A 71,937-nucleotide genomic window follows, 5' to 3' on the forward strand; every position below is an offset into this window, starting at 1 on the left:
AGGTGTGTCTGAGGACAGTTACAGTGTACTTCTATGTAATAAAATAAATGAATCTTAAGAAAAGGGAGTGGGCTGATTCCTTTGGAGGAGGAGCTCCGTTGTGTGGTTATTGTTAGGTTTCAAACCCAGGACAACTGGACAAGGTGCCTATTAACACATCACAGGGTCCTCTTACGTGGCATACCCCACCTGCTTCTGGGCTGCCCTTCCCCCAGCTCTCCCTTATAATCTGGACATCTTGGCCACATTGACCCTTTTTGACCCTTCTGCCTTTCTGGTCTCTTGAACAGTCTCTTGGTCCAGGCCACCCCTCTTGGTCAACGGCTTCCTTCTTGCTCTCTGTCTCCCTATGCGCTCACATAGCCCTGCTCGGTGTGGCCATGTTCACTTTGGACTCTCCAGATGTGTCTGCCTGTGTTCTCCCTTGCATTTATAATAAAAACCATCAATCCCTGAGGAGCAGTTGTCCTCCTTTTATTTCTTCTTTTTCATTCAGTTATTAATTACTCATGTGGGTCTACCACTGAGCTAACCCCAACCCCGAGATGAGAAAATTTTTTAAAAAAAGAAGAGAAAGGAGGAGGAGGAAGAGCAGAAGGAGCAGGAGGAGGAGGGGGAGGAGGGGAGATAGAGATGAAGAAGGAAGGAGGGAGGAGGAAGAGGGGGAGGAGGAGAGGGAGGAAGAGGGGAGGAGGGGGAGGAGAGGAAGAGGAAGAAGAAGGAGGCCTGCTCCAAAATGGAATCTAGGAAATGGAATCTAGGAAATGGAATCTAGGAAACGCACCTCAGGGCAAGGCCCCCAGCCACCTGCTTGTCACAACCAAGAAATTTTCTACTTCTAAAAAGGCAAAAACAAAGCAAAGCTCATGCAATTGTGATTGGTGGGGCCAGGCTCCCTCTTTCTCAAGCAGGCCCCAGAAATCAGCAGTGTCAATAGCATGCTTCTGACTTTATAATCATGAAGGATATGTGTGTGTGACAGGGTTATGGTCTCTCCCTCCACAGTTAAGGAGAGCCACTAAAGCCAGGCGTGTGAAGGGGAGGCCCTGCAAGGGGCCCTGCGATGCCAGTGCGTGCGTGTGTGTGCGTGCGTGTGTGTGTGTGTGTGTGTGTGTGTGTGTGCGCGCGCAACTGTGAAAGTGAAGCCTGGATTGCACTGGAGATCCCACAAGGTTGGAGGTGTCAGAGCTGGGAGACATCCGCCAAGGAGAGTTGCAGGCAGGGTGTGGGACCAGCTCAGGAGGGAGGTGTGTTGCAATCAGCTGGAAGGGCTGAGCCACCTAAGGCCCCTGATATCAGACATGGAGCTCCAGGGTTCTGAGTTTGCCTTGTCTGGTATTTTCCTCCCTCTGCCCCTAGTCATCTTCTAGAATGGCGATGTGTGTCCTTTGCCTGGACGCTGGAAGCTGCGCTTTGCTTTTTTATTTTGCCCTACAGGATGTTACAGTTAAGAGGCTTCCGTTTGCCTTGAGTCTCAGGAGAGACTTTGAGCTTTGGACTTTTAGACAGTATTAGGACTGTAAAAGGGGAGGGGGACCTTTGAAGTTGGACTCCCTGGATTTTGCATTCTGATATAACAAGCCTGTGGAGGCCAAGGAGTGCAGTGTGGTGGTTTGAAGGAGAACAGGTTTCAAAAGCCCACACCATTCCCAGTTGGTCCTCTTTCTGCCTCCAATTTGCAGGTCAACATACAAGCTTTCAGCTGTTTCTGCCACCATGCCTGTCACCCTCTGCCACTGCAAGTCTCACACCGAACACTTTCTTTTACAACAGCAATAGAAATGTAACCAAGGCAACCAATAAAGCTGTTAAGAGCAAACACTGGGGTTGCCGGCTGTGAGAAACCTGAACAGGAAATTCTGTGTGGAAAGGAAAGCAGTCCTGGTTCTACCAACCTTTCCTCTGTTCCCTTTTTGGAAATAGTGGAGTTGAGCCTAGAGTCTATCTCATGCTCTATCATTGGGCTCCGTTGTCAGCCTTTATTTATTTTTAAAATCGCAGTTATGACATTTGTAGAGGAGTGAAATGGCCACTCCATGTGTGTGGAGGCCAGAGCACAACTGGACAGTTGATTCTGACAGGCAGGTTCTGGGGATCAACTTTAGGTGTGAGGCATGGCAGAAAGAGCCCCAACCAGTTGAGCCATTTCCACAAAACACACCTTTTCTTTTCTTTTCTTTTCTTTAGCCAAGTCTCTATAATATTCAGCAAAACTGGGCATCAAGTTTGAACCCAAGATCAAGATCTTCCCACCTTCATCTTCCTCCTGCATGCTGGACTTAGAGGGGTACACTACCATATCCAGTCCACCTGACTTAATTTGTGTGAATGATTTTGGTGTGAAAGGCTGATAGAGAATTGGTCTATCACCGTCAGTGTGCTAACAGTGTCATTTGGAGTCAGAGTTACCTAAAATTCAGTCAACTATCTTGAGTGTGAAGTGTTTTCTATTCAAACAACAACAAAAGTATTAATTTTCACCAGGTTGTACAAAGCTGTACAAAGTCTGTAAATGGATTGGCTGCTTACCTCTTGGGCCCGAATCATCTGCGATTGCTCAATCTTATTGATGACTGCCTGTACTGACTCTGGAATTTCAAATTGCAAGCTCAGTGACTTACTGCCTTTGGTGATGGGATCCATGACCTCATCGTCTGAATCAGAGTCAATCAAGAAATCACCTCGCTTTTTGACAGGCATTTTAAACATTTTGGGTGATTTCTTTGTATTTCTTCTTCTTCTTCTTTTTTTTTTTTCTTCTTCACAGAATCTAGGCGAATGCTAATAAGCGTCCACTTGGAAGCCTCAAGGAGTCCTGAGGTTATGGCCAACCCCACTTGGACCAACTAGAAAGTATCTTGATGATGTCGTTAGAAGACCCATTGTGACACTATCATTGACTAGAATGTTCAGGGATGCTTCCTCTGTGTAAAGAGCTAGACATTCTATATGATTGTAGACACAGGGAGGGGGAGGAGACACTGGAGAGCAGGAATGCTGAAAGGAATGGAAGGCACGGTCCTGCATTGAAGAATTACATTCTAGGTGCTAGAACCCAACGTCCAACCTCTTCTCTCTTCCTGGACTCTGTTGAAACAGGTTTAAGCCTGTATGGAAATAGTGTCCTACGAGTTCCTCATCTGCCCACAACTTTTCTACCATTTGATAACTTAGAAGGTACTTGGGAGAGAACCAGTTTCCCTTACTGCTGTTGTCTTGTTTTGAGAGCCTGACAAGTTTTGGGATTTCCTAGTTCACTCGCAAAGTCGAAGGGAACATTAGAGACTGCTCTCTACCCAGGAAGAGATCTGTTTGCCTCTCTGGGCAGCTCTGGCTGCAGGGGAGGCGTTGGGATGACATGTGTGTATGACCGTGCTTAGCTAGGTAACTTTAAAAAAAAAAAGGGAAAAGTGTTAGAAATAAAGCTGAGTCCCTTGAGCTCTTTCCCACCGTGTGTCACCTCCTCCATCGCAGTTCAGAGTAAGGGCAAGCATGGTCTGGAGTGCTGTACCTTGTCTAGCGTTAACGGTTTTACTGTGTTTGTGGGCTCATAAACCTTACAGTATCATCTGATAGGTTCTACATATTTTTTTTTAAATGATTGCTGTATACCTTAAGCTCACCACAAAAACCTATGTTGATTCCTTGTTGGAAACGTTGGAAAATTAGTCCTCTGTTGAGGCCTGTCAAGATTGGGACAGAACACAAAATAGGTGTTTTAGTTCATAGGGAAAGAGAGGCGAGAGTCATGAAGTAGCTACTTTTCTTTTTCCCTCCGTCCCTTCTGCCCACTATTGATGACTGAACGTAGGGCTCATGCAGGGCCCACAAGCTCCCTACCACTGAGCTACACACCCAGCTCCACTCCGGTATTTCCAGTTCATTTCTAGATAGTTCTAGTTAAATTAGCGGATTAGGCTTGAATTAACTCTGTAGCCTAGACTGGTCTTGAATTTAATTTTCCTCTTATTATGTGGTTCCTGGGGACTTGACTTGGGTTCCCAGGCTTAGGGGCAAGAGCCTTTACCCACAGAGCCATCTCATTGGCTGAGGTCTTCACTCTTGATCTTCCTGCTTCAGACCCCAGGAAGCCAGGATGATAGACAAGCTCTACTAGCCCAGCAGCTGGTCTTTTAAAGGTAATAAACACGCACAGATCAAGTTAAATGTTTCTCTTTAAGATGCCATTGTCAACTAGGCACAGTGGCTCAGACTCATAATCCCAGTACGCAGGTGCTGAAGCAGGAGGATTGCTGAGAGTTCAGGTTCATCCTGGGTCGCAGAATGAGGCCCTACCTCATTTAAAAAAAAAAAAAAAAAAAAAAGGTTGTGACTCCCTCCTGAATGGCAGCAGCATGAAGAGCAGTTCGAGTTCTGTGAGCACTGGTTGGTAATCTCAGGTGCTGGTTCTGATTTTCATTATTATTCCAGAGAAACTGGCCGGAAGTGGATCTCTCTCGCTATGCAAATCTGCTAACATCCAGAAGACTGCAGCTGTTCTCTCACCTGGAGTCCTACAGTCATTATTTCCTCTCCTTTCTTATAAGTCACAACACAGACTTATTTACTAGGGATGTTCAGAAGGTTCAGAACTTCCTACTCTTGTCAAATTATGAAAGTCTTAAAAACCCTTGTATTTTACAGAGAGAAAGGTACAACTCTTCTGGGAGACGTTCACAAAGCCTTGTCAACTGAATTAAGTTAGCTCTCTCTCTCTCTCACTCTTGTATCTTCCTATGTAGCATGGAATTAATCAGCAAGTGGATATGAAGCCTTTTAAAGGAAAGTTTTAAACTCCTTCCGGTCCAATTAGAAAACATTTCTTGAGATACTACTATGTTACTACAATTACCCTAAGTCAAGAAGACCACAGGGCTTTTATGAAGAAACTAAAAATGGGGGGGGGGGTTAAGATTAAACTATAAGGTGTATCAAAAGACACGAAGAGATCTGAGAAGCAGAGTCTTGGAGAAAACCTTATGGAGAGAGATGTTGATTAACAAGTAGGGAAGATACCTTGAGGCATCATGATTTTGGAGGTAAGTGCTAAAGCTTCTATCCCAGTGGGACAGAGTTTTGGAAATAGAACTTCTCTTTGCCTGAAGTAAATGTCCTCTCTAAGGCTTCCTGCCTCTGTCTACTACTAACCTAGGCCTAGTCCTGGAAGCTTCTAGTGTCTGTACAACCTTTCTAGGCCTGGAATGTTCTCAGCCGCTGAGACTTGCTGCTGAATAAGCTCTCCCTTTCTTGTTCTCCTGAGTTTAGGGGTAGCTGGTTAACTCAGCTGTTCTGGTTCAAACTCCCCTCCAAGCTGACTGATTCAGATCGGCTTCTCTCAGTTTCTTATTGATTTACTCTGCTTGGCCTCAAACTCACTTTGCCAACATGTTCTAGTCTTCTGGCTCCTTCTCATTCTTTGGCTCGTTCTCTCTCCAACCTGTCCGTGCACAACCTTCCCAGTAAAACCGCCCCCTTCCTCTCTGCATTGCTTCCCTTTCCTGTCTGTTCTGGTGAGAAATGGGCATATCCTAGTCTGTGATTTGGCGCTCTGCCACTCAATTAGACATCACTTCCAAACATGGGTGCTTCCTTCTACAAACTAACATTACCTTCCTTATTTGGAATTAAAGGTGTGTATTAAGGGGTGGGCTACACCACCACTAGAAACAGGGTATAACACAATCTCAGGGTTCACAGTGTGATCAAATATCCTGAAGCTAAGTTTAATGATTGAGATTTAAAAAAAAGGGGTGGGGGAGGGAATCAGGCTGGAGAGATGGTTCAGCGGTTAAAAGCTATGATTGCTCTTCTGGAGGCCCTGAGTTCAATTCCCAACAACCACATGGTGGCTCACAACCATCTGCATTCAGACCCAATGCCCTCTTCTGGTGTGTCTGAAGACAGCGACAGTGTACTCACATACATAAATAAATAATTCTAAAAATACAATAAATAATGGAGTCTACTGGCGAGCCAATTAAGGAAAGCATAAGTATCAGCAGTTTAACAGTGAATAGAGTTCGGTGTCAATGTGAGAAAGTGAGTATCTTGTGAGGCAAAGCAAAGGAGATATCCGGGTTAAGAAAAGGAAAGTTGGGGCTGGGTGTAGTGGTGCACACCTTACTCCCATCACTAAACAGAAGGGTCTCTGAGCTTGAGACCAACCTAATCTACAGAGTGAGTTCCTGGACAGCCCAGAATATACAGTGAGATGTTGTCACGGGGGGCGGGGGGTGGAGGGGGAGAAATAAAAGAAAAGAAACATAGAAAGGAAAGAATTGAAAGGTTAGGACGGCTCAGTGGTTAAGAGCACTTGTTGCTTTTGCCCAGGACTCAGGTTCAGTTCCCAGGCATACATGAGGTACATAAACATGCATGCAGGCAAATAATGATACACGTGAAATGAAAATAGATCTTTACAAAAGATACGGGGAAGATCTTGGGGCTGAAGAGAAGACTTGGATATTAAGAGCGCACTCCTGTTGTAGATAGTTCCAAGCACCCACACCTGGTGGCTCACTACCATTAATTCAGGTCCAGGGGAATCTGGCCACTGGCCTTCAGGGCACGTCTTTCACCTGCACATACTTACACTCACACAACACATAATTAAAGATAATAAAAATGAATCTTATTTTCTTAATGGAGGGCAGGAGAGATGGCTAAGTGATTAAGAGCACTGGCTGCTCTTCCAGAGGTCTCATCTCAACACCCACATGGCTGCTCACCAACATCCCCATTCCAAGGAATCTGATGCCCTCCTTTACAGGAGCTCTTATGGCACTCACCTGGTTCACAGACAGAAATACATACATACAAAGTATTTACTCAAAGAACTGGGGGGTGGGGGGAGGAAGGCTTAGAAAACAAGCAAGAGTTGATGAAAAGGAAAAGTTCACTTTAAGGTACTGTCCCAGCACTCAGGAGGCAGACAGGTAGACCTCCGTAAGTTCAAGGTCATCCTGGTCTACAGAGCGATTTCCAGGAACAACCAACCCAGAGAAACCTTGTCTCAAAAGACAAAAGATTTTTTAAATTAAAAAAAAAAATTGTTTGAAACGGGAGCAAATGAGACCGGTAAGGGAAGAATAACTCCAGTAAAAATAATTAAAATATTTGCAAACTATTTTGACTATAAAAACACCAATAAATAAGAGATTTAGGCTAATTATTATTAGGTAGTAGTGAATTATGCATCCCAGCGGCTGGGTTGGGGGTTTAGCTCAGTGGTAGAGCGCTTGCCTAACAAGCACAAGGCCCTGGGTTCAGTCCCCAAGCTCCAGAAAAAGAAAAAAAAAAAATTAAAAAAGCATCCCAGCGGCGCATCATTATGTTAATGAAGACCTGATTCTAAGGGACCTGGGGCAAAGTTCTATAAAAGTTGTATCTAAAGGAATCTGATTCACTCCTTCAACAATTTATTCATTGGGTCTTTAAGAGTAACTTATGCAAAATTCTTAGTACAGTACCAGGCACCTAGGATGCAATTAATATAGAGTGGCTGTATAGTTTCTTAGCGCCCACTACAACTTTTTTGGGTTTTTTTGTTTTTTTGCGTGGGTGGGGGGTGGGATGGAAGTCATCAGCCCGGGCGGGCGCACTCCATCGCCTTTTAATCGGACCTAGGTTTTGAACTACGAATCTGCGCAAGCGTTAGGTGCGCGTTGGTCAGCTCTTTGGTAAAAAGTAAAAATGCGTCCGTGAGCGTTTAACATAACTCGGCGCGGCCTCCAGAGCGTCTACCCGTAACACGCTACAAGGATCGCACACTTCGGCTTACGCCGCCGGAGACCCAGCCAGCACGAAGCACGCAGAGGGTGGGTGGGCCCTCCGCTCCGGAAGCAGTTTGCCTCCAGAACCGGAAACAGTTGTTGCTTCCAGGGAGGCGGGACTGGGCGGGTCAGGGCGCAGCGGCTGACGGCGGGGGAGGAGCCGGGTCCACTGCCGGGTGGAGGGGCAAGGCGAGTGTCCTTATCCTACCGATTGGGGCCCGGGCCTGTGAGCCAGTTGGAGTCGCGGCAGCGTGAACGATCGGGCCGAGCGGAAGCAGACATGTTGCTCTTCGTTGAGGTGAGCGGCTTAGGTCGGCTGGTCGGGCTCTGAGAAGAGCTGAAGTGTTAGGGGCGCGGGCCGGTCCCACCGCCATGTGACTTTCCAGGCCGTACACGCCGCGCAGCCCGCCGAGAGGCTGACACAGCACCTGGGCCGTGCAGGCCTGCAGCCCCGCCGTGCGCTTCGCACGCCTGAGGAGGCTGTGAGGGTCCAGGCCCGGGGCGTCGGGGAAGGGAAGGCGGCGTGTCGGGGGCCGGGCTGAGGTGGCGTGAGGAGCGGAGGGAGATCAGGGTGTCCCATATGGAGCTCCTGAAGGAGGCGAGCGGGCGGGGGCGGGGGGCGGAGCCTGCGGAGAAAGGGCGATCAGGTGGGCGCGTTGGGGGGTGAGGGAGGCCTCGCGGGGCCGCCTAGGACGGAGCGAGCAACATGTGGGAGCGCGGGAGAAGGGGAAATGCGGGTGTGGTGGGTTTTTGTCTTGTGAATTGGGGAGGGGCGTGTTTTTTGAAGAGAGTAGAAAGCTCGCCCGCACCCCGTCTCCGGACCCCCAAGCTTCACCAAAATCTTGTTGGGTCCGGTTCGCCAGCTCTGGAACGTTCTGTGGGTGAAAGCGAGTTAGTGCGAGCGGCGAAGCCCTACAGGGGTCGGAAGCCTTGAAAGGCACCGCTCTGACCTTTTGTAAAAGTTACTCGGCCTGCGGCTGCGTGGTGCGGGTTGATTCCGCGAACCTGTTAGGAGCCGGTTACAGGGAAAATTACGAGGAGGAGAGAAACTTAGGGAAATCCGGGGTTTTGTAGTAGTGTTGGATCGGTTGAAAATACTGTTTTCGTTGGACCGTCTACGGTCCGCCTGTTTGAGATTTCGAGGTAGCGATTACCTGACTTAGACAAATAATGAAGTTTAATTTCTCTCGTTTCTGTCCTGTTGTGTTGAGTGAGCATCAGCTGACCGCCTGGCAAATGCTTTGAGTAGATTCCAGATCATATTGTTCTTACATTGTGAAAACGTCAATCCAGCAAAGCTGCAACTTTGCAACTTGGCATTTGTTAACTGTGCCCATAAAAAGACTCTTTTCATGAGGGAAGGAATCACAGGTTGTATAATGGACTTGGAAGCTGGGTCTAACTTAGGGGCGGAGAGTGTTCTGAAATGGTGGTGGGAGAGTCTTATTCCCTGATAGTCTGGCATAAAGTAAATAAGCAATTATTTTTATTTTCATTGTGTGTATTCGTTGTACTTGGTATTGTGTTACATAAGGACGCTTTCACACAAACGTGTTGTGTATTAAACAAATATCTCTTATATCTTCCATACTCATTACTTTCCCTCATTACCGGTAGTTCTACCTTTTACCCTCCCTTGATGTTTTATGTAGTTGATAAGTTTGCGATCCTAAAGTTAGGCGTTAAAGACGCTTAATTAGTGTAATCGGAAGGTCAGTAGTATATATTCATTTGGATATTTGAAGCAGACTACTAAAAATTTTGAGCAGTGGACTCAATCTTTCTATTCATTTTTGTTACTAGTTTAAATCCACCTTTTTTTTTTTTTTTTTTTAAAGAATAAGATAAAAGGTTTGAGTGTAAGCAGGGCTAGTTTGCTTTAGGAATTACCATGCTGTGCAAATATTGGATCCCCCCACTCTCCAGGATTTGTCTGTGTAGCCCTGGCTTACGTTGGACTCAGACCAGACTGGCCTCAAACCCAGAGATCTGCCTGCCTCTGCTTCCTGAGCCCTGGGATTAAAGGCAAATTTCCGAGTTTAGACATAGTACATGTCTTTGCCTCCCAAAGTGGCTCGGATTAAAGGTGTGCACCTCTGCTCCTAGCTCTGCTAATAAATATTGAGGTTGAATTATTACTGTGTTTTCCACTAAACTATATAAATTTAATGTGCCTATTAGTCACTTTTGACTCAGTTTATCATTTTCTCATATGTAGTTTATTGAAAATTAATGTCTTGAAATATATTAAAACCAGTTAGAATCCTGGGTGATGGGCTGGAGAAATGACTCAGTGGTTAACACCACTGACTGCTCTTCCAGAGGTCTGCTGCTCTCCCAGCAACCACATGGAGACTCAGAACCATCTGTAATGAAATCAGATGCCCTCTTCTGGTGTGTCTGAAGACTGCTACAGTGGTACTTACATATAACAAAAAAAAAAAAAGGAATCCCAGGTGATGGTTGTACATACCTTTAATCCCACCACTTGGGAGGCCAAGGCAGAGAGAAGCACATGGATCATGCTAGCCTGGTGTACAGATCCAATTCCAGGTCAGCCAGGGCTACAAAGAGAAACCTTGTCTTGGAAAACAAACAAACCAAAAAAGCTCTGATTTGTCGATCTTATACACTTCATAGCTTAAATCAAAAACAATTTTTGTGTGTGTATGGTATGCATGATGCCACAATGTACATGTAGATTAGAGGACCACTCTACAGCATCATTTCTCTCTTTCCACCTTTATGTGGATTCAAAAAAAAAACATGACGGGTCCGACTGCCTCTGCTTCCCTTTACCTGACTCAGCTAATGGAGATTGAGGCTGAATTCTGACTTTCTGAGAAGGAGGAGGGCAAGTAAGCATGTAAATTAGGGAAAAATAAGGAAAACACCTGAGAATGAGAGGGGTTACAAAGGAGGAATTTTAGAATGTGCAAACCCTCTTTAAATTCTGAGTTCTAGGATGTTTGCTCTATGCCTCTCAAATCCCCCACCCCAATATTGATGATTGAACCCAGGGCCCTGTGGATGTCAGGCAAGCACTAGCACTCTGCCACTTGGTGTCCCAGCCCTTAACTTGTTTTTAAATTACCCTGGCTGGTTTGGAACTTGCTATGTAGACCAGGCTCTGCCTATATCTCTGCCTCCCAAACGCTGGGATTAAAGGCATGCGTCACCACTTCCCTTCCCATAAAATGCCCTTGGCATTTTAATGAACACTAAAATTGAATTTCTGAGTTTTTCTCTGATAATATTAACCACTTAATAAGGGAGCAGTGATGTTTGTATACCCTAGGTTGCTTGAAATACTCTATAAGCTTTTTAAAAAATTGTTCTGGTAAGTTTATTAAAGTTGTTTGTGGCAGAGTCTCTATAGCCCAAACTAGAGGCAGTTCTTAATAGAGCACCACCAAGTGCTGCGATTACAGGCATGAACAACTGACATTCACCTTAGAGTTTCCTTTAATTTATAGTACAGGTTTTTGTTTGTTGAGGGTGATGCTTGTGTACTACAGAGGTCAGGACAGCTTTTCTGGGGTAGGTTCTGTCCTTCCACAGTATGGGCCCCAGGGTTCAATCTCAGGATGTCCGGCCAAACAACGAGTGCCCTTACGCACTAAGCCACTTTGCAGGTCCTTCCTTGGTATTTTTAAGGACATTCACATGGTAATGGAACATCACTACATCTATCTCCAGAACTCTTATCATCCAGTTTGTGAAATTGAAGCTCTGGACCCTTGCTACCCTTCCAGGGACCCAGGCTCAGTTTGCAGTACCAACATTTGGCACAACCCCTACTACAGGGGATTTAGTGCCCTCTGCTGGCCTGTTAAGGCTTAAAAAAAAAAAAAGAGAGAATCTGAACCCACTAAACAGTAATATATCATTTTCCTTTTGCCTCAGATTTTACAGAATTTGAAACATTATAAACTTTTTCTAGCTAAAGTTTGATGCTCTTTTAGAAAGTAGCATTTTCAAGACATTAGCATTATGTGCTGTGGTGGTGTACCTTTAATCTCAGTGACTTGGAGGCCAGCATGTTCTATGTAGTACCAGGACAGCCAAGCGTACAGAGAGGCCCTGGCTTAAAAAAATAAATATGACAATCCTCCCCCTCCCCAATACAGTACTCTTTTTTTTTTAATAGTTTACAGAGTTGTTAGTTTTGAAATTTATATCTATTTGTAGGGTTTATGTTTTTTACCTCATTCCCCATTGTACTCATGTACATATTTTATATGTGTGCATATGCATTTGTGGAAGCCAAGATGGATGTTGGGTGTATTCTTCAATTACTTGCTACTTTCTGAGACAGTTATTCACTGAACTTGTATGTAGATCTCCAATTTGGTTATGCTGGCTCACCAGTTCCAGGTATCTGACTTCCTTTGCTCCCTTAAGACTGAGATTTACCTACCAGTCCCCCTCCCCCGTGCTCGTGTGTGTGCTCGTGTGTGTGCTCGTGTGTGTGCTCGTGTGTGTGCTCGTGTGTGTGCTCGTGTGTGTGCTCGTGTGTGTGCTCGTGTGTGTGCTCGTGTGTGTGCTCGTGTGTGTGCTCGTGTGTGTGTGTGCTCGTGTGTGTGCTCGTGTGTGTTCGTTCGTTCTTGTGCCATGACATACCTGTGGAGGTCAGACGACAGCTTGCAGGAGTCATTTCTAGTCTATCATGTATTCTCTGTCCATCAAAGCGGCAAACAGATTTACCTACCAAGTCATCTCATTTACCATAATGTAGTTCCAGTGGCTTGGAACTTGTTATGTAGACCAGGATGAATCTGCCTCTGTATCCAGAGTGCTGGGATTAATAACATGAAGTAACATGCTGTCCATTTTGATTGCTTTAATTTTGAAGGCAGGCTTTTTTTTTTCTCTCTCTCTTTTTCTTTTTCTCGGAGCTGGGGACCGAACCTAGGGCCTTGCGTTTGCTAGGCAAGTGCTCTACCACTGAGCTAAATCCCCAACCCCAGGCTTTTTGTCTTTTGAGACAGAATTTCTCTGTGTAGCTCTGGCTATCCTGGAGCTCACACAGTGAGTGGATCACCCACTTGCCTCTGCCTCTGTGGTGCTGGGATTAAATGTGAGCACCACTATGGGTGGCTGTTTTGTTTAATGTAGATGCTGGAGATGAATTTCAAGTCCTCATCCTTGCTTGGACAAGCACTCCACTGAGGCTATCTACCAAGCCTCAAAATTAATTTTTTTAAAAGAATGATTTGGAGGAAGAAAGTGTATGAACAAACTATGACTATTTAGTATTTTTTTTTTTGGTAGGATGAGCCTTCCTGTCTGAGACTTAACATATTGAACAGGTGTTCTGCACTAAGTAGCCCCAGCCTCTTTATTGTGAAAAATTTACCAAGAAATTTTATGAACAGTTGGTTTATGAACGACATGGCTCAGCAGTTAAGTACACTGACTGCTCTTCCAAAGGATCCAGGTTTGATTAAGTCTAGTCCCGGGGATCCAGTGCTCTTTTCTGGCCTCTGCATACTACATGCTATGGTGCACAGGTACATGTGTAGGCAAAGTACCTGTATGAACAAAATAGATGAATTGGAAATTTTAAGGAAAAATACCAAAACATCCCTTTGTGTTTCAGATTATAAAAAAGCAAGTGATTGAAACTACTAATACTAGTCACTTTAGATTTGTTTGAGCTGAAAGAAATTTTTGGTGCTAGATAAACATTTGAAGTCTATAAACTTTGATTTTCTATCTTGGAGCTTAAAACAAGATTTTGGTGTAGCTGCAAATGGAGCTCACGTCTGTGTTGCAGAAGGAAAGGAGGTTAAGGATGGTGAGAAATTTATTATCTTTAATTGAAAATGAAAAAAGATTCTGGCTCTATTATTTATTATCCTTGTAACATAATTTGCTTAACTTGTTTTCTTCAAAACCTAATATGACCCAGATTCATATTTTTTGTTTTGTGTTGTGCATTGTTACTTTTTAAAAAGATTTGGGGATTATTGCTGCAGATGACAAACATAACTTCAATAAAACTTCTGTGCCTCAAGTCCCTATCTGTAATTTGTCCCTATCTACTGACGTGGTTATCTTTATGCTTCTGTCATATGTATCAGGTCATAACACATTTTGGTAAGAGGTTGTGGTGAGTTGTTGATATGTGGGTTCATTAGTAAGTTGTTGATGCAAAACACTGAAGTCTATAGGTTTTTAAGTAAATAGTTGTCTGTATGTATGGATATAATTGAGACAGGGTCTCATTGAGGTCCAGCTTGGCCTCTTGCTGTATGTAGCAGGGATTAGCTTGAACCCCGCCCCTCCTCCTCTCTGATTGCTTGAATTGGCTCTTGTATCACTACTTCAGCTTCCTTTTCCAAGAAATGTTTGGGGATTTTATGTGTGTTTCAGGATTTCTCTGAGTTTGCTCAACCAGTCTTGAACTCATTAGGGTAGCCCAGGCTATCCTCATTAATGTCCTAGGAATAAGAGATCACAGATTGACACTACCAACTGACCCAGGCAAGAGCCGTAGCTGAGTGAGTGCTTGTCTGTCGTATATAAATCCCTGCTTCCATCTCTAGGACTGCTAGAGCGAAGATGAAGATTATTGCATTATATTAAAATATACATTTATATCTAAGAGTTAAAAGAATTGCAAATGATATAAATGCAGATCGAAGGCTCAGGGTGCCTGCCTTTAATTGTAGCTCTCCAGAGACAGAGGCAAGCAGATCAGTGAGGCCAGGCCTGGCTTTGAGGCCCTGGATTCAATCTCCATGTAAATCTTTCATGTAAAAAACGTAGCTGTTCTAACCAGCATGGTGGTTTATACACAGGAATATTCTAGCTCCTTGAGAGTAGAAGGGTTGCCTGAGCCTAGGCAGTTGAGAGCAGCCTGGGCTACATGATGACTTTTTTTTTTTTTTTTTTTTTTTTTTTGGGTTCTTTTTTTCGGAGCTGGGGACCGAACCCAGGGCCTTGGGCTTCCTAGGCAAGCGCTCACCACTGAGCTAAATCCCCAACCCCACATGATGATTTTCTTAAAACAAGAAGAACTGGACTCTAGACCAGAGAAATTAACTGTGCTTAGACTTGGTTACTTTTGCCTTCGGGCAAATTGTTTAACTTTTGCGTCTGTTTCCTTTTCTGTAAATTAAGGATTATACTAATAATGTATCATACCTGTGGTAAACTTAAGAGGAATGACAAGGAAAACATTTACAATATAAGGACTCCGTAAGTGTCTGCTGCCTCAGCACATTGTCCCATGTTCATTCTCATTTGAAAGTAATGGAAAGTTTGCTAACTTAACCCTAATACACCAGAGATAAAAAATAAAATACCTTTGCTGGCTGGAGAGACTGGACCTGGGTTCAATTCCTACTCCCACATGTGGCTCAGAAACCATTAATAACTCAAGTTCCGAGAGATCAGACACTTTCTGTCCTCTGCAGGCATTGCATATAAGTGGTGCACAGACCTTGTGAATCTCGTGTGCTCTAAGTATTCATATGCTCTTCAAGGTGTTGGAGGACAGTAATTTACTGATAAGATCACTGCCACTGTAATGAAGTTCAAAGACAGAATAATTCCAGTATTTTAAATTACGATAAGCATTTTGTGGTAGAAGTTAAATACTATTATGAAAATTGCTATGAATATTAATCTTTAACTGAAATTCTATCCCTGGGATAGAAATGATCACTAGTCTGAATTGGCTTCTGCCTTGGGGACCCTGGATCTTGTCTGGCAGCTGTTTTTCTGTATCCACTTCTTGCTGATCCGTCAGTCACTTCAGGTAAAATTGGGGTTAGAGGTCATTTGCTTGGAGAAGAGGTTTATCATATTCCTATGCAGTATAAAACTTAGGCAACATCAGTTTATTAGTTTAAGAGTGCAGACTTTTCAGACTGACTTTCAAGATCCAAATACTGGCTTTTGCTTATTAGCTGACAGCCCTGCTTACTTTATGTTTACCTTAGAAGTAACTTCTTTTAGAAGAAGATAGTCATTTCAAGAAAGAGAAGTTTCCATTTTTCTCTTCTATCACATTCACGGATCCATTACCCAGAATCATGCCTTTGCTGGCCTAATATTCCTTTTGTTGTGCCTGCTGGCCTTAAGCTCAGAGCAGTCCCTTCTGTCTTAGCTTCTTGATTGCTAGAATTACAGGCATGGCTATCATACCTGCCTGTAAAGTACAGACATTTTAAGCTGCTCCCGCTATCATAGATGACAAAATTAATTTGTAAAGCATTAAACTATTTTTAATGTCTAATTTATTGGGTCTTTGTTAGTATTATTCTAATTTTATAAATTATTATGTGGGTTAAAACAAAGCAGATAGTAATAAATCCCTTATGACAGTTAACAAGAATAGTTTTTCCAGTCTTTTAATTTAAGTTTTATATATGTTATTACACGGTTTTTTTTTTTGTTTGTTTGTTTGTTTTTTGAGACAGGGTTTCCTGTAACCGAGGCTGACCTGGAACTTACTGTATAATGAAGGCTGGCCTATAACTGTTAACCTTCCTCCCCCACCTTTCAAGTGCTAACATTATAGCTTTACACCACTACACCTAGCTTTCAGTATACATTTTGGAGCAGAAGGGGGTTGAAAAGTAATTTTGCCATGCCTTAAAAAGATGGGTTAATACATGAGTGTGTAAGTTCCTTTTTCCCCATTCTTTATATATTTTAAACATCACATTAAATACCATAAAGTGCAGTTTTCCTTTGTAAACTTCAAAAGAACATAATAGTAGCATTAAATATGGGGAAATACAGAAAGGCACAAAATTGAGATAAAAGGTGCTATTGCCTAATACCATTTGTTTGTTTTGTTCTCTGCAGTCTTTCTTGGACATGTGCATTATTCTCATGCAATTGAATAATTTCTATAAGAAGAATGTCACTTTTATTTTTATACAAAGATTTTTGTGACCGTTTTTCCCTATCAATATTTTCTCCCATTTGTGAATTTACAGATGGTCTTGTATGCTTCATGCATGGTTTCATCTGGGACAGGCAACTTACATAAACAGTGTAGGGTAAACAACAAACCGACATTGATTCTATTCACAGAATGTATTCACAGTCATACCTCTGGTTTTAAGGCTCTGGGAGATTCTAATATATATGAACTACAGTTGTGGTATAAATAACTATAGTTAAATGTTTCAAACTTTTACTGTTATAAAGTGGACATGAGTGAGCATTCTTTTGCTCACATGTTTTTCAATACCTGTTCTTTTGTTTGTTTTAGTAAATCAAAGAAGTACAATTTGTGGACCAAAGTATATATACATCATGTAGGGCTTTTGACAAACATTGCCAGTTCCGTAGAGAATTGTGTGAGATGGGAATGTACTGCACTGACTGTTGTCACGTGGGCAAAAACTGCTGAGTCCACTTGGGAGGCCTAGGCAGGAGGTTCCAGACAATCCAGTGAAATCATATCTTAAAATACTGGAGCTAAGTGAATAAATACAAAAAATAAAAATATCAGAGCTAGAAAGATGGCTCAGAAGTTATGAATGCATACTATTACAGATGACCTGAGTTTGCTTCTCCTCATCCACGTCTGGCGGCTCACAACTGCCCATACTCCAGCTCCAGGTGATCTAATATCCTCTTCTAGGCTGTGACAGCACCTACACTCATGCACATACACTGTGACACATACCCATACACAGACACGTACATAATTGAAAATCTAAGAAGCCACAAAGCTGGGCAAGGTGATGCCTGCCTTTAATACCAGCAGATGACTTCAACATGCACACCATGGAGCACACATTCACATATAAACATACATAACAATAAATAAACTCGTTTGAGCAGCCCTGGCTAGCATAGAATTCCCTGTCTATGGACCAGACTTACCCCAGCTTACAGAGCTCAATCTGCTTTTGCTTCCCAAGTACTGGGATTAAAGGCATGTACCACAATACCAGGCTAATAAATACTTTGAATCTAATATATTTTATAAAAAAATGATATGGGATATTCATACTGTTAAATACTTTTCAAGTGTTAATTATCTGTTTACTTGAGACAGTTCTCTTGGAACTCAGAGAAATTTGCCCCTCCTAAGCACTGAAATTAAAAGCTTGTACCATACTTGACTCTGTTTTCTTGTTTGTTTGTTTGTTTAGAGACGTCTCATTTAGCTCAAGATGACCTCAAAATTGCTCGATAGGCAAAGCTTTTCTTGTGCTTCTTTGGTTCTCCTGCTTCCATTTTCCTAATGCTGGTATTACAGGTAAACCTCCATGCCCAGTTTTTAAAAACTCAATCCTGCTGGGGGGCAGTAGTGTATACCTTTAATCCTAGCACTCAGGAGGCAGAAGCAGGTAGATCTCTGAATTACAAACCTGGCTTGGTCTACACAGTGAATGCCAGGCCAGCCAAGGCTACATAGTAAGACCCTGTCTATAAAATCTTAAAAATAATAAGGTACAGTTCTTCAATTTGTAATCCACGCTCAGTTAAGAAAATTTCACGTGATTATTCATGATCCTAGATTCAAGTGTGAGTTTTGAATTCAGATGTGATTCTAGAGAATCCGTCATTTCATGTTTAAATAGTTATTAAGCTACATCGAAATGACTGTTCTTATTGTCTACTGTCTTCAGGGGTGAGGATAGAATTGAAAGGGGAACAGCGGTTAAGTATGTAAACACAGAGTTTTCTTTGAATGCTTCAAGAGCTGGGATGTAGCTCAGTTAGTGGACTATTTGCCTGGCACTCAGGAAGCTTAGCTCCACTTAAACAACTGTGGCCGTACACTTGAGAGGCAGAGACCGGATCAGTTCAGAGCCTGGCTATATGAGAAGTGGGGAAGAAAGCAGCAGTGTGGCACAGGAGGAAGAAAAGTGTAGTGTGGTAATACAGTTTGAGGACAGTCTGGGCTACACAGTAAAACCTTATCTTATTGTGGTAAGAAATCAACAAACCAATGCATAGCTCATGGTAAATGCTTGCTTGGGAATGTAATTAGGGTTCCTTAGCATGTGTTCTCAGCCCTAGTGCAGCAGTGATAACACCAGCACAATTTTAATGTCAAGTTGAGTGTTATTTACAAACAGGGGACCTAGGCTATCATAAATTTGCCATAGTTCTGCTATCTAAAATTATTCTGTTACTAAGTTCACAGTCACTAATTAAGTAACTAATAGCAGAGTGGTGGTGAGTACTTAAGAACTTGCTCTTAAAATATGAATTAACTTAGATGTGGGACATGGAAATCTGGTCCATCTTTCCTCCAGACTTAATATTAAACTCAGTGTATAGTATGAGGGCAGTATTTGTGTGTGATATGTGGAGGGCAAAGGGCAACTTGGTGTCATTTCTCTCTTTCTACTTGGTTTTGTTTTGTTAAGACAGGGTTTCTTTGTGTAGTCCTGGCTGTCCTGGAACTCAAACTCAGTAGGCCTCAAATTCAGAGATCCATCTGCTTTTGCCTCCCAAGTACTGAGGCTAAACATGGGCCACCATCACCAGACCTCTCTGCTTTTATGCAGGTTCCAGGGATCAAACTCAAGCTGTTGGGCATGGCTAATGATTTACCTCACAACCCAGCTTTCCTGCCCCTCTTAACTTTTTTTTTTTAAGAAATATATATGATGTCAGGCAGTTGTGGTGGTGCATGCCTTTAAAAGCATTTGCCACTAAGCCTGACTGCCTGAGTTTTATCCCAAGGATGCTCACATGGTTGAAAAAGAACCAACTCTTGCATATAACCTCTGATATCTGTGCATACACACACTGTAAATAAATAATCACTTTAAAATTAGAAGGGGGCTGGAAAGGAGTTAGGTTTTGTTCTGAGCAGCTCATAACCTCTGCTGGCTCCACATCCAGGGACTCTGATGTCCTCTGGCTTCCCTCCACCTTCATACCCACACAAATGTGCTGTACACAAACTCATACAGCCTCACATAAATAAATAAATAATAATAATAATAATAATAATACCACCAAGCAAAACAGTTTTTGACTTAAGATAGAATTCCCATTCATTGATTCATTCAGACTTAGAAATCTGTCACTAGTTATTAATAAAAATATATTCTGAAAACATCTATAACCAAAAGCATGGCTTTTTGATACATTTTAGACATATGGATAAGTTTAAAATTTTTATGACATTTTCAAGTAGGTTGAGGTGAAATATTGTTTTCTTTATTTTAATTTTTTGTTTTTATTTATTTTTTTATTTATTATATATAAGTACACTGTAGCTGTCTTCAGACACACAAGAAGAGGGCCTAAGATCTCATTACAGATGGTTGTGAGCCACCATGTGGTTGCTGGGAATTGAACTCAGGACCTCTGGAAGAGCAGTTGGGTGCTCTTAACTGCTGAGCCATCTCTCCAGCCCTTTTTGTTTTTATTTTGAGATAGGGTTCATGTAACCCAGCCTAACGTCAAGCTAGTTATGCACTTGGTACCAGCTTTGAACTTCTGGCCCAGCTCTGCCTACGAAGTGTGGGGTTATGGCATCTGCTTCCACTTGCCAGGGCGGTATTTTAAGAAGGGCTGGGCACGTTAGTCTACATCTTCAATCCAAGATTCAGGAGGTAGAGGCAGGCAGAACCGTTAGTTCTGAGCCAGCATGGGCAACATAGTGAGACCCTATCTCTACAAGAAATATGTTTTGTAGAGGTGCATTTTTTTTATTACATTGGTAGCCATATTTCATATGGAAGTCTGAAACCTATTTAGGGTCAATTACTTTTTGAAGATTTGTATTTTCAAGTGGGTGAGGAACGAGCATCTGGTTGGGTGTGGAGGCGCACACTTGCACTCCTGATGCCTAGGAAGTAGATGGCCTGACAGCTAGAACTGCAAACCAGCTTGGGCTATATAGTTGAGGCCCTCAGGGGGAGACATACTTATGTATCTATGCTCTAATATTTATGTACTACTCATCTATTCATTTGTCTGTTTTGTCTCTTTCAAATTAAAATAATAGAAAAAAATCCCTTGATCTACATTTACACAGATTTTTTGATTGTTTAGCAGGTGACATCTAAAGGCACTGGTTTAAATCCTAATGCCAAAGTATGGCAAGAAATTCCTTCTGGAAATCCAGATGGCACTCCTGTAACTGAAACATCTTGGCATGAAACTGCAGCCACATCTGGATCTCACCCCGAGGGTAAGCCTTAACTACTTATTGGAAAGATTGCGTTTTGTTTTTAAATATATGGTCAGATCAACTCAAACAACTTTGAGATAGCTTTTGGTTATTTGATGTGTTGGTTAACATTTGTGCTGAACAAAATATGTAAGAAAAGAAAAGTTAGTTAACTAAGGAAGAAAGATTCACTTGAGGTTTTGGTTCATAGTAACTGAGTCCCATTACTTTGGGCCTTTTGGGGAGACAGGATATGACTGGGAGTCTCCTGAGGGAACAGAGTTGCTCGTGTCATGGGGCTAGGAATCCTAGAACCTGGGAGAAAAGAGCTCAGAGATTGGGTTGGGGATTTAGCTCTGTGGTAGAGCGCTTGCCTAGGAAGCGCAAGGCCCTGGGTTCAGTCCCCAGCTCCGGAAAAAAATAAAAAAAAAGAACCCCCCAAAAAAAAGTAAACATTGGGGTTGGGGATTTAGCTCAGGTAGAGCGCTTGCCTAGGAAGCACAAGGCCCCTGGGTTGGGTCCCCAGCTCAAAAAAAAAAAAAAGAACCAAAAAAAAAAAAAAAAAAAGAGCTCAGAGACCTGCCACCACAGAGTTCCTTCAACTAGGTTCCACCTCTAGGTGCCATCGGTTCTAAATAGCCTGTGTTACGCACTTGTAAAAGTTATAGGATTGTGAGCTCTTCAGCAGGTTGACATGTGTGTGGAGTTAGTCAGAATTGTACTTGTGATGTATATCCAATGTATATCTAGAGCTTCACTTGTAGCTTGGCTGCACTCACAGCCACGCTTCTATCTTGAACACTTGGGAGGGCTTTTCAGATCTAAATAAAGATTTAATGAAATGTATTTATGAATGTTTAGCTTACATTTATTTGTATACGATTCTTTTTTTATGCCTTACATGAGTAGTCAGTAGTTTCAAGTATTCTGTGTGTTTCTGGGTCAGCCTCTAGCCCATTTGGAGTCTATCATTTATACTTCTTACAGGATTAGTTGGGGTCTTTAATTAGCTCACTGGCCTTGGCAATTAACCTTATTGAGTGAATTTCCTTTATCTACAGAGTAGAGGTAATAAAAAGAACCGATAGCAAGCAGTGTATAATGCTTTTAGAAAAGTAAGCAAAGGAATTATGCAAACATTTGGATGCACGGGGTTGGGGATTTAGCTCAGTGGTAGAGCGCTTGCCTAGGAAGCGCAAGGCCCTGGGTTCGGTCCCCAGCTCCGAAAAAAAGAACCAAAAAAAAAAAAAAAAACATTTGGATGCATAGAGTGCTAGCTTATCCACAGTGGTCAAAATGCTGTCTCTCTTCAGAAGTAACTCTTAAGGCATTGGACATTTCCTCAACTGGTTCGGTTCTTTGAAATCTTTTTTAGAAGTCATAACTCAGGAGTTACTTCCTGTTTACATTCAATGCCCTTTCTTGAAACAGGCAATACAGAACTTTCAGAGGAAATGTGTAAGGAATATGAAGTAATGTATTCTCCATCTTGTGAACCCACAAGAAATACCGCAGACATTGAAGAATCAGCTGATGGAATGATCTTAGGACCTGAAGACCTGAGTTACCAACTATACGATGTTTCTGGTAACCTTTGTTCTATTATTACTAAAGCAAGAATCTTTAGCTCTCCATCAATTTGGTAAACATAGTTTGCTTTCTTTTTTGAAAAGAAACTTATGTCAAACAACTGTTAGGTGTTTATTAAAAATATTGTTGGCTAGTACTCAGACATAAAATTTATAATTGAGAAAGAATCTTTGTAAAGCCCTGTTAAAGAAAAGTGTGAAATTATCAGGAGAAAATACTTAAGAGATCCATATTTCAAAGGTTCTAGGTTTCTCAGTTGATTAGTTAAGATTATTATTACGTAGCAATGAATATTCTAGTAAGAGCACCAGTGGAAGGGGAAGCCCTGGGTCCCTAAGAATGAACCCCAGTGAACTAGACTGTCGGGGGAGGGCAGCAATGGGGGAGGGTGGGGAGGGAACACCCATAAGGAAGGGGGAGGGAAGGATGTTTGCCCGAAACCGGAAAGGAATAACACTAAATGTATATAAGAAATATTCAAGTTAATAAAAAAAATAAATAAATAAATAAATAAAAAGATTATTATTACGAGTTTAGCCAAGTTTTCTACCAGTTTTGTCAACATGAAAATTTTAATGTAAATGTTTTATTTCAAGAGATTTATTTAAAAAAAAAAAAACTAAACTAAACTGGGCTGTGGTAGTTGATGTCTGTCTTTAATCCCAAGCAGATCTTTGAGTTTGAGGAAAGCCAGGGCTACACAGAGAAACCATGTCATGGAAAATAAAACAACAACGTGTGTGTGTGGGTGTGTGTACGTTTTCTAATGGACAGGGGTAGCCTTCACTTCTAATCCAGCATCTCACTGCAGGTGAGAAAAGTGACTGTTCATTTAGTTAGCATTTGGATAGGAGAGTTCTATATAGAAGATTGCGTATACAGGCAAAAAGGTTCAGGAGTTAATTGTGCTTTGCCACTGTGCAAGTGTAGCAGCCTAAGTTCAGTTCCCAGAGCCCAGGTTCAGATAGAGAAAAGAACTAGCCCTACAGAGTTGTCTCTGATACGCACACCTATACATACTCTTCACACATACACAATAATACACTTTTTCCTTAATAATGTGTATATGTATGTGTTTCTTGTAGTTTTGTGTGCCTGTGGAGGCCATAGGGTTGCTTCTCCGTGGAGCCCAAGTTACTCCTGGTTGTTGCGTGCCCAACTTGGGTGCTGGGAATCAAATTGGGTCTTCACAATAGTACTTCACATTCCTAACTACCAAGTTACCGCTCCAGCTGGTAATAACTTTTTAAAAACAAGACCACAGGGACTAAAGAGAGATGGCTGGTTGATTAATAGCACTCTTCCAGAGGACTTGGATTTGACTCCTAGCACCCACATGGCTGCTCCAGATCTAGGGGGATCTGATGCCCTGTTTGACCTCCAGTGGCATCAGGCACATTGGTGTAAAGGGATACATGTAGACAGAACATTCATACACATAAAATAATTATATAAAAAAAATTTAGAGATCACATATACATAGAATGGAAAGCACTATTATTTTATCACTAATTCTTGAGTAGTAGCAATTTTTCTTTTTTTTTTTTTTTTAGTAGCAATTTTCTAATAAAATTATAGACAGCTTATCCAGCTTCATACATCTTGTTTGTATCTTTAAGTACAACTATTAGTCATTTTTTAAAAAGATTTATTTTTATTATGTATACAGTGTTCTGCCTGCATTTATGTCTGTACACCAGAAGAGGTTACCAGATCTCATTATAGATAGTTTGAGCCACCATGGAGGTGCTAGGAATTGAACTCCAGCCCTTTGAATGCAGTCAGTGCTTTTAACATCTGAGCCATGTCTCCAGCCCTACTACTAGTCATTTTAAGATGAGAAAATGTCAGGGCTTTGAGTTGCTCAGTGAGTGAAGTGCATCCTGTGTCCTGAATGCCAGCACCCACAAATAAGCTCCGCACAGTGTAGGTTTGAGTCTGCAGCCCTGGTATTGGTTAGCAGAGATAGGCAGATCCTTTGAACTAATGGAAAAATGGAGTCAAGGCTCTGCGAGACTAAGGTGGAGAATGATAGATGCCACCGAGCATTGACTTCTGGCCTCTGGGCATACATGCACATAGAAAGTTCATGTGTGTGCATATATGATACAAACATGCACACACTATAAGAAGACATAAGCTTTTAGTCTTTAATATTTGTATGAGATTCTAATAAAGTTCTTGTTTTCTGTGCTCCTTAAAAAAAAAAAAAGCTTATGTTCTATGTTTAAGGCCATCTTGAGTTACATAGTTAATCTCAGCTCTTGGAGGTAGAGACAGAAGTCAGGAGTTCAAGGTCATGCTTGCCCACATAGTGAGTTCCAGGTTGCTCTAGACTACATAAGATGCTATCTCAAAAAACCAAAACAAAACCAGAAAAGAAAAAAAATCAAGAAAAATGGTATGAGAAGAGAATTTCAAGAACATGACTCATACTGGATATATTGCTTGTAAAAGAACATAAATTTATATCCCACTTTAGTTTTTATCTTCAAATTTAGATCATGTTGCATTTGGGGTTTCATGGGTTTTTTGTTTTGGATTCTCATGGAAGAATTAGATGGTATTTTGTTTGATATCGTTTTAGAAACAGGGTTTCCCTGTGTAGCCCTGGCTGTCCAGGATCTCACTCTATGGACCAGGCTGGCCTCGAACTCAGAGATCTGTCTGCCTGGGATTAAAGGAGTGTGTATGCCAGTTCCTTCCTGATTCTGGTTTTCACATTTTTACAAAGAGATTAGGGCAGTGTTTAACATCATAGTAGCCAAGTGCTTTTATTGATAATGGTCCTTTATTATTTCTTTTGAAATGGGGTGTGTGTGTGTGTGTGTGTGTGAGAGAGAGAGAGAGAGAGAGAGAGAGAGAGAGAGAGAGAGAGAGAGAGATCAATTGATCACTTGGTCTTCATCTTGGTTTTTGAGACAGTCTATCACTTGCTTAAGACTCACTGGTTACACCGGCTGGTAAGCTCCGGGGATCCTCCTGTTTTCACCTCTCTATTCTGGGATTGCAAGTGTGCACAATGGTGGCCGTGTCTGGCTTTTTTATGTGCAATTTGGGAATTTGAGTTGGGTTCATGCTTGTGTGGCAAAGCATTTTCCCAGGTTACCAGATCTTACCAGCCCTTAAATATATGAGCCATGCATGTGGCATTGCATATTGAATCCATTATTACCACACACATGCTAGATAAAAAGTCTACTACTGTGTTTTGAGGTTCTGGTCCTAGCTCATTAAGATAATTCTTGAGTCAATATAAAATACTGCCCAAAAAAGTGTAAGTTGGAAGAAATGAGACTTAGTTTAAAAATAGAGTTTTGCGTTACATTTTAATTTAATGTGTATAATATGTTTCAGCACCTTTGTCCCTTTTGTTTTCTGCCATCAGGAGAAAGCAGTTCAACAATTTCTACAGAAGATTTAAAAGAATGTCTGAAAAAACAATTGGAATTCTGTTTCTCACGGTACAGAACCCTTTTAATTGATAGCCTCCTTTTTGTGGTTTTGATTAGTAGATAAGAAATGCCTGTGGAATAGGAGGCTGTCGTTTCCTTCTGTTGTAGATTTTGTTATCTTTCTTAAGTATATTTCTTAACTAGCCTGGGTTTGGATTTGTATCTCTTTGCAGCAGTTAGTGACATCTCTATTACATACCTTTCCTAGGGTCACATTTAGACTCAGTTTTCCAAAAGCATTAAGTGAAAATAATTTTTAAAAACTAGTGGAATAAGGAATGGAAAACGTCTCAATTTGTTTTTAGGAGTTGGCTTTTGTAACTTTTGAACAGAGTGATTTTAGCAAGACCATAAAAAGACAGACTGATAATCAATATTAACATTGATTTCTCTTAAATATAAAGTTTGCAGGCAAATGGTTTTATAGGTGAAGATTATATAGAAATATTTATTGGTGCTTAGACATCATAGGATTTCAGTACATTGTGACACACCATGAATAATCCCGGCACTGGGGAAACAGGGGCTGGTGAGTGAGTTGGAGGCCAGCCTTGTCTGCATAGTGAGTTGTAGGACAGCCAGGGCTACACAGGGAGACCCTGTCTCAAACAGACAAAACAAAGGCTATTTATAAAGTTGAAAATTGGTACATCCATAGATACATGCTGACATCCATAGATACGTGCTGTTTCCCCGTTTCCCTGTCTTTGGTGAGCCACTGTCCAGCTTCTTCCATGCCGGAGCACAGGTTCATTACATACTTTCTCCGCGTGTGGGGGGTGGACGTGGTTTGGTTTGGTTTTAGTTTTTCTGGTTCTGTGAGACAGAGTCTCACTTTGAAGCCTTAACTTTCTTGGACCACATTGAGATCTTCCTGCTTTTGCCTCCTTGGTGCTGGGAGTAAAAACATGCACTACCACACCAGACAAATTCTGGGTCACCTCACCCCCCACCCCTGGGTCTTTGACTGGAGCCTCTCCCATGCTATAGAAAATCAAGTGCATCACTGAGCTGTAATCCTTAGGTCTGGCTATTTTGTTGTTTTCTAATCCCTCCCACCCCTACCCCCATTGATTTTTTTTTTTTTTTTTCTTCTTCTGTGGTGCTGAAAATTAAGTCTTGGGCCTCATGAGTGCACTAATTCCACCAAGTTCTCCACAGCCAGTAGTAGACATTTTACCTCAAGAAAACACACTTCTTTTTCTATATTTTTTGTTTGAGATAGGCTCCTTCTGCAACCCAAGCCACCCTCAAATTTGTGATTCTCTTTTCTCAGCCATTCCAGGAACTGTGGAATTATAAGCATGCATAGTCACAAGTAGCTGAAGTAATTAGATTTTAATCTATTTATTTTGTTTATTTTCTTTAAATGATAATGGCTTACTTTGTAGCCAAGGCTGACCTAGAATTCACTATGAGCCTTGCCTGTTCTTGAATTCTCAACAGCCCTTCTTCTGAATTCCTAATCCTGAAATTACTGTGAATAATTCATTTTTCCATAGCATATTTTAGTAATTAAGGTTCTTACATACTTATCATTTATGGAACTGCTTCTATTGTCTTGCATGTCATTATGTCTCCTGACTCACAGCATTTCTCCTCCTCATTCTGAATTTTAAGCATGGTTTCCCTGGGTATCTCTATCTGTGGCCTGGGACTCAACTATTTAACCCAGGCTGGCCTTAAATTTATAGAGATCCACATGCCTCTGCCTCCCGTGTACTATGATTATTAAAAATGTATGATACTGTATTTAGTCCTTGATCCTCTTACCAGTTTCTTCATTTTTCTGTTTTTAATTTTATGTATGTGACTGTTTGTGCGTGTGTATATGTGCATTACTTATGTGCAGTGCCCACAGAGGCCAGAAGAAGCATCTGACCTCTTAAAAGAATTAAACACATGTGTGCCCTGCCAATGTGGATGCTGGGAACTGAACGTGAGCTCTACAAGAGCAGCTAGTACTCAACCCAGAGCCATCTCTATAGGCCTCTACTCATTTCTTGCTGCTGCTTTTTTTTATTTTTTTAACTATTAAAGTGATTTTCTTTTTAAATTTGTGAATATGGGCTGTCTCTTTGAAAGTGGGTTCAAGAGATGCATTGGATAATGATAAGATAAGGGATTTGTTTATTACTGATTAATTGGGAATCTCACATGTACCCCAGCTGTGTTCACTTTCCAATCTTTCCTTGCCTACCACCCTCTCCAAAGAAAAGTCCATTGTGTGTTGTCTGTATACTCACTGAAGCGTGGTCAAACTCCTAGTGGCCACCCCTAAGGGAAAGTGAGTCTTTCTACCCTGCACTCTGGCCATTACTGCTTTTTAAGGTTGACCTCAATCAACTATATCGACTGGCCTTAAATTTGTAATTCTCCTGATTGAGCCTCTCTGTGGCTGGGATTACAAGGGTGATTCCATGCCCGGGTAATTGCTTTATTGTGCTTGCTGTAAATGTTGGTTTATACTTTCTTTTCACCCGGACTCATAGTCCCACATCTGTTTCCTTAAAATCCTAGGAAACACTGAAAAAAAAAAAAATCTACTGTGCATTAGAGATAGCTGTGGTTTTTAATTGATAGTGCCAGTCCTTTACCTAATATTAACAACACCACATATCTACACCCAGCTACTCAGATCTGTTTCTCTGGTTTCCCCTTACTGGTTGTTCAGGAAAGTTACTCTTAACCACAATACACAGATACATTCTATAAGGAAAAATATTCCTGGGCCGGAGAGATGGCTAAGTGGTTAAGAGCACTGTCTGCTCTTCCAGAGCTCCTGAGTTCTTTTCCCAGCAACCACATGGTGGCTCACAACCTTCTGTGATGGGATTTGGCTCTCTCTTCTGGTGCATCTTCTGGTGTGAAGACAGCTATAGTGCACTCACATAACACAAATAAATCATTTAAAAAAGGGGGTGGGGGGAATATTCCTAACACTTACAAGTGGTGCGCTCGCTCTCGCGCTCTCTCTCGCGCTCTCTCTCGCGCTCTCTCTCTCTCTCATATATCTGCAGAAACACAATGTTTGAAGTTTATATAGCTTTTAGTTTCTGCAGTAAGAGTGCTTGTTCATGGCCTACCATATCATCCTTACATCTGTGGTGCATGCACTTCAGCCGGTTTGGCAAATACCAAATAGCATTACCAATATATACACCAGGTTCTACTTGTGAGTAGGAAGTCTTGGGTGTACCATCAGTTTCATTTACTTTTGACAATTACCATCTAAAGCACTTTGATACTGGTTGATAAGAATAGGGATGCTGTAAGGTTACAGCTTTTTAATTGTTCAATTGTTTGTAGATGTCTGATATTCAAGTTATTAAGTAATATTTATTACACTGATGTTAATTGTCCTTTTATGATGAAAGAACAATCTTATTACCCTTCCCCCTACAAGTAACTTTTCCACCTTTTAGTTTTATAAACTAAATAGAGTAATAACTATCTTAAGTGGAATCTTTAAAGTTCTTTGAGCCTATTGTTTGCCCATGACAAAGATTTTTTTATTTGTATGGGTGTTTTGCCTGCGTATGTGTGCACAGCACATACATGTATTGCCTGCAGAAGCCAGGAGAAACTGTCAGAACTTAAATTAACAGGTAGCCTAAGCTGTCACGTGAGTGCCGAGAATCAAACCTGAGTTTTCTGGAAAATGATTCACTTCTTAAGCCCTGGGACATGTCTGCAGCTCCCTAGAAGGCCTTTAAAGTATTATCAATCCCTGATGTTCTTTCATGAAACACACACTCTACCTGGAAGACACAAAAGATTAAACACAGTAAACATACAGATAGTGTATATTTAGGTGATAATTGCTATTGGTAAAAAATTAAAACAATGTAAGAAAGAAGAATCTGTTTATTTTATATACATATATTCATTCTTAATTCATCTCAGTGTTTCTACTATTGTAATTTCCCTAAACATCAGTATGTTAAATGTGAATATGGTACATTTTTTGCTTTAGGCACGTTTTAGAATTATGTATTATAATTGGTTCTGTTTCTTTCTTTCAGAGAAAATTTATCAAAGGACCTGTACTTGATATCTCAAATGGATAGTGATCAGTTCGTCCCAATATGGACAGTTGCCAACATGGAAGAAATAAAAAAATTGACTACTGATCCAGACTTAATTCTTGAAGTATTGAGATGTATGTAAATGCATTTTAGCTTTTTTTAATTATAAAAGCCAAGTATATTTCTGATCATACAGTGAATTATTTTAAGTGGCCTTTAGTCTATGTGTTAGTATTATATTTGAATAGCAGCTACTATGTTCATTCTGTAGTTTCTTATTCTTGTTCACATAGCAAGTGTTAACGATTAACTTTCATTATGTAAGAATGGCCTCATTTGTTTTATCCTGACTTCACAACTGCTAATAAGTTGTGGTTTATAGTTAGACAGATATTTCCTAAATTTGATAATGAACTTGTCCCTCCCTCCCTCCATCCCTACCAACTGTTCTCTTCATTTTCCCTCCACCAGTTAATGAGGTCTCATTATGTGAAGCTCAAGATAGCTTCAAATTCAGTATCCTTCAGCCCCAGCCTCCATCTTCTGAGCTACATAAATGACACCACTGTGACCTGTAAGAGTTTTCTTGCTATGTAGCCTTCGCTGTCTTAGAACTCATCTGTAGACCAGGCTGGCCTCGAACTCAGAGGCTGCCTGCCTCTTCTTCCCTAGTGCTGAGATTAAAAGTGTGAACCCCATGGCTGGCTGTGGTTTTCTTTCTTTTTTTTAAAGATTTGTTTATTTTATGTATATGAGTTCATTGTTGCTGTCTTCAGGTACAGCAGAAGGAGGCATCGGATCCCATCACAGATGGTTGTGAGCCACCATGTGGTTGCTGGGAATTGAACGCAGGACCTCTGGAAGAGCAGTCAGTGCTCTTAACCACTGAGCCATCTCTCCAGCCCCCATGAATTAATTTATTAATTGGTTGTCTCAGAATTTTTATTCATACTTCTTTTTGGTTTGGTTTTGTTTTTTATTTGTTTTATTTTTGTCTTAGTGAAAGCATGTTCCGTTGTTGTCTGTGTGTGCACAAGTGTCTGTAGGGATACAGGTATGGCTAAAAGTCTAGAAGGCAGTCTTGGTTATTTTCCACAATTGCTGTCCACCTTATTTACCTTTTTTTCCTCTTTTCTTTTCTAATTTAGTTTAAGCCAGGCATGGTGGCACACACCTTTAATCCCAGCACTCAGGGTATAGAGACAGGAGAGTCTCTGAGCACAGAGCCACCCAGGTCTACAGGGAGAATTAAAGATAGCTGCATCAAGACATTCTATCTCAAAAAACTTAAATATGTTTTGTCTATGTTTTTCCTGCATGTATAGATGTACACTATGCATGCCTGGTGTCCAAAGAGGTCAGAAGAGGGCATCAGATCCACTGGAACTAGAGTTATGAATCCTCGTGAACCACTATGGGTGTAGACACCAAACATGGATCTTTCCTAAGAGCAACAAGTACTTCTTCACAGCTGAGCTGACTCTCCAGCCCGAACCCAGGACCTTGTGCTTGCTAGGCAAGCGCTCTACCACTGAGCTAAATCCCCAACCCCCACTCCACCCCACCCCCCGCCCATTGTTTTTAAGATAGGAACTCTTGTTGAGTTTTGTGTTTTGGTGTTTTTGTTTTTGTTTTTTTTTTTTTTTTTTTTGTATCCTCATTTTCTTGTGTCTGTGGAACATTCATATTTTCTTTAAACATTAGATATTTTAATTTTAATATTAACTGAATTTTTTGCTGGTATGCTTTCTGTATCCACCATTCTATTAGAATTATTTATTCCAATCATATTAATTTGTTATAAAACTAGCCAGTTGATCAGGCCAGTAAGCTGGCTTAGTAGAGGAACCTGCATGCACTATACATGCATGCTTGTGGGCACATGTGCACTTGAGTGTGGGGGCACATAATAGCTTGTCTTATGAATGGGTTAACTTCCTGACTGAATAAAGGCAAGTCTTTATAAGTTGAACCTAGAACCTTGTGCATGTTAATTAAGTGCCCTATCATTGAATTAGATCCCAAGCCTTCTCAGATCTTCACTTAATATATGAGTGAATATTAATAATGAAATGTGTTCACAATGCCTAAAAGCTCAATATAACAAATACAATAATCAATTTTATATAAGGGAGTTGAGGGCTTCTATTTCTAGGTGGCTGTAGCCATTTCTGAGATTCTTTATTTGTGTAGTCCTGCTGTCTTAGAACTCACTCTATAGGCAAGGCTGTCATTGAACTCGCAGAGAGCAGCCTATCTCTGCCTCCAGGGGGCTGGAATTGAAGGCGTGTGATGTCACCACCACCTGGCCGTTTATGAGATTTCTAAATCATTTGTACGGATGTCATTTCTTAAAAATCAAACACTCTTAGTTACACAGAAAGTTGGCAAAGCATCTAGAAGAATCTTTTGGCCTTCGTAGGTATGTATGTATGAGCAGATGTGTTGGGGTGAATCCTGGGCTTTATGCTCATCAATAGGAAAAGAAGAAATAGACATCAAGGTCATAATACTAAAGAAACAGACATCAGAGCCACAATCAAGGTCATAATACTAAAGAAACAGACATCAGAGCCACAATGATGAGAGCCTCTTCTTTCCTGGAGGAGGTTTGTAGTAAATCGCAGTGTAGGCGCTCGAGATACTTACTTACTTAGCAAATAACGTTCAGTGGTCTTTTGTGTATAAACCTCCTTCTTTGACCCGACGGTAATTTTTGGCATTTTTACCTTAGAATTCAATACTTTATTTCGTTAGAAATTGAACTGAATAGTTTTTAATGGCATCCTTAGTATCATTAGCATTTACTTTTAAGTGGGTCATATTCTTTTTAAATTTCAGCTTCCCCTATGGTACAAGTTGATGAGAAGGGAGAAAAGGTGAGACCAAGTCATAAGCGCTGTATTGTGATTCTCAGAGAAATTCCTGAGACGACACCTGTAGAGGTAAGCATTGATGACTGCTAAAGCCGAATGTTCCTTGACTGTTGAAATTGGAGGAAGCAGGCAAGCCAATTGCTGCTGACGTGCTGACTTTGAGGGCAGTAGACAGGTGCAGTGATACTAGTTTAGAATGGATTGGATTGACCTGACAACCATCAGGATTTATCTAATAACAAAGGATGAAAAAGAAAATCGTGAATAAAAGTTGGTTAGCAAAATATAAAACAAAGCTATAGTATAAAGATCAACTATGGATCAGATTCAGGAATAAAATAATATTTGAGTAAAACAGTATACTACAGAAACAAACCCTTTTAAAGACATACATATACACATTTACTTAATAATTCTACCAGTAATCACTTATTTTACAATTACTTAAAGCCAAAGCTTCATTATCTGTTGTACAAAGTAACTGAGTCTTAGGATTGGTTAAAATCTACCCAAAGGTAAGTGGATTAGAATACTAGATTGTCTCCTGAGTTTAGAGCTTATGTTTCTTAAGTGCTGCTGAGCTGCTGAGCTGTAAATTGCCTGTGAGTGTCCCTAAATGCGGTGAATAGTAAAACTGATCACCCTCGGTGTGAGAGCAGACGCATAGAGCTTCACGAAGGTTGATCCAAATACAAAACTAAGTCTTATCTCTAATGATAAATATTTAATACCCCTCCCCCCACGTGTAAGTTCTTTTCACCTGTTAAACTACCTTAACCCATCTCAGTTTTGGTGTAGTCGTTTTTTTTAAATTATATAGTTATAGGAAGGATGTTTGTACAGAGTTCATGTCTGGTTCTCATGTACACAAAATGTCTAAATTAAGAAAGAATGCATGAATGATACGCTGTTAGTAAAGATTATAATGTTACAAAGTTCCATCCCAGTGGAGGAGAACTACTGGAGGCATAGTATTGTAAAGAGAGTTTGCTTACCTCTAAAGCTGATTCACTTCTCTTTTGTTGCTCATAAAACAATCTGCAAATTTTGCACCACACATAACCTTAACTGCACATGGTTTCATTTTAAGAGTTGACTACACTTTTTCCTTTTTAGGAAGTGAAAGCTTTGTTTAAAAATGAAAACTGCCCCAAAGTGATAAGCTGTGAGTTTGCACACAACAGCAACTGGTATATCACTTTCCAGTCAGACACAGACGCACAGCAGGTAAGAAGTTGCTCCTAATAAAATCTTAGTGGAAAAGGAAGTAGTCTATGCTGTTGAAGGAGATGTTTATAGACTCGGGGTGTAGCTCAGTGGTGTAGTTCATGTCTAGGATACATATGGCCCTAAGTTCAGACCATAAAGAAAAGGTCAGATGTGATGGTTCCCTCCTGTCACTCCAGCAGTTGGGAGGTAGAGACAGGCAAGATCAGGGTTTCAGGACCAACTTAGCTACTACATAGGCAAGATTGGGACCATCCTGGGTTACATGAAATCCTATATCAAAAACTAAAAAACATTGACATGGTAATGATAGTGTATACCTCTGCTTAAAGCACTCAGCACTGAGGCAGGCTAACCAAAAATAAGGCCAGCATAGGATACAGAGTGAGAACATGTCAGAAAAAAGAGAAAATGGTGACTAAGACTGGTAAAGACCTCAACCACACTTTCACTTAATTGGTAGTTGACTTTGTTTTTTATCATCTGCATACAATTTTATCTGTTTTAACTATAAAATTGTTTACTTGCCAATGGAAAAAATTAATGCAGACTTTCCAAATGAATGTAAAGATTGGGAATTAAAGTGATTTTGATACATAGTAAGTAGGTGGGTGGCGAGGGAGAAGGCTTTTTTTGGGGGGGGCAGTCTTTCACTTTGAGGCTTAGGCTGAACTAGAACTCGCTGTGGTAGCTTAGGCTGGATTAAACACGACAGTCTTCTCTCACCTCCTGCTGAGGTGGCAGGTGTGAGCTGTCACAATGATGTCTTTTTTATTTTTCTTAATGGATGACTGTTTTGTCTGTGTGCATGCCCCGTGCAAGACAAGAAAAGAGCACTGTGTACCCTGATACTGGTTACAGGTGGTGCTCGGCCAGCCTTAAGTTCATGACATTTTTGGTCAGTGTGTGCCACGGCTCCAGCTGATTTGGAAGCTGTTTGTTGTTCCCCTGGTCTCTTGTGTTCTGCTTTTTGTCACAGTAATCCATACCAGCTTCAACTACAAGGTGTACCTGTAGTTTTACTTCTCAAGGGTTTTTGTTCCGGTGTTTTTTGCCTTGCTGTGTGCAAGGCTAGCTTAGCTCACCACACAGCAGGCAACAGCTTTTTGTTTAGTTTCGAAACTGATAATGACAGACTCACTTGGGAGAGTGAAGCTTCAATGAGATGCTAATAAAAGGTCATTTTCGGTTTAACAGGCTTTTAAATACTTACGAGAAGAAGTTAAAACGTTTCAGGGCAAGCCAATCATGGTAAGAAACATTTAAACGTGTGCTAGTCTTTCTGGTGGGGGTGATTGTTGTTGGGCTTTTGTTATTGTCCTGTTTCTCTTAGAAGAGTTAAGATACAAGAGCAGGTGTCTTATAAACCTGTAGGAATTTTAAAGCATTTTCTGATTGTCCTACTTCAGAAAATTAGTGCACAGAACATGAAAATATTTTGAATACAGAAGTTCTTTACACGGAAACAAAGTTTTAAAAGTGATTCACAGCCTATAATTTCGGATCTCAAAATGTGTAGTAGGAATACTTCTTTAGTGGTGATAAAGACCACTTTGATTTTTCATCCCTGTCTCAGTGGCGTCCATTTGAAAAGGAATCGCATCAGTAGTACTTCGTGTGCTTACATTTATTTACTTTGTTGTCAGATTTTACGAAATTTGCCTTCATACTTCTTCCCATCGTTATTCATGGTTTAGATTTGAGCAGGTGGTGCAGCCTCATAACCACTGTGATCTCCTGACTCCTCCTTCCTTGTCTCACTGCGCATCCTTGCAGTGTAGCACTGCACACGCACAAACTAGTTCTTATGAGCAAAGGCAGTCAAGGGGTCACAGCTCCTGTTTGTAACCTCACCGTTGTTCTGGAGGCTGAGTGAGAGAAACGGGTGTTTCAGGTTAGCTTGAGTTATATAGTGAGTTTAAGGCAAGACTGGGTGCTTTGGAAAGACCACCTAATGAGACACCTGAGGCTCTTTCCTCCACTTTGCCTACTGAAGAAAATGGCAGTAACCAGCCAAGTTGTGCACGACTGGTGAGTATGTAAAACAGTCAGGATGCAAGTAGCTGGCACTTAAGAGAACTATAACAGGTACTACTTGAAGAAGAACTTCACATTTAAATCTGTAGTTCCTATGGGGCAGATGATAGTATGAGTTTCCATATTCCAGATGAGTTTCATTTGCTAGTAGTCATCATCTACCTTTGGTCTTTGTCTTTTGTTTTAAATACTATTCCCTCTGAGACTATGGAGATTCTGTTTCCTGTCTCCTACTGACTTAAAGCTTTATATTTAGGTGTTTGATAAAACATGACTAATTTTTGATACACGTGCGCACACATACACGAACGTGTCTGCTTGTTGATGGAGTCGGCCACAGTTCAGAGATGTGTCTTGGGGGTTTTTGTCCTTCTTCCTCCATCTCTGCTTCCCTGTGTAACAGCTTTGTTGTCCTATTTCATAGTGATTTCTTCCGTATCTTTTTATGAACCAAATAAAGTGACATTGAAATTAATGGGATAGCAGGGTTTTTTTTTATTTTTAGTTAAACTTCAAGTTTTTCTTTAGGATTTACTTTTATTATTGTAGTTATTTATAGGTGAGTGTGTCTGCATGTGAGTATTTGCATGTGAGTATAGGAGCCAGCAGAGTCCAGGGCACCTGTCTGTTGTTCGCTGTTTCCTATAACCTAATGCCCTCCAGATTCATGTTATTACAGGTGCTACGATCTCCCTTTGCAGATCTAGAGTCCTGAAGAGAAGCAGGATCTTTCTTAACCATTGATCCAACCCAAATTCTCTTATTTTTACCTTGTTTATTGTGGCTCTTCTCATGTCCACACTTTTCTACTGATTAAAATTATTGTTTTCTTTTGCTCAGTTGATTCTAAGCAGAAATCATAAGATAATATAAAAAAAGTTGAATATATTTATTGCAAAATATACTTCATAGTTTATTATTGTTTTCTTCCTGCTTTTAGGCAAGGATAAAAGCCATCAATACATTTTTTGCTAAGAATGGTTATCGATTAATGGATTCTAGTATGTATACTCAACCCATTCAGACTCCAACCCAGTATCCCTCGCCAGTCTTCATGCAGCCAGTGTACAATCCACATCAGCAGTACTCAGTGTATAGTATTGTGCCCCAGTCTTGGTCTCCAAGTCCTGCACCGTACTTTGAAACACCACTGGTAAGTGAGACTTAGAAAATAATAGAATATTTAGTTCAAGCTACGATTTGAGAAAAAAAATCATCTAAAAGCCAGATGCAGATGTTTTTGCCTGTAATGAGAGCAGCTGCAAGGCAGTGTTAACAGGATCATTAACAGGATCACAGAGCAGACTCGTCTGCATAGCAGGTTGCACCACAGCTAGCCAGTTTGTCAACAGAATTTACACACACAAACAAAACCCAAGAAGTTGGTCTGGTTCATTGATTCTGGATAATATGACAGCTCTGCACCCAGTATAGACATATTGCTAAGAAGTGGGCTATTAGTGTCTACAATTTGATTCTTTACATTTTGCTAAGTGAATTAAAAAAGAAAATAAATCCTTTGTGATTCATTTATTTATTTATTGAAAGAGAGCCTTACTATGTAGCCCTGACTGTCCTGGAACTCTGTATACCTGGCTTACCTTGAACTCAGAGAGCTGCCTGCCTCTGGAGTGCTGGGACTTAAGGTGTGCTCCAGTGCCGTGTTCCCAGGTGATGGTTACCTAACTCTAGTGCTGTGAGATTCTGTCCTGAGTGTTTTGTCTGTAATGAGTGGTGTGTTGTTACAGTACGGTGAGATGAGCTGTGAGCATTGCAGAAGTGAGAATGCAGAGTTTTCTACTGACTTGTTGACTGTACCTCACTCTGGTTTCTCTCTCAACCCTCTCTGAAATATTTTAACCCTTACCATTAAATATCAACATTTTCTTCTAGGCTCCCTTTCCCAATGGTAGCTTTGTGAATGGCTTTAGTTCACCGGGATCTTATAAAACAAATGCTGCTGCTATGAATATGGGCCGACCATTCCAAAAAAATCGGTAAGATTTAAAAAAAACTAACTGAAATTTATTGTAAACAATTTCCAGTAATTGTTGAGGAATTATTGCATTCTTTTGGGAGACTTGCTATAAGTTTTTTTTTGTTTTTTTTGATTTTTTGTTTTTTTTTTTAAAGATTTATTTATTTTCTATGAGTACACTGTTGCTCTCTTCAGACTTTCTGGAAGAGGGCATCAGGTCCCATTACACATGGTTGTGAGCCACCATGTCATTGCTGGGAATTGAACTCAGAACCTCTGGAAGAGTCTCTTAACCACTGAGCCATTTCTCTAACCACACGTTTGTTAATTTTTACTTTTTAAAAGTGCATGAATTATTCAGTATAGAAGTTTAAAGATGCTTCATGGTCAGAATTAATAATAGATATAAAGGGGTGAGGATTTTAGTGGTTTCTGTCTGGTCTTTTAATTTTTATTTTATTTTGTGAGTACGAGTGTTTTGCCTACAGAATGCGTGTGCACCACTTTCATTTCTGTTGCCTGGGTAGTCCAGAAGTTGTTAAATCCCCAGAATTGGAGTTACAGGTGATTGTGAACCACTGTGTGTATTCTGAGAATTGAAAGACAATCAGTACTCTTAACTACTGAGCCATCTTTCCACCCCCAGTTTATTTTTTAATGTGAATTCTGGGGATTAAGTTCAATTCCTCATGCTTAGAAGGCAAGCACTTAACCAACAGAGTTTCCTGTCCAACACATAAAATTTTAAGTACTGATCTTGCAAGTATTTGTCTTTAAAAATAAAGGGTCAGGAAGGCTGGAGAGTTGGCTTAGCCCTTGAGAACACCGCAGACTGTTCTGGTGGGCCCAGATCTGACTCCCAGCACCCCAGGATGGCTCACAGCCATCATGACTCCAGTTGTAGAGGATCTGACCCCCTCTTCTGATCACCACAAACATACATGCAGCCATATACAAGAATAATAAAAATTATGAACAAACCAGACCTTCAGGGCTGGGGTGAAGCTCAGTGGTTAAGAGCACCGACTGCTCTTCCAGAGGTCCTGAGTTCAATTCCCAGCAACCACATGGTGTGCATGAAGTAAATAAATTTTTTTTTTTTTTAAAGACTCCTGGGTTTAAATCTTTCCACAATAAGTGTGCACATGATGCATACAACCATGAATATACTGTTTTGTTTTAAGAGACAGGATTTCTGTGTTGTCCTGGCTGTCCTGGAACTCACTTGTAGACTAGGCTGGCCTCAAACAAAAGATCTACCTCTTCTGCCTTCTTTTTTTTTTTTTTTTTTTTTTTTTTTTTTGGTTCTTTTTTTTTTTTTTCCGGAGCTGGGGACCGAACCCAGGGCCTTGCGCTTCCTAGGCAAGCGCTCTACCACTGAGCTAAATCCCCAACCCCTCCTTCTGCCTTCTAAATGCTGGGATTAAGTTCTGCTACTGCCCAACTATACATTCTTTGTGTGTTCTTATACATGTGTGCATGTGGGCTTGCATGGGGGGGGATCAAGGACAACTTGAGGAGTTGGTGTTTACCTTCCACCTTTTTGGGGCAGGATCTCTTGTTTGAACCACAGTGTGTCTAGTTTAGCTGGCCCTTGGGTCAGTTCTCTGTCTGCGTCCCATCTCTCAAGGAATGCTGGGGTTACAGATGCTAAGCCATCTCCTACATAAGCATGGATACTTATTAAACACTGAGACTTGCTAGCTTTCCACTACCAGCCTAAGTGGTGTTTCTTCTTGCTTCTAAGACGTGATGGTTTAGCCAGGCCCTATTCAGTTAAAGGCTCCAGTCTCTTTAGTTTATGTATATTTTTGTCATTTGCATTTTCTCCTGGGGAAAAGGGACGGGGAGATGGCTCTCCGGGCTGGCTTCTGCCTCTTGAGTGCTGGGATTCATTCATGGGATGCATTAGCATTTTCGTTTGCCTTGTATGTGTGTTTGTGTTTGTGGTTTTCTCACACAGGGAAGCTCAGAGACTGTAATAGGGTCTTGAACATTTGTCCTTAAACTCCCACTACTCTTGGAGTATAGGCACACGCTATCCATTGTGTCTAGTTTAGCGTTTTTTTTACAATGTTTCTATTACCTGGGAATGATTAGGAATCCCCCCTATGGAGGATGGGACTGGCTTTCAGAAGTCCAGGCTTTCCCACTGTGCTTTACTACTCCTTACCAAGTTATTTTCAGAAAGATTAGGTAACCTTTTTTTTTTTTTTTTGTTTTTTTTTTTTTTTTTTTTTTTTTTCCCTTTTTTTTTTTTTTTTTTTTTTTTTTTTTTTTTTATAAACTGAGCTAAATCCCCAACCGAGGTAACCATTTTTAAACACCTGTTTTATACTGTAATTTTCAGTACAGTAAGACATTTTTTTTTTTTTTTTTTTTTTTTTTTTTTTTGGTGGGGGCATTATTTTACACTGAATTTTGTTTTTTGAGACAGGTTTTCTGTGTAGTCCCGGCTGTCATGCAACCTGCTCTGTACTATAGACTGGCTTTAAACTCATAGACCTGCCTGACAAGTGCTATGATTAAATGCATCTAACACCCAGCTTCCCCTATTCTTTTTAGACATCTTTTTTCCTATAAATATTTATTGTTACAGATAATTACAAGTTTATGTGTATGATGTATATAAAAAGAAATACAATGTTTTTAGTTCCTTTGGACAATAATGGTTTTTTTAATTTTAATTCCCATTAGTGTTTTTACCATTGCTCAGATATAGCAACATTAATTTAAAACTTGGTCTCTTTGGTTGCTTGTTGGTTTGTTTAGATGCCAGTTAAAGTCCTAACTGTGGCTTAGTTGTTGCTGACACAGAATCTCTATGAAGCCTTGACTGTCTGGGAACTTCCTTGTAGACTAGGCTGTGCTCAGACTGTTACAGAGATCCTTTTGCCTCTGCCTCTGGGATTAAAGCTGTGTGCCATCAGACCTAGTACTGAGGGTTTTTAATATTGAGGTGGAAGTAGCTTGACGCAAAAGTTCAGATTTCTTCCCCAAGTTTCTCCAAATACTTTACTTATTCTTTTCATTCTTTAATTAAATTCTTTAATTGCCTTTTAGTAAAAATATAACATTTATCTTTTGTGTGTCTTTTTTTAGTGTGAAGCCTCATTTTAGGTCATCTAGTGGTTCAGAACACTCAACAGATGGATCTGTGTCATTGGGGGATGGACCGTTGAGCAGATCTAGTTCAAGGATCTTTCTTTCTGAACGGCATAACCCAACAGTAACAGGGCATCAGGAACAAACTTATCTTCCAAAGGATGCTCCCATTTTACAGATGGAACAGAATGGGGACTTTGGAAGAGGCAGGTAAGGAGTATGGGTATATAAAAGTTATTTAATTGCCCAGCATGGTGATTCATACCTTTAGTCACAGCAGGAGGTGGTTCTCTTTCAGTTTGAGCCTAGCTTGGTCTCAAACACAGCCAGGACAGTTACAAAGAGAAGCCCTGTCTAGAAAAGCAAGAAAAAAAAATTAATCCTAACATACTCATCTTGAATGTTGAAAACCATCTGGTGATTTTTATGTTTTTATGAGTTTGGTGGGGGTATGTTGTTACCTGAAATGAATTCATTGTTGTAATGAATAGGATTTGGGAAGGTTTAGTTTCAGTTTGTCATGGGTCCAGCAATGCTAAGCATTTGAAAAAGCGATCTCAAGCATCCTGCTTAAGCTACCACTGAACTACACTTTCAGTTATTGATCAGTGGGTTTTAGGGGTTTTTGGTTTGATTTGGTTTTTACCCATACCTAGCCTGGAATTTGCCATGTAGAAACTAGGCTGGCCTCAACTCTCAGATTTAACTGTCTCTGACTAAGAGTGTTGGGATTAAAAGTCTAGTTCTCCCTTCTAGTTTCAGTTCTTTCCAACTTGTCAACTGTAAGAGTGGAATTAATTGTGTTTTGTCTGCTCTGCCTGAACTAGACATTAAGATGCTTCTGATGGGAAAGTGTTAGTAATAGGCGTGCGCCGCCCTGATGCTATAGTGGCTGTAGTTGAAGCTTTTGTAGATTAGCCCAGGATCCCTTCAGCGGAATTTACTTTCCCCTTAATATAGAAGAATAGCCCATATTTTGAAAATTTAGATATTTTTAAGTAGAAATCTGTGATAGAACATGTGTATTTTAAGAATTATATATATATATTCTTCCTCTTGTGTTAAAAAGGAGAACTCTCTTTAGAGGTCGAAGACGAAGAGAAGATGACAGGATCCCAGTAAGTATTTTTTTTTTTTTTTTTTTTTTGAGCTGGGAACCGAACCCAGGGCCTTGTGCTTGCTAGGCAAACGCTCTACCACTGAGCCAAATCCCCAACCCCAGTATTTTTATCTTTAATTATGCCTTTAGAATTATTTTTCCTTTTAGTCTGTTTTTCCTTTCTGGTTTGTTTTTTTGATTAGAGTATTCAAAAATTAATTGAGCCTGAGATTGATAACCCTCTCGTGCCTCGTTAGGAATTTGAGGCTGTACTGCTAATGTTTTATATCAAACAGATTCACATTGAGGGGGACACCTGTACACCCGTATGGTGGGGGGGTAGAGATGGGGGCTTAGGACAGGAAACTGGGAAAAGGAATAACATTTCAAATGTAAGTAAAGAAATATATCTAATTAAAAAAAAAAAAAAAGAGAAAAACTGACCCAGGAGTGATGCATGCATTTCATCCCAGCTCCTAGAAGCAGGCCATGCGTGCAGTCAGGGAGATAGATAGTGGGCCCTGTCTTTGAAAAGAAGTGGGAGGAGGCCATTGAATGTGAACGACCACTGAGGCACTGTTGGTTATTTGGTCTTTGTGTTTAGGCAGCATCTCATTGTACGGTGATGCTCAGTTCACACTCAATCCTGCTTTACCCTCCCAAATGCTAGGGTTCTAGGTAGATAATGCCATGCCCAGCTCTGTCTGTTGCTTACAATGTTAGTAATTAGTGATAGCCTCTCTTAGTGAATTTGGGGTGGATCCAGCCATAGAAATGGCAGCAGGAGACTCCTCACATCTGGCACATCAGAAAGCTGAGGGTATAGGACTAGAATTAGAGCTGGGGCCTGACAAAATGCCCCCGCACTTGCTGCTCTTTGCTGGACCTAGGTTTGGTTCTTAGCACCCACACTTTGCTTACAACCACTTGAAACTGCATTGCCAAAGGATCCGGTGCCTTTTGGCCACCATGGTCACCAAGCACACATGTGGTACACACTAAAGCAGTCTTACATAAAAGTTATAAAAAATTATTTTTTAAAAGAATTTGAGAGGTGTCATCTTCAGCTCATGTTAGAAACCCACAGAAGCTGGTTCTAATAGCAGAAGAAACAGCAGCAACAGGTCCTCCCATATCACTTAAAGGAGCAGCTCGGTGTAGTCAGATGTTTGCTGAGGCCTTCCCAGTGAGTCTCTGCTGTGTTAACATTTAAAACCAGTAACCAGGCATGTAGGCACACATCTTTAATCTAGCATACAAGAGGCAGGTGTCTGTCTGAGAGTTCCTGGCCAGCCTGGTCTGCATATAAGTTTTAGGTCAGCCAGAGCTGTTATTGTTAAAAAATGAACAGGCTGGAGAGGCGACTCAGTGGTTAATTACTGTTCATTCTGAGAGCTCAGGTTCAATTCTCAACATCTACACAGTAATTCATAACTATCTTCAACTCCATTTCCTGGGGATTCAACACCCTTTTCTGATTACCACAGGCATGAGATACACATGTGGTTCACAGACATTCATGGAGGCAAATGTTCACACATAAATCTTTTTTTTTTTTTTTTTCCGGAGCTGGGGACCGAACCCAGGGCCTTGCGCTTCCTAGGCAAGCGCTCTATCACTGAGCTAAATCCCCAACCCCCACACATAAATCTTTAAACAAACAAAAAGATCCCTCACAGATTCCTACAAGTGGATTTTTTTTTTTAAATAAAATTTAGTAAATATTACTTATATTAGTTTTATCAGTCTTGTAGTGTTACAGTCATTCTCAGACTTCTGTAGATGTTGGAAACTTGTCTTCATGCAGAGGACAGCTTTTCGTGGTTGTCCTATGGAGTCTAGGTATTGAGCTCAGGTTGTCCAGCTTTTGTGGCAGGTGGCTGAATTACCCCTTGAGCCTCCTCACTCACCTATGGCTCATTCCCACATTTACAATCTTAGTTGTTTAACTCACAAGGGCTGGAGAGATAGCTGGTAGCTAAGAGTATGTACTGCTCTTCCATAGGTCCTGTGCTCAGGTCCCAGCACTCACACCAGGCAGGTCAAACCATCTGAAACTCCAGCTTCAGCCCTCAGCAAGCTCATGCCCTCACATGCATATGCCAACACATATACAAGTGTATACTGCAAATAAAAGTCTTCTATAAGCCAGACGTGGTAGTGCACACCAGTAATCCTAGACCTTAGAAGGTTATGATAAACCCTACATCTTTAAAGAAAGCTGCTTATTTAGCCCAGGCTGCCCTTCTGCCTTCCTGCCTTCTAGGTGTTGGGTCACAGGTGTATACTGCTACACAGTACTAATTTGCTAAGGCACAAACCCAAGCTCCTGCATGCTTGGGCAGGCGTTAGACTCGGTGGCTTTATTTATTTATGTCCCTTTTATGGGCAGCCAGGAAGCTTTGGGCCCTGAATAGTTTTTAACATCTCATTGTGGCAATCCATGTGAATCCTCAGGTAGCCTTCAAAGATTGAGGGGAAGGGGAGGAGGCAAAACAGGCCAGCTAGTGCATACCTGTAATCTCTGCATTCTGGAGAGTTAAACAGAAAAGCTTGAGGCCAGGCTGGGCTACTTAGCATGGCCTTGTCTTAAAATGAATAGAAAAAAATTAGAGTGGAAAAGAAGGTAGATTTGGGATATAATACATTAAAAATGTCAGTCTCAAAGGCTTATAGTTGGCTTGGAGGAAAAGGAAGCAAAGGTGCTTGACAGTGGGATCTTAGAAATGAAACGGTTGAGTGAGGAGGTCTAGCTGAGATGTCAAGGATCACAGTGATAAACTTTGACTGACAAATGAGATTGTTCAGTGTACTCAGTACCCAGAGTGAAGTCTGAAGAGATTTTTTGGTTTTCTGCTAAAAGCCTGAAATAAAAATATTTGTTACACATTTGGGTGATTTTGAGGCGTGTGTGTGTGTGTGTGTGTGTGTGTGTGTGTGTGTGTGTGTGTGTGTGTGTGTGTGTGTGTGTGTGTGTAAACAGTTTGACCAATGAGGAGATGGGAGCTGATATCTTGAAGAATGTATAGCACAGGCAGGCTGTGAAAAGAGTGGAGATGAAAAGTAACTATGCAGACCTGGTTGTCGTATTGGAGAAGAGCCAAGAGGATAGATAGACCACAGGGCTAGGAAAGAGTGTGCATCCTGGGAAGCCAAGAGTGGGTGACAGACAATTCAACTGTGTCGTAGAATTCAGGAATGAAGAAACAGTGAGTTAGTGAGGCCTCTCAGGGTATATAGGATTGTAGATTGAAAGGAAGGATGACATTTTCACACACGTGTTAGAGCAGAAGGGATATTGTTATATCTGCATGTTATATGGACGGAGAAGGATATTGTTATATCTGCATGTTATGTGGAAGGAGAAGGATAGTGTTATATCTGCATGTTATATGGAAGGAGAAGGATATTGTCATATCTGCATGTTATATGGAAGGAGAAGGATAGTGTCATATCTGCATGTTATATGAAGGAGAAGGATATTGTTATATCTGCATGTTATATGGAAGGAGAAGGATATCGTTATATCTGTATGTTATATGGAAGGAGAAGGATATGGTTATATCTGTATGTTATATGGAAGGAGAAGGATATCGTTATATCTGCATGTTATATGGAAGGAGGAGGATATTGTTATATCTGCATATTATATGGAAGGAGGAAAAGTGGATCAAGACAGGGCTTTTGCTTTCAGTTTGTCAAAAAGGGGTAATTTAGGAAGCAAAGAATTGTGGGCACAGTTTTCAAAAAAAAAAAAGGAGGAAGAGGAGGAGGAACTTAAGCTGATTGAACTCAACTGAGGTGAGGGACCAGGAATTTATAGGAAGATGATTCTGTGATTCTGTGTAATTCTCACGGCTTTTGGGGTGGAGAATTAGAGAAAGCGTTAGGCGATGACCTTTTTAATGATTTGTTTTTTAGAGACCCCAGCCTGCAGCAACTGAAGCAAAGGCTCCAGCTCCAAAGTTTGACTTACTTGCTACAAATTTCCCTCCTCTACCTGGAAGCTCATCAAGAATGCCAGATGAACTCGCTTTGGAGAACAGAATGTCTGATGTTGTTAAAGGTGTCTGCAAAGAAAAGGTAAATTCTGACTTGTCCTCTTCTCTCGCTTTATGATCGCTTTATGACATCATAGTTAGCTGTATTAGGGCTGTACTTAAATTCCTGTTTGCATTAACATTTACTTACTTTATAATTTCAGTTTACTTCGTTTTCACCATGTTGTCAGAGTTTTTAAAAATTCTGTAGTAAAACTCTGAAAAGGTCAAGAAGCTGTTTCTTGGCTTTTGTGTCAGCTCAGTTTGGGGACTTAGACTAATGTACAGAGGTCTAAACTAGTGATGGAATTCATTCTACATGAACTTGGGAAGTTTAGTCTTTCTAAATAGACACCAACCAGAGTAATACCACATCTGCATTAAATGTGGGCTTTTTTCTCTTCCTAGCTGAGATCCCCAGGATCTCAGAGGTAGGGGTGTGTGTGTGTGTGTGTGTGTGTGTGTGTGTGTGTGTGTGTGTGTGTGTGTGTGTGTGTGTGTGTGTGTGTGTCTCATTTGCACGTGTATGTGTGTGAAGGGGGATGGGGTAGGGAGAAGCCCACAGAGGTCAGAAGACAACTTTCAGAGGTCCATTCTCCTTCCACCATGTGTTCAGGGCCAGCCTGAGCTTGGCAGACTTGCGCATTGAGCAGTTTTACCCACTGAGACATCTGGCTGCCGTGCACTCCTGCAGGCAGGCTCGCTGACATCAGCCTGAGACTTGCATATAGAACCAGCTGGCCTTAAACAGTGATCCTTCTCTCCACCCCCGAGTACTTGGATTGTAAACCTTAAATGTGAATGCCCTCTTCCTTCCTTTCAGATTTAACCTTTGTAGGCAGAGTCGAGGGATGCCGTAGAGCAACATAGTGTGGGGATTGGGAGGAAAGGGAGAGAAGTGTTACACAAGGAGCGAGGGGCATGCTGAACAGCGCTAAGGAAGGGAGCAGCTGTAGCTGTCCCATACACATAAGAAAAGCACTAAACATGGATAAGCCAGGACTCCCAGCCTGTGATTGTAACCACTGAGCATTCGTCTAGCCTGTGTTTTGCCTTATTTACTTATTTTTTTTATTTACTTTATATGTGCATTGGTGTTTTGTCTGCATGTATGTCTGTGTGAGAGCGTTGGATACCCTGGAACTGGAGTTACAGACAGTTGTGAGCTGCCATGTGGGTGCTGGGAATTGAACCTAGGTTCTCTGGAAGAACAGCCAGTGTTCTTAACCACTGGACATCTCTCAAGCTCATGTTTTGCTTTATATTCTTAATTATTTTAAGACAGGATCACATTCTGTGGCTAATACTAGATGAGCTCACTACGTAGTTCGAAGTGCCTTGTACTGTGGCAGTCCTCCTACCTTAGCCTCTCAAGAGTTTGGAGCTATTGTCAGCCATTGTCCTCAGCTGTGAAGAGACTAGTCTTTCCCCCAGCAGTCAACCCCTCTGCTTTCTCTCTACATGAGTGACTCCTGTATACGCACATCATGAATGAAGTCTTGCAGTGTTTTCCCTTTCTGTATCTGCCTCATTTTATTTAGCAGAGTGTCCTGAAGGTTCATGTTCTCTGACTCATACTTGGTTATGTTCATGTCTTTACCACTGGATGGTCACTGGGTCATTACTTCCTTTTGGCTCAGGTAAACGATGTCGTGGTCGTTATTTGTATGACATTCCCTGTAGTCAGGGTGAGGACGTAATGCCTGGCTATACTTACTTTTTTCTTTTAACAATTGTAATATGTATTTCACTGTTATGAGGGCATATTTTTATTTCTTTTGAATGGCATGAGTAGAACTGGTTGCTAGGTCATAGGATAACTGTGTTTATGTACAGCTAGATTATTTTCTAAAACAGTTAAATCATTTTAACATTGCTACCTTTAGTATTCTCCTGCCTCTACCTCTTCATTAAGCACTGGGATTTCTGGTGTGACCCACTGTTTCCCGTGACTGACTTCTTATTACAGTGCTGGATAAAGCATAAAGCATTGTGTCCTTGCTGGTCGAATGATAACTGAGCATACTTTAGTACTTAGTGTATGTGTGTTAATCTTTATTAAAGTGTCCAAATGTAATTTCAGACTGTGCTCTTTCAACCCTTAGGACAATGAGGACTTGAGAGTTAGTTGCCCGGTGCCTGCAGAAGACGGACAGACAGACTGTGCTTCTGTGCCACAACTCAGCATAAGTCCTAGTCCTCCATGTACAGCTGAGCCTCCTGCATTAAGGTACTTTTTCTTTTCTTTTTCAGAGTAAGAGCTTCAACATTAAACAACTTTTTCTTCAGCTGGTGGTGCATCACTGAATCTTAGCCCTTGGGAGCCAGGGGAAGGAGGATTGCAGGCTGAGACAGCCTTGGCTGTCCTTGGAGACCCTTCTCAAGGATTGGGGATTGAGCTGGTTCGATGGCTCAGCAGCTATAAGCACATCTATTATTGCAAAAGAACGTTTAGTTTCCATAACTGCCTGTAACTCCAGGTCCAGAGAACCCATAACCTCTTTTGGACTTTGAGAGCACCTGCATTCATGTATACATAAAACCACACACATGTTAACATAATTCAGATATAATCTTGGGCTTGAGAATGGGCTGCAGTGAAGAACAGTTCTGATCTTCTAGAGAACTGGAGTTGAGTTTCCAGCACACATTCAGTGGCTCACAACAATCTGTAACTCTGATTCCCTCTTTTGGTCTTCATTGGGACCAAGTACACACATAGATCAGACAAAACACACATACAAATAAGGAAATAATTATCTAAGTAAAACAGGTCACAAACTTTATCCCAAAGCTTGGGGGGTTGGGGGAGAGGCAGGAAGACTCCAAGTTGGAGGCCAGACTGGTCTACATAGAAAGTTCCAAGATTTCTGGGGCTACTGCATAGTAAGATCCTGCCTCAGAAAACTAAATGTAAGTTTTAGATAATAAAAAGGGAGCGGAGGGAGACTGTTTCCATGATTATATTTCCTGTTGGACGATTTCTGTATTTTGATCATGCCCACCCTTACTTTTCTCTTCTCCCAACTCTTGTGTTTTTATAATTCACTGAGTGCAGTAGATGAGGGCTGCTCACTGGAGTTTGCATCCCTTCTCCTCCCAGGGACCACCACTGAGGGAAACTGACTTCCCAACCTCCCAAAAAAGCCGTAGCTCAACTGCCCCTGTGTGGTACACTAAGCCCAATACCAAATTCTTTTCCTTTTTTTAGCAGCACAACTCAGCAGGAGAAGGATCAAATGGAGGATTCCGCTGCTCCAAAAGATGTTCTCAATCCAGTGCCAGTGCCAGTGTCTTCTCCAACTACTACAAAGCCATCAAGGGCAAACACTGCTTCACCTTGCAATAGTACCGTAAATACACCTATAGCTGTGGCCCCACAGGTAATTTGAAGAGTTTATATGAGGAAAAAAAATACAATAGGTTACATGATAAAACTTCATTTCTTCTCTTCTTACCCCTTCTCCCCTTCCTTCCCCACCCCCTTTCCTTTTTCTTTCTCGCACGCCTGTACCCTTTTTTTGTCTTCCTGCCCTGTTCCCTGGCCTTGGTCCTGAGAGCAGCTTCCCAATAATCATGGGAATCCAATATAATCTTAAAAAAATAAATAAATAAATAAAAATTTTCTTTTTCAAGGCTGGCAAGATGCCGTAGTAAATGTGCCCGTGGCCATGCTGTCTTGGGTTAATTCTGGAACTCGGTTGGTGGAAGAAGACAGCCATCTTCCATGTTGTAATGGCCTCTGACCACCACACACCTACCATGGCACATGTTCATGTACACACAAGACATCATGTCAGTAACATGTATTAAACTTTTATTTTTTCACATAACGTTACTTGAGCAGAGTCATTTGAGAGTACTCCATTTCAGGACTGCCTGGATCACTGACAAAACAAAGTGAATTCGGACATAACAGTGCCCATGGCTGTAACTCCATCACTAAGGAGGACAAGAAGGGAGAGCCATGAAATTGAGGCTAGCCATAACTGTAGAGTGAATTTAATGCTAACCTGGGCCACAGAATCAGATTCTGTCGTCCCCCCCCAAAGCCCCAAAATGTTTCGATTCATTATGGTTTTTTGTTTTGTTTTCTCACTTTAAGGACTGGGTTAGTGACACCAATCCCAGTATTCTTGCTCTGTCTTACTATATTTTTGTTTTTGACTTTTGAGACAGGGTTTGTCTCTGTAGCCATGGCTTGTCCTGGAACTTGCTCTGTAGACCAGGCTGCCATGAACTCAGAGACCCACTTGGCCTCTGCCTCCCAAGTGCTAGGATTAAAGGCGAGCACCACCTCCACTTGGCTTTACTTTACTATTTTTTTATTGGTTAAAAAAAAGTTAGCATGTGTAAAAATGAGTTTCATTTTGACATGAGCTTTGCTTTGATCATGTTTACACATACATGTCTATTACCCTCATGCCTGCCTTTCCTCTCACTCTTCCTTCTTCCAAGCACATCCCTTCTCCTTTTGGATCTTATACGGTTTCTTTTACCAAGCCAGAGTATAGTGACTAAAACTCCTTGTGTTGTGTCTATGACATTTAAGTCTTAGAAACCCATTATTGCTTACTACCACTTACATTCAAATTGTAGCATCATCTCATAGTTATGGGGAAATACACGATGGTAAGTGAAGAAATAGAAGCATTATCTGCAATCATTTCCATGATGAAACTAATAGCATTTTAAAACAACTGTCTTAATAGATAGACTGTTTCATCCTGTAATTCAGCAGCAATAGTAGTAGTAGCTCCATGTAGCCCTGGCTGTATTAGAACTCTGCAGAGCAGGCTGGCCTCCAGTCTGCCTGTCTCCCAAGTGTTAGGATCAAGGTGTGCAGTGCTCCACCCAGGCTGCCTGAGTCTCACATAGAAGCTCCGTGCAGTGAAAGCAGTGGAACCATTTTATTTCATTTCATCAACAATTTAATCTGTCAGGGCTTAGGAGATGACCCAAGGAGTAAAGGATCTAAGCTTAAGTTCCCAGTGTCCACACAGAAGCTCGGTGCTTAGAGCCGCAGTGTAAGACGATGGCTCTAGAGATAAGGGGAGGGCAGCAGAGTCAGACGCGAAGCAGTCTTCACACACACACGCACTCTATCTATCTATCTATCTATCTATCTATCTATCTATCTATCTATCTATCTATCTATTTCTAGATAATTTAACCTGTCTTTGATTATTAGGAATTTAAGTCATGGTCATTTCTGGTATTTTTATCAATATAGACAAAGCTGACAAAAATAATTTTTTGAAAAGTTCCTCAAGTAAAATCACTAGGTCAAGATAAATTGAAATATGGCAAGATAGCTTCATCTTGTCCTGAGAGCCTGAAGATCTGATTTGATCTTAAAACTCACAATAGAAGCAAAGAATCACCTCTCACAAGTTGTCCTCCAATCACATATCATAAACAATGAATTTTGCATAACTAGGTAAATGGCTAGGGAGATGGCTCAGCAGGAGAAGTGCTCTCACCAAGCTTGACAGCCTGAGTTTTTGATCCTCAGAGCCTACATGGTAGCAGGAGAGAACTAACTCAGACAAATTGTCCTTTAAACTTCACATGTGTATTGTAGAACACACACACACACACACACACACATTTGTTTTTTTTAATCTAAGGAAAAATATTAGAAAAATTCTGAAGGCATAAACTTAATGAACTTATACTATAGCAATGTACATGAGAAATCATACTTCCCTCCCCCAGAAAATAACTTATTCTGTCCTTCTGGTTAAAGCTAATTCTTATCTTTCAGGGAAATATATACCATAATTTTATTTCTTTTCAAAGGAACCTCGAAAGTTAAGCTATGCTGAAGTGTGCCAGAAGCCTCCTAAGGAGCCGTCTCCGGTTCTTGTCCAGCCACTGAGGGAGCTTCGGTCCAATGTAGTGTCTCCCACCAGAAACGAAGAGAATGGAGCTCCTGAGAAGCCTGTTGAGAAGCCACAGGAGAAACCGGAAACAAGGGCTAGTAAGGATCATTCTGGCTTCCGAGGCAACACCATTCCCCGGGGAGCAGCTGGAAAAATCAGGGAACAGAGACGCCAGTTCAGCCATAGGGCTGCACCTCAGGGAGTGACTCGACGGAATGGGAAGGAGCAGTACGTGCCACCCAGATCACCAAAGTAAAACAGCTCTAACAAAAACTACTCAGAAACTTCTCTTCCCACTAAACTTGAGCCGCTGTTGAACTGTTTTGAGGGGAGGAAGTAGCCAGGAAAGAATGGGAAGTATGTCCCCAAATATTACGGATTTTGGAATTGTGAGTAGGAAGAGCCCAAAATTCATCTCTAAATGATTTTCAAATGCTGGAGGATTCCAATCAGTATAAATATATATAAATATATATATATACACACATATATATAAATATAATTTTTCTATTTTTGTTTTTGATTTTAATTTGCAGGGATTTTCTGCCTGGAATCAATTTTGAGGGTTCAGATTTAGCTTGGGAGAGAAAACAAAAAACATTATACATCCTTCAGTATAGGAGATGAGGGAGTGAGAGAAAATATTTTTTGAAGAAACATTTCTGTAAAAATTAGAAATTACTTTTTTTAATCTATTTAAAGTTTGGCTTGAAGGATGCTCTTCTGACTACATGGCCTTGTGTTGCAGAGCAGATGAGTGGCTGGGGGTCTGTTCTGGGTCTGAGTGTGTGCACAAGTGATTGACGCCAAATCTGTTGTCACGTAGAAAATGATTTCAAAGCTGAATGTAATACTTGAGTCGATTTTCTTTGTAGTTTGGAATTTAGGGGTTTTTTTTGTTTGTTTTTTTTTTGGTTTTTTTTTTGTTTTGACATTACTAATACTGTATTGTATGAGCAAGCTGTTGAGCTCTGATTGTGTATGAAGCTGTGACTACCAATCAGTTTGATATTCAAGGAAAGCATGGAGATTATTCAAGAAAAAAAAATTGAAAATTCTGTTTTAGACCTGAATACTGGATAGGTCAAAAAGATTTCAGAGGTTCAAACTGCCCTGTGACTTTTTTCCTTTTTAAAAATTTTTCTTGTTTGTTAGTCTCTGTTGTTAAGACTGTCTACCCCCAAAAGCAGAATAACCATTTACTGAACTGTGTGTTTCTTACTACTTTGACCAGTTTAATCAAATCTATTAACTATTCTAAGCTGCATAATGGAATATTGAAAGATTTTACTCAGTTAGAAATTAAAGTCCCAGGATGGTACTGACCTGCCAGTAATTTAAAGAATGAGATAGTTCTTCTCGATGTGGGGGTGAAAATCTCCAACTCTGGCCTCCAGAGGCAGGCGCGGCAGGTGGGTCTCGGCTCTCGTCCATCCAGGACTCTACCTCTCTCTAGTGTCTGTCTAAGAAAAGAAAGATGAAACCGTTAACTGTCTTAAATGGTATAAAAGAAAAACTCAAACATTCATTTGGGGAATTTGTTTACAATATTTATCCTTTTTCTTTTACTTACCCCCAAGTACAGTTTAGAATTCACAGACGAAAAGGATTTTTTGAGATAAAGTGAAAAGAGGTTGAAGAAAATAAATGCATAATTTCTCGGTGAATAAAGTTGTAGCTGTCATACATTAAATAGGTAAAGTTACATGCTGGTATCTAGAAAACAGCTCAAATATGAAAAAACCATGTTGCATTAATCTGTTTTAAGTCAGATCATTTTTACAGTTTTATGTAGGGTGGTGGTTTATTTTTCTTCTTAGGGATAGTTTACAATAGTAACAACTGTCCCTTACATTAGTGAGTTACGTATGTACAAATTGAAACTGTAAATTGTGAACACTGGAAAAGCACCATTGTGACATAAACATCGTAGTAATATATTTAAAATGAATGTAAATGGAAGTTAAATTACATTACTGTGAAGCTTCACCTTCCACCTCTGAAGTGTCTGAGATTTGTGTTCGTGGGTAATTCCTAAGAGCTTTGGAAACACTGCACAGTCCGTGTAACCCGAGTTATTATTTCTTTGTAACTTATTACTCAGCTTGGCGAGCGCTTTTGATTTGATGGATTGATAACATGGTATAATATATTTACTTAGTTGGAAACAATTATTTCTACATACTTTTTTTTTCCTAAATATCTGCTAGATGAAACATACAATAAAACTACCTGTACTAACATTTGGGAGAGCTTTAGAAAGTATTAATAATTGTCAGCTACATCTATGATAAAAGTGTTTATTCTGGGTTACTTAGAAATGATAAACATTTAAAGTGTTAACATCTTATGAATGCAGTGGATTAATAGAATAAACATTTTGCAAAAAATCACTTGATAAGGATTATAAACTTTATTTTTGCACTTAAAATGAAAAATACTGTTTTGTTTTCTCTAAATGTGTCACAGATGTAGTTTCCAATTTCTTGCTGGTTTGTGTGACTTACCAATAATCCATTACTTCAGGTTGGTTTTTGTACAGTGCTGCCCTTGAACCCAGGGCCTTGCAGAGACCCCATGAGTGTCATAGCACTGAGCTATCCCTGCAACTCCTAAAGGTCTGGTTGAAATTCAAGAAAAATTTCCTCTTAAAGCAAGTATATTCTTGGGTGTTTTTTCTCCAAATACTGAGTGTAGCAATTTTTTAAAGCATAGGATTTTTATTTCAGTTTCCCTCAGTATTTGTAAGTAGCTCCATTTGAATGGGGGTGTGCGGGGAGGGTAATGAGTATGAATGTGTGCTATGTATTCTCAGTGTGTATTTGACAGTTACTTTACTGCAGCGTGTGTAAATGATGCCTGTGAGTCATGTGAAACGTCAGAGTTTATTCTCACCTCATGGCTTGCATTATTGAAGGCCACACGTAGATGAGATGATGCTGATGTGCCCCACAGTAGTGCACCACAGTTCCCACTGCATGGAGAGCACAGTTCACACAAGCTCATCACGGCGCACTTCAGAGAGAAGGTGCTTAAAGGGGCTGGCATGGCAAAACCTTCTCCTTCTGTCTTCTGTCTTGATATCTAATCTTTAATCTGAATAATTTCAGTTTTGCCAATACTCAGTGGCGTTGAAAAGATCTGTGTACATTCTTCCCCGCCTGTGTTGGAGACAGACGAAACCTTCCAATGACAGGGGTTTGTTGTCCTACCTGCATATCTTTCATACAATCAAATGTTATGCAGAATTTTAATTTATTTTTAGTTCCTAAAGTTAAGGTAGCTTCAATATTATTTCACATTCCTTTTTCTTTTTAAATAACCAGACTTGCTTTGCAAAGACTTAGGGGCGGAATTAAGTTAGTATCTTTCACTTAGGGTAAAGAGGACAAGAAAATATTATTTAAGAGTTAGGAGCACTTTGTCTAGTTTTGTTAGTTATGTATGGCCTTAATAATCAGTCTCTTGGCTTAAATGTTCACTGGTTTTGCTTTGACACAGTTGAACAGCACTGGGGTTCAGTTCCTGATGCTTGTGTTGGCAATATATATTAACCATATTTTAAGAGTATCATTCTGGCTTTTTATGGAAAAGATAAAAATCAAACAGTATATTCCTTTGAGGGTTTTTTTAATACGTAAATATATATAAATATAATATATGATGGATTTTTTCTAATTTTTTATATTTCCTTACAATTTGGTGGCTATTATTCTAACTACTCTTTGGCATATACTAAGTAGCTAGTCTGGGCTTTCAAGAATATGCATGGGCATTTCAGTTTTTATTAGCTGAATGAGGACATTTTGAATTCTCTTAAGTCACCTGATTATTAAATAACAATGTTTATTTTTAAAACTAACAATTTGTTGTGTCTTATTACACATTACACAGTCCTAAAGGTGCGGCTCTGATGTCTGCGAGCTGTGGGCCAAGTATTCTGTTATCAGTTCTATAGCACAGAACACTGACTAGAAATGTAAAGAGATACCCACACCAATGTTCTGTTACTGTTTTTCCAACTGATTCAGGTGTCCATTGAGTGACGTAACTTAAATGTTGGGGGAGTGGCGTGTCAGAACCAGTTATCTGGCTTCTGTTTTGTCCATAGCTTAGATTTGTTCTGTTGTCAAAACTGTCCCCTGCCCTCCCCTCCCGTAACAATGGTGTGACACATACTCATGCATAAACTGTTAAATGAGCATCTTTGTATTTGTATTGTTTTCAACATTGCCAAGGTGCTATGGGAAATTAAAATTACAAAATTAGAAAAAATAAAATTATTGAAAAACAGGACTGGTTTCTTTTTTCCAGGTTGTTTGCTTCTATTGCTGTTGTGTTTTTCTAGGTCAGAAGTTCTTGTTGTTTTCGTGTCTGGGAAGAGGGTATTTTATTTGTAGCAGAGAGCCAGTAGTTAAGTTTTATGATTCCAGGATTTTCCATTTTCTCTGTCAGCTACAAAATGACAGGGCAACTTGAAGCTTCAGGATTTTTGTCTTGGGGTGGGTTAATGGCCTGCCTCAAACGTGTATCAAACTAAGTAAATGATTTGGGATCTGCCTTATTTTCTTATTTAATTTTATTTCTACATGAATGGGTGTTTTGCTTACATGTATGTATGTGCTCCGTGTACATGCATGGTGCCCACAGAGGTCAGAAGAGAGTATTGGATCCTTTGGAACTGAAGTTACAGACCGCTGAATGGATGCTGCTACCTGAACCCCAAGTCCTATACAGTTAGGCCTGGTGAAATATCTTTAACCCCAGCTCATGGGATAGTAAATCGTCTCTGAATTTATGCCCCTCTGCTCTTCACCACCGAGCCATCTCCAGCCCAATCTGTGCCATCTGTAAGTCTCATCTTTCACATACCTTAAGTGACTTTTTCAGGTCCTCACAACTTGCATAAGCCTGCTGTTTTCCTTTCCATTCTGGAAATACCCAGTCTTTTACCCTGAGGCAGAGGTGATAGTAGCCGTCGGAAAGGCAAGTTTTTGTGAAATTATCACTGGAACATAAAGGAATAAAACCAATGTCTAAGTCAGGAACAAGTGTGTGGCAGTTTTAAGGTTTTTTTGTTTTTGTTTTTTTATTCATTTACTATGTAAACAGTGTTCTGCCTGCGTGAATGCCTGCGGGTCAGAAGAGGGCATCAAATCTCATTACAGATGGCTGTGAGCCACCATGTGGTTGCTCAGAATTGAACTCAGGACCTCTGGAAGAGTAGTCAGTGCTCTTAACCGCTGAGCCATTTCTCTAGCCCTTGTTTTAGATTTTTAAAATACTAAATGTTAGTAAATGGAACTCACTATTAAAAATTTAAACACCCTTCATAGCCTATTAGGATTTGCTGAAGTGGAAACTAAGGGTTCTTTGAAAAGTCAGGTTGGATGGCGTTTTGCTGGGGCAAACACATGAAGGAACTTTTCGCTGAAGAAGACACAGATGAGAGGAATTCTGCTAAAGCAAGCACATGAAAGGACACATGATGAAGGATTTTTTGCTAACAACATGCATGTATTGGTCTGCCTTACATTGCATAGTTGAGCTGCATTTGTCAGAACTCCATAGAAAGAAACACACCAAAAAACTGGTGGTGTGTAGTTTTTACTGTAGCGCTTTGCGCCCCTGGCTGGCTGCAGGTGTGTGCCCACCCAGGAGCTATCTCGAATCTGTAGATGAAACACACACAAAGCTCATTTTTAGCTCAATGACTGGACTCTTCTAAGCCTCCCAAGGCTAGAGTGCCCTTCCCTTTACTCCTAGCTCAACACTTCTAAATCTGCCTTCAACTTAGTTGCCTGCTTACCTTCTGTGAAGCTCATTGGCCTTGCTGCCCAAGATGATTTTGGGCTGCCCTTCCATGGGCTGCATTCCCTTTCCTTTGGGAAGATCTTCACTGCAGCTCTGAGTCTCTTCCCCCATGTAACTCAATTCTCCTCTTCCTGCCCTCTCCTCTCTCCTAGCCTGTGGGAACCCGGAAGTCCTGCCTTTCTTTCCGGCCAGACATTGGCCACTGACATCTTTATTGATAGATCAAAACCAATTGGGGACAAAGACCTTCAGCATCAATAAGCACAGATTCCCGGTTAAATTGAACATCAGCACCACTCCTCTACAGTGGTGTACTACAGTTTGCTGCCACTTCCGAGGACTCTGGTTGATTGGATGCATGTGCTGAAGCAAGGCATGTGGAGGACACATGATGTTTGGAGGGAGTATAAAAAGGACCCTACAGAGTGAGGAGAGCCTGGCATTGCTATGCAGTGCTTGTGGGTCTCCTATCTTCGCTGATCTTTGCTTCCCTGAGAGAGGCACAGCCAGTGTGGTGTCACTTCAGGTCCCTCCTGCTGACTCAGGCTGAGGCTGAGGCCTGGATGTCTGCTAGGTCATGTCACTGATACCGAACTGAACTGCTGGTATATCTGTGAAGGGTTTGGGAGTGGATCAAGCTGCCACTGCTCAGCTAAACAATGTAAGGCAGACCAATACATGTGTGCTGTTAGCAAAGAATCCTTCATCACATGTCCTTTCATGTGTTTACTTTAGCAGAACATCCTCTCTCCTGTGTCTGCTTCAGCGAAATATTCCTTCACAAGTCTGCGTTAGCCTTTCACATGTGCCCACTTCAGCTAAATGTTCCTTCACGTGTTTGCCCCAGCAAAACACCATCTAACACAACTGACTTTCCAAAGAACCCTAAAGTTTCCACTTCAACCCTTGTTCTTTTACCTAAGCCGTCCACTCATCATCCACCTCCTGTTCTCTCTCAATCTGAGGAAGATGACTTGCCACCCCCTTATAGGATATCACAAGAAACCCCAGCACCTGGGGCTTCAGCAGCGTTGGCGGGACCTGCAACACTCTGAGCTACTTTTTTACCTCCGTCTTCTTCATTTGTTAAAAATAGCCCACCCCATAAACGATCAGGTGCCTGCCTTGGCTCATGGCAGAGACTTTCCCTGTCTGTGCCATCGCTCCCCCGACTCAAGGAGGAGAAATGCCTTTCATGGTCTATCAACCCTTCTCCATTAGCGATACCTACAACTGGAAGGCTCAGAATCTGCTCTTTTCTGAGAAACCTCAAGCTCTAATCTCTCTTCTAAAGACTATTCTTCATACCTAACAGCCCTCCTGGGATAATAGTTCCTCCAGACCCTCGTCATCACAGAAGAACAGGACCACACTAGAAGGAGGCCCATAAACTTGTTTATGGGGACAATGGTATATTCACTGAGAACCTTGCAGCCATTGATGCCACCTTCCCCTGAGTCTGCCTGGAACCCTAATATAAATGAAGTCAGGGAGGTCCGGTGATAAAGGTTATCACCAGATTCTTGGTTTTTTTGAGTTTTTTTTTTTGTTTTTTTTTTTTTTTTTTTGTTTTTTTTTTTTTTTTCAGAGCTGAGGACCGAACCCAGGGCCTTGCACTTTCTAGGCAAGTGCTCTACCACTGAGCTAAATCCCCAACCCCTATCACCAGATTCTTATGGTGGGTCTTCGCGTGGCTGCTAAGCACCCCACAAACTTGTCAAAAGTAAGTCAGGTAGTGTAGTGTCTCATGGAGTCCCCAGTTATCCTCTTGGAAAGGCTCCTGGATGCCTACTGCACCTGCACTCCGGCTGACCCTGAGGCACCAGAGGACCAGGCGAGGAATCAACGTGGCCTTTGTGTCAATAGGTCCTTGACATTCAGAAGAAGATCCAGAAAATCAATGGCTTCAAAGGCAAGAGTTTGTCGGAATTAGTGGAGATTGTGCAAAAGACTTGTAATAATAAAGAAGATAGTCACACTACGAAATGGGCAAAAATTCTTGTTGCAATGCAGAAATCTCAAGGAGATTATACAAGGAGTATAGGTCCTTAAAGACCCCTAAGTGATAAAAGCAAATCTGACCAATTGGGCCAGTCTCAGCCTCACCCAAGGCTTCAAAATTATCAATGTGCCTACTGTAAGGAAATAGGATATTGGAGGACTGAGTACCCCGCAAAACCTAAACAGAAACAAGAGCCTAAGACCATCATGGAACCTAAGACTGAGGCTGTCAGGGGTCAGAAGTCCTCTCCTGAGCCTAGGATAACACTAACAGTGTGGGGGCATAAACTTTCTTGTTGACACTGGGGATTGGGGGGCATCATTCAGTCCTCCAGAAGCTTCTGGGACCCATGATAACTCAAACCACTCTGGTCCAAGACGTCATGGGAAATAAACCTTACCCGTGGACCACCAAGCGATATATGGACCTTGGTAAAAAGACTCACACTTTTTTGGTGATTCCTGAATGTCCTTACCCCTTATTGGGGGAGCTCACATTTATTTCTCTTCAGAAGAGGTAAGGACATTCTCTTTTTTCAGGGAGATCCAGCCTTGGTCTGTGTCCTCTCACTAGAAGATGAATCCCATTCAAGACCAGGGGATCGAGGAACAGATTGCCCTTCCTAAAAGAACTTACAAAATGGATACCCCAGGTATGGGCTGAAAAATAACCCTCCAGGCTTGGCCTCCAATCTGCCTCCTGTTGTGGTAGATTTGAAAGCCAGTGCTAGCCCTATTAGGGTGAGGCAGTATCTCTTGTCACCAGGATAATGGGGCCCCATATCACTTGTCTCCACGATTATGGGGTCTTCATTCCCTGACATTCTCCCTGGAGCATAACTCTGCTGGGTGAAGAGCCTGGAGAACAAGGTTATAGACTGATGCAAGACCTGAGAGATAATTAAGAGAGTGGAAAAAAGGGGGCTGGAGAGATGGCTCAGAGGTTAAGAGCACTGACTGCTCTTCCAGAGGTCCTGAGTTCAAATCCCAGCAACCACATGGTGGTTCACAGCCATCTGTAATGAGATCAGATGCCCTCTTCTGGTGTGCTCATATACATAAAATAAATAAATAAATCTTTAAAAAAAGAGAGAGTGTGTGGAAAAATATACCGAACAGTTCTAAACCCGACATTCTTGAGTTCCCTAGGACCTGACAGACAAATTCACAGTCTTGGACTTGACAGATGCCTTCTTTAGCATCCCATAGATAAGAACACCAGCCACCCTTGCCTTTGATTGGCAAGACCTGAAGAGTGGATTCACCCAACAGCTGACTTGGACTTGACTGCCACAGGGATTTGAAAACTCACCCACTATCCTTGACCTATCCACTGGACCTATGTGGGTATAGGCAGACTGTGACACGTGTGTCTTGGCTCCAGGACGTAGATGGTTTGGTTTGGGCTGCCACTGATGCTGACATTTGCATGGAAGCAACCAGGTCCCTTCTATAAACACTACAGGAGCTGGGGTAAAGGGTCTGTGATGGCTTGCATATGCTCGACCCAGGAAGTGAGACTATCAGAAGGTGTGGCCTTGTTGGAGGAAGTGTGTCACTGTGAGGGGTGGACTCAAAGACCCTCCTCCTAGCTGCCTGAGGATGCTCAGTCTGCTCCTGGCTTCCTTCAGGTGGAGATGTAGAACTCTGCTCTGGCTGCACCATGCCAGCCTGGATGCTGCCCTGCTCCCGCCTTGATGATAATGGACTGAACCTCTGAACCTGTAAGCAAGCCCCGATTAAATGCAGTCCCTTATCAAACTTGCATTTATCATGGTGTCTGTTCACAGCAATAAGACCCTAACTAAGACAGGGTCTAAGCCAAGAAGGCTCCTATCTGTGTATCTGGATTTCCAGCTCAAGGTGGGATCAAAGACGCCTTTCCCAAGCCCATAAGGAGATCATTTTAGGCATCCGGACCAACGCCTAAATCCAGGCACAAAGAATGGTTATTCCTGGGGTTGGCTGGATTCTGTCGACTCACCAGGTTTTGCTGAGAGAGCTAAACCGCTTGATGAGGCCACTAGGGGTCAGGAGGAAACTTTCATATGGACAAAAGAAAATGAGAAAAGGTTTCCAAGATTTAAAATTAGCCCCGCTATCTGCCTCAGCCCTGGCTGTACCTGACGTGACTAAGCCCTCCCATTTGTTTGTGGATGAAAGCCAAGACATTGATAAAGGGGTGGTGACACAAAACTGGGGCCCCTGGCAATGACCAGTGGCTGGAGAGATGGCTCAGTGGTTAAGAGCACTGGCTGCTCTTCCACAGGTCCTGAGTTCAAATCCCAGCAACCACGTGGTGTGCAAAGTGCACATGCAGGCAGATCTCTATATGTAATAAATAAGTAAACCTTTAAAAAAGGAAAAGAAATTTGATCCAGTGTGGCCAAACCACTTGACGATTACAGCAACCATTGCTCTGCTGACTGAGGATGCAGACAAATTAACTCTGCGACATCCTCTAACCATAACCACCCTCATGCCACAGAGGTTTTCCAAAGTCACCTGGATCGATGGATCTCAAATCCCCAGCTAACTCACTACTCGTCTCTGTTGCTTAACCACACCCAAGTGCTCTTTGCCCCCAGTACCTCACTAAACCCTGCCACGCTGCTACCTGATCCAGACATGGAAAACCCAGCAATATATGGCTGCTTAGAAACCCTACAATAGGGGTTGGGGATTTAGCTCAGTGGTAGAGCGCTTGCCTAGCAAGCGCAAGGCCCTGGATTCGGTCCCCAGCTCCGAAAAAAAGAAAAGAAAAAAAAAGAGTTGCCTTGGTCACGGTGTCTGTTCACAGCAGTAAAAGGCTAAGACACAGATATCTTTTAGTGTTTATAGATAACTTCTTGGGATGGAATGAGGCATTCCCAACCAAGATGGCAACTGCTCAATTTGTAAGTAAAAAAACTCATCAAGTTCCTCGATTTGGAACTTTGGAAATAATACCTCGATTTGAAACTTCTATGACTTTGGGATCTGACAAGGGACCAGCCATCACCTCTCAGGTTAGTCAAACTTTAGCAAAAACATTGGGGGTAAGGCAGAAAGCCATTGTGCATAGCACGCACAGGTCAGGTAGAGAGGTTGAATGGGACCCTTAAAGAGACCTTGACTAAATTAACCCTGGAAACTGCCAACGGCTAGGTGTCTCTCCTTCCCTTCACTCTCCTCAGAGTTAGAAATAATCTCTATATAAATAGAGTAACCCCCTAAGAAATAATGTTTGGGTGTCCCCTCCTATTCTTCCCTGTGGTAAGGCAGACTTACCAGCTGAAATTTGTAATCATAATATCCGTAAGTCAATCCAGGTATTCCAGGTACTTTGTTGGACACCTCCATGAAGTAGGCTCACCGATCACCCCTCACTGGTTCTAGCCTGGAGATTTGGCCCTGGTTATGAGACACAATAAAGAATCCCTGGTCTCTTGCTGGAAAGGAGCCTGCACTGTGATCCTGATGACCCCCACAGCAGTCAAGGTCGACAGGATCCATGCCTGGATCCATCATTCTCATCTGAAGCCTGATCCTCAAAACTCTCAGTTCCTGGACCAAAAATGGACTATCTGGTCTCATCCACAGAATCAACTGAAGTTAAGGACATTATTCAAAATGACAGTGGATGGCACCACCACACCAGAGAACCCTCCGAAGATAAGATTTGTGGCAGATTGACCGCTGCCTTTTGTTTTATACTTAGAATAACTCCCTGCTCAACCCTAGGGCTGGCGGGACCTACTTGCTGTAAGCCGAGAACTTCGCTATGGAGACTGACTGATACTAGAACGGGCAAAACTGATCTATACTGTGATGATCACTCTCAGCCTCCAAGAATTGTTACAGATCTTTGTAAACTATTTCTGCGACTAGGTAGCTGGCCTCAAAGTGTTCTAGTCTGTCAGCCTTTGCCTCAAACTTTCATGCCTGGATCACAAAGGGTGCAGGGCTACAACGTAAAAGAACAGCTCTCAGGACAAGCTCAATATGATACATTCCCAGCAGAAACACCTCCTTGTGGGTTCAGTCTCCTGCCGACTACAGTTGCCACCCCTGGGCATGTGAGCCCTGTGTTCCAGGAGGGAAAGTGGATGGTGAACCTTATCAGTATACTAACCCACTTGTAACTTAGATTGTAAGATTCTTAAGACTTGTAATCCTCTGGTTATAACTCTTAAATATTAGGATCCTTTCCCTCCTTATGCTGACTGGGAGGTTGAACTCACCTAGGGATTTAGAACGTATGTGACAGGACCTGGAATGTCCTTTACAACCCAGAGATTAGCAAAACCAAGGCACTACAGCCAATGGGACCTCTAACACAAACCCCCAAACCCAGCCCTATAATTAAAATAGATACAACTTCCCACAGTCCAGGGTCACCTTCCATGACCTTCCTCAGTCTGTGCATCTCCTCAGACTGTGCTCCTGGGGGACGTACAGGGAAATGGAACTTATTTCAGGTCCAAAAATCTATTTCCAACCTCACTCTATTCAGATGTATGCCATGCCCCTAACGCTCGTGTGATAAAATTATCTAATTCCCTGGGAACGGAAAAGACTGGCAGCTCCTAAAGGCACTTGGTTTGCACGTACCACAGGTCCATCCCCTTTTCTATCTGTAACTCACCTCACAAACAAAGGGTTGGGTTATGTGTGTTTGTTCATGAGGTCTGGTCTTTCCTCTTTCCTGCCACGGCAACCTCTCCCTCCTCTCTTCCAGTTCTAAGGTCCCGCCCCAGTCTACCCGCCCAGTCATTGGCTGTACTGCAATTCTTTATTGCCAATCAAATCCAGCTAGGGGCGGAGACCCTCAGCGTCTGGGATCGCGGCTTTTGGGAGCCGAATTGAATTGAGACAGCATTAGAACACCGCAAATGGCAGGGCAGGATTACAGGAACGAGGGCCTGTATCCTCGCCCTCTCTCACAGAGAGCTGCACCCATTTTAAAGCCATTGTTGTTTGGAATGGGTATTACAGGATCAGCAGCACTGGGGGCTGCTGCTCTAGTTATAGGGTGACAAAATTTCCAACTACTGAGTGAATAAGTAGATAAAGATCTGGCTCAATGACACTCAACGAACTTATTCCTAACAACAAGCAGACGCACAGGCTGAAGTGGTCCTGAAAACCAGTGGGCATTAGATTTGAGGTTCCTCAATGAAGGGGGATAATGTATGGCCCTAGGAGAACAATGTTGCTTCTATGTCCATCACTGGGGATGATTAGAAACACATCGGCTGAAGTCAAATCTAGCATCCTCAGTAGGGAACAAGAAAGACAACAAGATATGAACTGAAGTGGTTTGAAAAATTATTCAATTAGTCCCTTTGGCTAACATCCCTGATTACTCCCCTAGTGGGGCCACTATCTATATTACTGTTAATGCAGGCTACGTTTTTTTCTTTTTTTTTAAAGATAGGTCTCTCTCTCTCTTTTTTTTTATTTAATTATATATGAGTACACTGTCGCTGTCTTCAGACACACCAGAAGAGGGTGTCAGATCCCATTACAGACGATTGTGAGCCACCATGTGGTTGCTGGGATTTGAACTCAAGACCTCTGGAAGAGCGGTCAGTGCTCTTAACCGCTGAGCCATCTCTCCAGCCTCCTGGCTATGTTTTTATCAACACCCTCACATCCATATCTGGAAAAGGATATCTACAATTAAACTAATGGTCCAAAGAACTTAGAATGAATCTTTAGATGCAAGGGCTCCGTAGGATGGGAAGTGAGCCGCTTCATTCATACTCCATTACAAGTAGTGAAACCAGAGAGGCGGCTGAGTGTGAAAGGTCCTCGCCGCCCACTCTGGCCACCTGAGTTTGAGTGTCAGAAGTCATAGGCAGAAGGAGAGAACTGGCACAGGCTGTACTCGGACTTACACACATGCGCCATGCGACATGTGAGCACATGCCCATGTATGTTCTTTTCTGTCTCTGTCTCTGTTTGTCTTTGTCTGTCTCTGTCTCTGTCTCTGTCTCACACACACACACATACACACGCACAGATACACATAAATGTATACATGTCAAATTTTTAAAGTTTTGGGGTTCTTTTTGTTTGTTTGCTTGTTTTCTTTGCTCTGGTGAGATGTCTCAAAGGATGAAGAGCCACTTGTTGATGACTCTAGTGACCCCGACTTTGGTCCCTGAGACCCATAAGACGGGAGGAGAAAACTTGACTCTCACACGCTGGCGTACACGCCCACACTCATACCAACATACAGAGACTCACAGATAAGTCTAATAAAAGCTGTTTCAAATGTGAAATATTTTATTATATTTTAAAAATTATGTATGCGTGTATGTATGGGCATGCCTGTATATGTGAGTTCAGTGTCCACTGAGGTCAGATTCCCCTGCAGCCGTAGTTAACAGGCTGTTGCGAGCTGCCTTATATGTGTGTAGCCGGGAGGAATTTGTGATTCCGAGGTCCACTTTTTCCCTCGGGATGTTTGGGTGCTGCAGGGCCGTCAGCATCTGGGCCCAGCAGTGAGTGTCAGAGGATAAGGTCTTCTCCAAGGAGTTCAGTGTTACAACCCTTTCAGATGACATTCAGTGAAACAGCTTGTGCTTTTTATTTGGGGTGAACAAGGGGTATATAGACCTTGGGGAGCAGGAAGGGGTTCTCCTTAGTGTGATTGTTCATTGACTGAGACCTAAGATATTGGCAATACCTCACTTGCATGGAGATGCGGGGAGTCCTCCATTTTGTGCCAAGCTCAGGGAGCTGTATGGTCCTGGTACAACGTGACCTTAGGAGCAGGGTTTCCCAACAGGAATTGAGCTCAGGCCCTCAGAAGAGCAGTGTACCTGCTGAGCCATCTCTTCAACGCTTCTCTTTATAATTCCAGTGAGAAAACTGCCTGTAGTTTAAGGCCAGTCTGGGTGATCCAGTGGACTCCAGACTAGCCAAGGCTGGGGGAAAGAAATGCCAGTTCTTTTTTTTTTAAGATTTATTTATTTATTATATATAAGTAAACTGTCTCTGTCTTCAGACACACCAGAAAAGGACATCCAATCCCATTACAGATGGTTGTGAGCCACCATGTGGTTGCTGGGAATTGAACTCAGGACCACTGGAAGAACAGCCAGTGCCCTTAACCACTGAGCCAACTCTTCAGTCAGAAAAGCCAGTTCTTTAACAACATCTCAATCTTTCCCCCAAAGGTAGACACCAGCAATATTCATCTCAATATTGTTGCCATTAAGTTGACCCATATTCAAGCCCCCTGGGTATACACAATATCCATCAGGTCTGGAGATGAGTCCTCAGAATCCTGGAGTTCAAAGACAAGGCAACTAACTGCCCCCAACACATCTGTAGACCACAGCAGTGGTCAGGTGGCTCACTCACTCTCACTGCCCCAGTTACAATGTAGCTAGCGAGAAAGGAAAAATATAAGCAGGTGTGCTATAGCGGTCCCTCCGTAATTCCAGTCTTTTCAAAGCCAAGAGGGAAGCATGACAACTTCAAAGCCAGCTTGGGCTATACTTTGAGACTTTGTCTCAAAAAGAGGAAGAAAGAAAGAAGGAGGAAGAGAAGGAATGAATGAAGGAAGGAAGGAAGGAAGGAAGGAAAGAAGGAAGGAAGGAAGGAAGGAAGGAAGGAAGGAAGGAAGGAAGGATCAACAATTTGTGTCTTCATTAGCCTTCCACACAATTCTGCTGTAGGCTTAAGTTGAAGATTCCCAGCAAGACAGTGGCAGACAAGGAGCCGTAACCCAAATGTGCAGGGGACAATACACCTGAGCATCTAGAAAATTCCATTTAAAAAAAATTACTAGTGCCTAGGACTCCAGTCTAAAGGGTTTGTGTGCGTGCATGCGTGCGTGGGGGGGGGAGTGAGAGAGAGGGATAGAGAGAGTGTGTTGTGGGTACATGTGTGTATGGGGTGCCTGTGGTTTGTACATGTGGACACCAGAGGTTATCTTTGGGTGTCTTTCTTTACCTCTCTCTACCTTTTTTCCCCCCAATAGTGTCTCTGAACACAGACCTCGCTGTTTGGGCTAATTTGGCTGGCCAGGAAGTCCCTGGGATCCACCCCAGCACTGGGGTTCCAAGTGCATGCTGCCAAGCCTGGCTTATCCCCTGGGGGGCTCTGTATCTAGAACTTAGGTCTCTTTGCTTGCTCAGCCAGCAGTTCATCTACTGAACCTTTTCCAAGCCCCAGAATATTCTGCTTTAAATCAGCCCTTGCTTTGTAACGGGCTGCCTCGTTCTAGCAACTTAAAAACAGCAATCATTTGTTTGCACTCGGCTCTGGGTTGGCCTTTCGGGCTGAGTGGGGTTCATTCAGGGATTTGCATGGAGCAGAATGTGGCCTCCCTGGCTCTGCAGTTGGTTGGTTAGGCGTTGCCTGGGGTGATGAGAGGAACTGAGCCAAGTCTCTCCTCTGGTGGGCTAGCCTCCATTCTTCTGGCAATGGTCTCTGAATTTGCAAAAGCAGGAGAGGGGGCCAGCGAGCTTCCGCTTCCATGCACAAGTTTTTCCCAAGTTTCTGTCAGATTGGATCTTATCTCATTGGCCAAACAAGCCAGTTGCTCAAACCCAAATTACATCAAGATGGGGGGAGGGTGAAGACTTCACCTAGAGGTGGCAAATGGGTCAACCATTAATGCAGCTTTTTTAAATTTTCTTTTTCTTTTGAGACACAGACTTGCCATGCTGCCCATGTGTCATTAAACATGTGACTCTCTTGCTTTGGTCCCCGGTGTGTTTACAGGTGTGTGCCACCACACCTGTTGCACTGAAGCTGTTTTTAAGAAGCTTCTAGCGCCGTGCCCATCAATCTACCATAATACCTACCCTAGCAAGCAGTGAACCTATGGGCTAGTCTGTTATTCTCTGGGAATGCATCAGCTATGGCCTGTTCTCCAGGGACATGCCTAATATAGGCATTCGGCATATGCTGGTCTTAGGGACGGCCGAGCTTGGGCAGCTGTCTTACTGCTAGCGAGAGCTGGGAATTTAGAAACTGCCTCAAATCAGAGGCAGTAAAATCCAGGTCTGGAGTGTCTTTGGCTGTAAAAGCTTGAGTGTTCTTGTGGACTATCTAGTCTAGTCAGTTTCATGTGCCAAGAAACCAGGCAACACTCTGTAGACCTGTGCTATCCAATATGACAGCCACTAACCATACTGAGTTATCCAATACTTGAAATACAACTGTGTGATGTGGGTTCGTGTGTGTGTGTGTGTGTGTGTGTGAGTCTGTCTGTGTGGTATGCGTGGTGTGTGTGTCATTGTGTACATGTGTGTATATGAGTGTGTATTTGCATGTGTGTGTGTGTGTGTGGTGTATGTGGTTTTGTGTGTGTATAGTTGTATATGTGTGTGTTGTGTGTTTGGTTGTATATGAGTAAGGTATGTGTGTGGTTGTATATGAGTATGTTGTCTGTGTATGGTTGTGTATTGTGTGTGTGTATGTGTGTGTATTTGTGTATGCATCTGTCTCTGTGTGTGATATGTGTGGTTGTGTGTGTGTGTGTGTGTGTGTGTGTGTGTGTGTGTGTGTGTATTGCTAGCAGTGGAATTCAGGGTTTCACATATGCTAGGCAACTGCCTATCATTGAGCCCCAGCCCCCAGCTACTCTGTATCTAGAAGGCCTGTTTCTTCTTACCTTTTAAAATGTATCTAGTGGGAAATGGCTTGCAATACTTGGGACTCAGTTACTATTTCTATCAGACGACAGCACCCGTCCCTGACTATTTCTATCAGACAGCACTGATCTTCCCTGAAGTCTGAGGATTTCTCAGTTATTGCCATATGCTCACTGAATCCCTTTCTTTAAGTCTGTTCCTTGAGAAAAGTTGCCCTTCCTCCATCTCCTCTCCCTTCTCTCCCTCCTTCTCACTCCCTTCCTTCCTGTTTTGTCAGTGATGGGGATCGAACCCAGGGTCTCACTCACCCTAGACCAGTCCTTTATCACTGAACTACCTAAGACAATTCAAATTAATAATCCAGAGGTAAGGACTCCACCTTTAATCTGATTTTCTTACCAGGCTTGTATTCATGGGTGCTTATCCCACACTGGTCCCAAAATGATTTTGAGTGGTCCCAATTTTGTGATAAATTAAACAATGCTTTCTTTAATTTATCAGCTGATAAACCTCTCCTGTTCTTGGATTTATTTTTTCTTACTGAACTTGGGTGTAGAAGAAACTCAGTTGTTTTGGGGTGTGTGTGTGTGTGTGTGTGTGTGTGTGTGTGTGTGTGTGTGTGTGTCTGAAATCCTAGTACATGAGAAACTGAGGCAGGAGGATTTTGAGTTCAAGCCAAATGGACGTATGTTGTAAGACTTTGTTTTAGGACTGGAGAGATGGCTCAGTGGTTAAGAGCACTGACTGCTCTTCCAGAGGTCCTGAATTCCCAGCATCCACATGGTGGCTCACAACCATCTGTAATGGGATCCAATGCCCTCTTCTGGTGTGTCTAAATACTCACATAAAATAAATAAATCTTTAAAGAAAACAACAACTTTGTTTTAAAAAATAAAACAGGGTCCAGCAGAGGCATGTGTCTTTAATCTCAGTACTCAGGAGGCAGAGACAGTAGAACCTCTGTTGAGGCTAAGTCTGGTCTATAGAGTGAGTTCCAGGACAGCTACAGCTATACAGAGAAACCATGTCTCAGAAATAGATAGATAGATAGATAGATAGATAGATAGATAGATAGATAGATGATAAAACAAAAACAAAAACAAAAAGCAAGCAAGAAAAAGAAATAAAGGAAGGAAGGAAGGGAAAAAGAAAGAAAAAAGAAAAAAGAAAGAAAGAAAGGAAGAAGGAAAGAAAGAAAGAGAGAAAGAAAGGAACAGAGACTAGGGAGATAGTTCAGTGGCTAAGAGCATTGGCTGCTCTTCCAGAGGATCCAATGCCTTCTGGCCTCTGAAGGCACTAGGCACACAGGCAGGCAAAACACCCATACATTTAAAAAAATTAGAAAAAATATTTAAGGGGTTGGGGATTTAGCTCAGTGGTAGAGCACTTGCCTAGCAAGCGCAAGGCCCTGGGTTCGGTCCCCAGCTCCGAAAAAAAGAAAAAAAAAAAGAAAAAGAAAAAATATTTAAAAGGGAAGCACAGAGAGACTGGCTCAGGTAAAAGACAGCATCCTACTCTTCTTGAAGGTGAGGTTAGTTCTTCCAATCTGAGTCAGTACTGACTTCTGTGCACAGACTGGGACCAAGACAAAGATGGAGTCACTTATGCTGGAGTGGAATCCAGAAGACGACAATCTAAGGGCTTTTGGAAGGGGCCAAGAAGCCCCGAAAATTGATATATACACAAAGAAAGCAGGAAAGGCTGCGCACTCTGATGATACAGTGCAGGAAAGGCAGTGCATCCATATACTGCACTGTTGGCTTTTTGTCTACTTGATACAACCTAGAGTCACTTGGAGGGATAGAACGGACATTGAGGAACTGCCTCCATCACACAGGTCTTTCTAGATTAAAGATTGATGTGGGAGGAGACAGCACACTTTGGGAAGCGCCCATCCCTGTGCAGATGGTCCCGGATGCATGAGAAAACTGCTGAGTAAGGCATAGGAGCAAGCATATGAGTGGCATTCCTCTGGTCTCTGCTTCAGTTCCTGCCTCCTGGTTCCTGCCTTGGCTTCCCGTGATGAACGGCCCTAATTACTGAGCTGAAGTAAAGCTTTTCCTCCCCAAACTGCATTTAGCCAGTGTTTTATTGTAACAACAGAATGCAAACTAGGTCAGAAATCACCTGAGCGCTGACCTAACCAAGACTGATTTATTAATTTATACTGATTTTTCATCTGTACCAAGGTCTTGCCTGTATCTACACATATGCGCCCTGTGCATGACTGGTGCCTGTGGAGGTCAGAAGAGGATGTCAGATTGCTAATCCCATAGACACGAGAAAAAGACCACTGACCCACATCATGGCCAGATTA

At 41.7% G+C, this 71,937-nt stretch overlaps 1 protein-coding gene across 6 annotated transcripts; it reads left to right on the top strand.

Annotated features, from left to right (window-relative positions):
- Positions 1-7,908: 7,908 nt before the first annotated feature.
- Positions 7,909-56,499, top strand: Larp4 (La ribonucleoprotein 4). 6 transcript variants are annotated; one of them, XM_032886529.1, is made up of 17 exons: positions 7,910-8,070; positions 17,900-18,006; positions 20,769-20,907; positions 22,318-22,473; positions 25,865-25,940; positions 29,957-30,093; positions 32,801-32,904; positions 33,952-34,062; positions 35,260-35,313; positions 37,040-37,252; positions 37,993-38,096; positions 41,180-41,392; positions 42,252-42,300; positions 46,203-46,364; positions 48,427-48,551; positions 49,533-49,704; positions 52,124-56,499. In XM_032886529.1, exons 2-17 carry the CDS (start codon positions 17,992-17,994, stop codon positions 52,460-52,462), a joined length of 2,169 nt encoding a protein of 722 aa, XP_032742420.1. In that variant the 5' UTR covers positions 7,910-8,070; positions 17,900-17,991; the 3' UTR covers positions 52,463-56,499. The 6 variants fall into 6 exon arrangements, with proteins under 6 accessions (XP_032742435.1, XP_032742443.1, XP_032742420.1 ...); XM_032886537.1 differs by lacking the exon at positions 7,910-8,070 and adding an exon at positions 14,828-15,540; XM_032886544.1 differs by lacking the exon at positions 17,900-18,006 and having other exon boundaries at positions 7,909-8,070; positions 49,536-49,704; positions 52,124-52,462.
- Positions 56,500-71,937: the final 15,438 nt, after the last annotated feature.

The sequence above is a fragment of the Rattus rattus genome, chromosome 1 (genome assembly GCF_011064425.1).
Source record: "Rattus rattus isolate New Zealand chromosome 1, Rrattus_CSIRO_v1, whole genome shotgun sequence".
NCBI lineage: Eukaryota > Metazoa > Chordata > Mammalia > Rodentia > Muridae > Rattus > Rattus rattus.

What these genes read in the sequence shown, in the direction of transcription:
- Larp4 (XM_032886509.1), top strand. An exon ending in CGTACTTTGAAACACCACTG is followed by an intron (nt 37,253 to 37,992) that starts GTAAGTGAGACT and finishes ATTTTCTTCTAG; the next exon opens with GCTCCCTTTCCCAATGGTAG. An exon ending in AAGGTGTCTGCAAAGAAAAG is followed by an intron (nt 46,365 to 48,426) that starts GTAAATTCTGAC and finishes TTCAACCCTTAG; the next exon opens with GACAATGAGGACTTGAGAGT.